The sequence below is a fragment of the Ipomoea nil genome, unplaced genomic scaffold (assembly GCF_001879475.1).
Source record: "Ipomoea nil cultivar Tokyo-kokei standard unplaced genomic scaffold, Asagao_1.1 scaffold1834, whole genome shotgun sequence".
NCBI lineage: Eukaryota > Viridiplantae > Streptophyta > Magnoliopsida > Solanales > Convolvulaceae > Ipomoea > Ipomoea nil.
In genome coordinates this window covers 326,976-384,602 of record NW_017618262.1, presented here as the reverse complement: position 1 = coordinate 384,602, position 57,627 = coordinate 326,976, and the positions used below count along the sequence as shown (strand labels likewise).

The 57,627-nt window shown below is 34.3% G+C and overlaps 3 protein-coding genes and 1 long non-coding RNA gene across 13 annotated transcripts; 2 read left to right on the top strand and 2 right to left on the bottom strand.

The window, feature by feature from the left end:
* The first annotated feature begins 3,272 nt into the window (after nt 1-3,272).
* On the top strand, nt 3,273-8,094 carry LOC109193044 (UBP1-associated protein 2A-like). Of its 9 annotated transcripts, XR_002056189.1 has the most exons (4): nt 3,273-4,868; nt 6,189-6,230; nt 7,107-7,118; nt 7,695-8,094. XR_002056189.1 is itself a non-coding variant. In XM_019343830.1 (3 exons), the coding sequence occupies exon 1, from the start codon at nt 3,351-3,353 to the stop codon at nt 4,854-4,856; it is 1,506 nt and encodes a 501-aa protein (XP_019199375.1). In that variant the 5' UTR covers nt 3,273-3,350; the 3' UTR covers nt 4,857-4,868; nt 7,107-7,118; nt 7,695-8,094. The 9 variants fall into 9 exon arrangements, 7 of the variants coding, with proteins under 7 accessions (XP_019199375.1, XP_019199371.1, XP_019199373.1 ...); XR_002056188.1 differs by lacking the exon at nt 7,695-8,094 and having other exon boundaries at nt 7,107-7,293; XM_019343830.1 differs by lacking the exon at nt 6,189-6,230.
* A 2,245-nt stretch (nt 8,095-10,339) lies between these two features.
* Nucleotides 10,340-18,351, top strand: LOC109192917. Of its 2 annotated transcripts, XR_002056167.1 has the most exons (3): nt 10,340-10,350; nt 16,433-16,522; nt 18,044-18,351. It is a non-coding gene; the product is annotated as an uncharacterized LOC109192917 (long non-coding RNA). The 2 variants fall into 2 exon arrangements; XR_002056166.1 differs by lacking the exon at nt 10,340-10,350 and having other exon boundaries at nt 16,387-16,522.
* Nucleotides 18,352-32,022: 13,671 nt separating this feature from the next.
* Nucleotides 32,023-35,613, bottom strand: LOC109192807. The gene is made up of 4 exons (XM_019343514.1): nt 33,714-35,613; nt 33,268-33,512; nt 32,909-33,156; nt 32,023-32,854 (listed from the first exon to the last, which is right to left on the bottom strand). Exons 1-4 carry the CDS (start codon nt 35,611-35,613, stop codon nt 32,023-32,025), a joined length of 3,225 nt encoding a protein of 1,074 aa, XP_019199059.1.
* Nucleotides 35,614-53,795: 18,182 nt separating this feature from the next.
* Nucleotides 53,796-55,301, bottom strand: LOC109192806. The gene has a single exon (XM_019343513.1). It carries the CDS (start codon nt 55,299-55,301, stop codon nt 53,796-53,798), a length of 1,506 nt encoding a protein of 501 aa, XP_019199058.1.
* Between the last annotated feature and the right edge of the window lie 2,326 nt (nt 55,302-57,627).

Genomic DNA, 57,627 nt, shown 5'->3' with positions numbered 1-57,627 from the left:
TCTTAACTAAGGTAGGAAACTACTCTAGCATCTACCACCTCGAACTACGCACTAACTACCACGTGGGCTCTCAAACACTGGGCCCACCTGAAAGGGGTTATAAAAACAAGTAGGAAAAATAAACCCGTTAGCAAATTAATACTAAGTATAAAACCACTCAACCCTATAAAGTACTATAGATATAGGTTTGGAAAACATTTGGCATTCACACGTAGTCTCAAGTATGAATATAACCATTTACAACACTTAGCCAACAACCTCAATAGATACTTATAAACAACTCTATATGCTTGCAACCTATACTTCATATAAGCATGATTTTCTCAAAATACACAACTTTATCACATTCTCATGCTATAAACAGATATCTATAAACATAGCTCATTATGCAATACTCAAACTCAAACTGATATAGATAAGAGATAACTGAAACTCAACAATCAAGATCATACTGTGGTGGAGGATAGGGAAGAGGTTATGGCGTGTTTGAGCGTAACGCAGGCGGAGAATTTTGGAAAGTACTTGAGACTCCTCTCTTTTATTGGAAGAAATAAGAAATGTGTACTTGAGTATATTGAAGAGAAAATAAAGCAAAGAATTGGGTCATGGAGTAAAAAATTGTTATCTCAGGTAGGTAAAGAAATTATATTGAAAACGGTAGCCTAATCAATGCCTAATTTTTCTATGAGTGTTTTCTTGCTAACAGAGTCTGTTTGCTTGGCTATACAAAGAATGATGAATATGTACTATTGGGGTAAGAGGGGCGCAGGGGGTGGAGGAATTCATTGGATGGCTTGGGACCGCCTTAGTAAGTCAAAAAACAGCTGGGGGATTGGGGATTAAGGATTTTAAGGCTTTCAATGTTGCAATGTTGGGGAAGCAGGCATGGCGTTTCCTTACTAAACCGGATTCACTTGCTGCCTGTGTGTACAAGGCAAAATACTATCCCAAAACTAATTTTCTAAATGCATGTATAGGAAATAACCCTAGTTATTGTTGGAGGAGTATTATGGCGGCTCACGAGTTAGTATGTGGTGGAATAAGGAGGAGAATTGGTGATGGTGAGACAACGTTGATTTGGGAACACCCTTGGTTACTGGATTTGGATTTCAAAATACAAACTATTATGCTCCCACAACTACATGGATCAAAAATGGCAGATTTGATTGATCAGGATACCCAAGCATGGGACATATCCATACTAAATGATATTTTTGATCCGCATGATGGGTTAATCGTATTTTTAGGGTCCCAGTTTGCCCAAATTATGAGGATACTTGGTATTGGTATAGGGAACCAAATGGAACCTATTCTATTAAGAGTGGGTATAGATGCCTAGTGGGAGAAATATCAAACAACACGGGTTTTGTTAAATGGTCAGCACTATGGAAATTGAATGTCCCACCTAGGTGGAAGACCTTTTTATGGAGAGCAATTAGCAATATATTGCCTACCACTACTACTCTCCGTGAAAAAAGGGTTGATGTGAATCCGGCTTGTCATATGTGTGGTATTTTTAATGAGGATGTCATGCATTCTTTAATTGATTGTGAATATGCCCGTCATGTGTGGAATGAATCCTGTTTATCTGTCTCTTGTGTGCACGATGGTTTTTTTGCAGAATGGTTCCAGAATGATATGTCTATGTTAACAATGGATATACTTGTTCGAGTGATTGTAGTCCTATACCAGATTTGGAGCGTAAGGAACATCGCCGCTTGGGAGGTTTGCGTGTGGACGCCGAGGAAAACCTGGAGGTGTGTTGCTGCCACCGTGTCTGCATGGTTAGAGGCCGGCCAGCACGTAACCAGCGCTTCGCAGCAGCAACAGGAGCATTAGTCGTTACCTGGGTTGCGTTGCTACGTCAATGCGGCATTGGACCCTGATTCTAGGATGGCAGCCCATGGCGTGGTTCTTCTAGGCGAGGATGGTGGCTTTGTGGCAGCAGTAAATGGCAGACCCCCATACTGTGAAAACTCACTCACGATTGAGACACTTGCTTACAAAAAAGTATTAACTTGGCTTAAAAATTGACAAGTCACGGATGTCACTTTCTACACGGGTTGTTTGACGCTACAGAATTATATTACTAAAGAGTCTACTCAACCAAGAGCACATGTTGGTGTTGTTATTCAAGATTGCAAGGCTATTATGTCGTTTTTTTTTTTTTTTTTTTTTTTTTTTTTTTTTTTTTTTTCTTTTTTACTTCTTGTGCTTTAGTTTCGATCTCTAGACGATTTAATGTTATTGCACATTTATTAGCATCGCGGGTCTGACCACAGTGATACAATGTACTGGGACGCTGACCCTCCTGATTTTATTCTCATGCAGTTGCAGTAATAATACTTCGATTGTTTGGTTAAAAAAAAAAGGCCCTTAAATTTTACACTAAAAATCAATTAGACACCTAAACTTTAAAAAAATGTAATTAACTCCTCAAACATATTAAATTGAGTTCATAAAGCTCAAAAATAGATAAACGACCTCTTATTTCAGGTCATTTTGAGGGTGTATTTGACCATTTTTCAAAATTTATTTTATGCATGATAAAGATTACGAGTAGTGTTTTATCTTTATGAATGTTAATTTTTTTTTTAAATATATTAATCGTTGTATATAAAAGAGTAAATACTCAAAATGGTCCATCGACTATAGCTAAATTCACAATTTGGTCATCGACTTTCAATTTCAACCAATTAAGTCCTTAACTTTGTAATTTAAACACAATTTGGTCCTCTGTCTATTTGACCGTTTGTTGACTGTGATTTTTGAGGATATATATGTAATTTCATGGTCCATCGTCGGTTTTTTAAGGTTCCGGTTGCATTTCCAGACCGCACTGTTACATTCAAATCCACTGCCGAAAGCGATCTACCAAATCCGGCCGCCTTTCTTCATCCTCCATTTAGATTCAATGTAGTTGAGTTCGTACCTGAGCGAAGAAGGCGACGTGTTTCTGAACCGGTGCAACGTCATCCTGGAGGCCTCCACGTGCTCCGACGAGAGCTGAGGTTCTTCTGGAGATCGTCGATCACGGTCAACAAACGGTCAAATAGATGGATGATCAAATCATGTCAAAATTACAAAGTTAAAGACTTAATTGGTTGAAATTAAAAGTCGATGACCAATTTGTGAATTTAGCTATAGTCGAGGGACCATTTTGAGTATTTACTCCATATAAACTTGGTAAAAAGTTGAGGAATGAGTAAAACACGTGCGTGAGTAATATGTAAGCAGAAACCTTAATTTAGATAGTATATAAAGGTTCAATCGTACTTGTTTCCCCTCTTTTCTAGTCTTTTCGTTCTCCGAAACCCTAATCGGAAAACCCTACCCTTTTCTGCGCCGCCATGGCCAAGAAGCGGAAGAGCCGAGCTTCATACCAGCCCGAAATCGAACCAGAACCAACCCCAATTCAAGAGCCGGAGCAGCCCCAACCCGACCCTGAGCCCCAACTGGAAGCACCCAATGAAGAACCAGAACAAGAGGTAGAAGAAGTAGAAGAAGAAGTGGAAGAGGAAGAGGAAGAGGAAGTCGAAGAAGCGGATCCCGAAGAAGAGGGAGAGGAAGAGGAAGAGGAAGAGGAAGAGGGCGAAGAAGAGGAGAAGCCGGAAAGTATGGAAGCAGATGTTTCGAAAAGCGATGCGGAGCTTGTGAAAGAAAACCCGTCAAACGATGCCGTTTCAACTGGAAAAGCTAACGGCGAGGGGAAGAAGGCTGAGGGGATTGAGGAATTCGACGATGAGCCACTCGAGAAGGTTCTGGAACCATTCTCGAAGGACCAGCTTAAAGTCATAATTCAAGAGGCCGTGACCAAACACCCAGATTTCATGGAAAATATTAGGAAATGGGCCGATAAAGATCCAGCACACCGGAAAATTTTCGTGCACGGTCTTGGTTGGGATACAACAACTGAAACCCTAACCAATGTCTTTGGGAAATATGGGGAGATTGAGGATTGCAAGGCCGTTACCGATAAGGTCTCAGGGAAATCTAAAGGTTACGCCTTTATACTTTTCAAGCACTGGAGTGGAGCCAGGAAGGCTTTGAAAGAGCCCCAGAAGAAGATTGGGAGTCGGATTACCTCATGCCAGCTGGCTTCAGCTGGGCCTGTGCCGGCCCCTCCTCCAATCGCCTCACCTGTTTCAGAGTATACCCAGAGGAAGATTTTTATTAGCAATGTTTCAGCAGACTTGGACCCCAAGAAGTTGTTTGAGTTCTTTTCCAAATATGGTGAGATTGAGGAAGGACCTCTGGGATTGGACAAGTATACAGGGAAACCAAAAGGTTTCTGTTTGTTTGTGTACAGGTCTGTTGAGGGTGCAAAGAAGGCGCTGGAGGAGCCTCATAAGATTTTTGAGGGGCATACACTGAATTGCCAGAAGGCAATTGATGGGCCAAAGCAGCATAAGAATTATTCACAGCAGCAACAACAGCAGCCACATTATCCCCAACATCAGCATCAGCAACAGCAGTATTATCAGCACACAGCTAAGAAGGGGAAATATTCTTCTGGTGGTGGAAGTGGAGCTACTTCAGCAGGACATTTGATGGCTCCAGCTGCAGGGCCTGGAGCTGTTGGGTTCAATCCAGCTGTGGCCCCTGTTCTTGGACAGGCACTCACTGCATTGCTTACAACACAAGGAGCTGGACTAGGGATTGGTAATCTACTTGGAGGACTTCCTGTGAATCCTCATGGGGTTCCACCTGTGGTGAACAATGCACCGGGATATGGGGCTCAGAGTGCTGCAGGAGGCTATGCAGGTCATCCAGGAATGCAGGGAGGATATCAGAACCCAGCTATGGGGCAGGGAGGAGTGAGGCCGCAAGGTGGTGCCCATTGGCGTGGTCATTAGGCCTGGCAGAAGGTATATCACTATTTGGTGCTTTATTGGTAATTTGCTTCTGCAATTAAATTACCTGGTTATCATGTGCATTATTTTGGTTTTTTGAGCCTACAATAATACAAATAGGGACCATTTAATGCCTTCAACAGTCAACCATTCTTAAAAATTAAAATCATAAAAAAGAATGCATTAGATATGCTTTGTAGAAAAGGATGATGGAGCTCAAAACTAACTTTATGAACTTTTAGATGCATTTTGCTGTTCCTATCAGAAAAAGTTAAATGTATACTTGCTTGAACTTGTTTGGAAAAATAAAACAATAAGTTTACTTTTTTGAATAGTTAGATTGTTTTGAACTTGATATGTGTTATTTTTTGGAAGCCACTGACCTTACGAATTATGATGTTTTAAAAGATTTAGGATTTTTATTAGAATAGAGACTATGCAAAGAAATGTAAGAGTGAAATTGAACGGCCTAGCTAGGACATTATGAAGCTAGGAGCCTATGATACATTGATACTTTAAACAAAGAAAATGAGAAAACTGTGAATTTGTTTTAAAGCCTTTTATGCTTGGAAGTACCTTTACTTGAATGGTGTAAGATGTAAAACAATGAAACAGTGGTCAAAATCTTCTATCAAGGTGACTAGTAGAACTCCATCTAAAACTGGGCAGCCCAAAGATGACAACTCTAGCACCTATGAGACCAGTATATGGGGTAGAGAAGGAGAAACAATCTGCTTTATCTTATGATGTTAGATAATTAAAGAGAGAATGATAATACTCAAGGTGAAGCATATGAGAACTAGAGTAGTATTATGCATCCACTTGATGTCAGTGAAACATTTGAATATTAACAGCAAAGGACATAGCGTACAGGTCTCCGATCCTTTCTAATTATCAATTTATTACAGATTATGTTAACATGGTAAACCGCTTTAAGCTACCAGGCCGACTTCAGAAGCTCAATGAGATTAAAAACATGGTGCTATACTGCTATGGATTACTTTATATCTAGACGGAACTTGGAAAGGTTGTGCCCAAAACTAGTTTTCATTCCTTTTGGAGTCGAATAGATGTAATATTGCTTAATGCTTAATGGATTGGAAGGAGGTCATTGTCCTGAAGAAGTTGAAACACAATATGTTCCTTAGGGATGAAAGTTTTCCATTTAGCTTACATAGTAACATATACTTGTTTTTAAAAGTTTTCTATTGGAATTTGTAGTAATCTCTCCACTAGCTTTTGTATGCATTTAGAAGTTTGCTTGTCATAAAACATTGTTTGATATCTGTCTGGAAGCTTTAATTGATACTTGCATCTTGGATCTCATGGCTTCAGTTTTTTCCAACTGACCATGCTGCCATGGAATGCCCTACTAAGGTCAGTGAATTGTTTGAAGTCACTTTATTATCTCAGAGAGCGATAACTTACCTTGGATTTATGAAGTTAGACTATTTTGTCATCCCCCCATTTGAATATACTTGAGTGATAATAATTGCTAGATTTTTCTCTAAAATGACTTTCTAATATTTTCATGTTGCCATGGAACTTTTGGGTGCAGTTACTTTCACATTCATTTCTTCTTAACATTTTACACAAATTCTTTTGCACACAAAGGTTTTTATGCTTTACCTATTCAATGTGCAGATTCCTTCATAAATGCATCAATCTTTTTGTTTTGGACTGGTGATTCTTCTGAAGTTCCAGAATCAAATGCAAATGTCGTATTTTTATTGTAGCAAAAAGTTACTGTTTGTTTAAAGACTGGAATCTTGAATATGTATCTTTCTGTTTTCTTCAAACACTTTCGATCTAGCAGTTGTTTTCTAAAACTATGGCAATGACTATGGTCTATGTAGCACATTTTGATTTCAGTACGTTTCTGTCTAAAATGATCTGAGAAGCTGGTAGGTTTTCCTTATCAATGTCTCTCAGGAAATTTACTTTGGTGGTTTTGCAATCGTTTTCAACATGAAGCTATTAATATTTCTTTTTAATTTTTATGGGGCCTTTTTACTGTCACAAAAATTATTATAATGTGAATTTGCTTGTGTGAAGTGCTTTGTATTTGATTACTCTCATCAGTGTCTTACTGCCCTACCCCTTCACATGCACACACAAGGATTACTACAAGGAAGAGTTTTGAACAGTAAATAGTGAGCATTACAGGAAAGGTTTAAATGTATCTGCATTTTTGCTGATAATTTTTGTGGCTGGATTATGATCTAACTTATTTCACTGGCTATCTTCTAACAGCTGATATTGCAGGTGACTTTGCTGTCTTCTTTTCCTCTTCGTTCTATAAGTGCCACATCATCTAAAATTTTCAATGCTTAATTCTTGAACTTGGTTTAACATTTTCCATCTAAAGCTATTTCAAATAAAAAGGCTACGCTTTCTTACAAACAAAATTTTAAGTGACTTGAGAAGTTTATGCAAAAAAGACTCTTGCCATCTTCTATTGCTCATTCTACGAGTTCTACATCTTTTTAAATCTTTTTTCGGCTTGAGAACAATATCGATGTGATTGTTTAACTTGGTTTCACCTTTTTCCATCAATAGCTATTAAAAATTAAAATAGTTCTACTTCCAAGCAAATTTAAAGGAGCATTGATAGTTTCTCACTTTCTGCAAAAAAGACTTTGCCATTGGCAGATATTCTATTGGGTTGTTAACAGAATCTTCTTCTGATTCTTCATATTTTTTCAAACCGAGTCTTGTACTCGTGCCACTCATCTTTGTGATACATTCCTTTTTGCATCTTTCTTCGCAATTATTTTCTTCCCCATTCCAGCTGATTCGCATGGATAGTCTCCATTCTGCCTTAATCCCTCTTTATGCTAGTGTTCATGAAGTGGAGGAATCTGAGCGACAAGTAGACACCATGGCGGACATGTAAGCTCATGAGTTTTGCACCCAGTGAGTGGCTAACTTTTCTTCCTGGCATTGCAATGTCGTGCCATCTGTCAAATGGAATCTCACATTTGCATGACTGACAGCAGATATATCTTCTTTGGTCGATTAAATTACAGCCTAGTGCCTGTTCACATGTATTATCGTAACTGGTTGAGTTTTAGTGAATTGGCCTTTTTTTGTTCTGTTTAAAGTTTGGAAACTGTGTTTGGCACATTCTCCTCTCATGATGGTTCTTTGGGGATTGTCTTAAACTTGTTTTGTTTTGCATTGGTTCAAGACTTGAACCCTGCCTTAATCTGATCCAGGACTTCCTACTGGTTTTTGTTAATCAAGCATAGATGCTTGTGAATATCAGTTAGGTTTTATGAATTTATGGACTGACTTGATTCTGTGCAATCTGGAAGCAAAATGAGGTGGAAATATTAGACAACTAAGATACCAGGGTTCACAATTAGTCATAATGTCATCTCAAGTAGTAAAATAAAGACTCAATACTATTTTCGTAAATGAGTTAATGCCATATGTGGTCCTTCGAGTATAGTTGTTTTGTCACGTGTATTTTTAAACTTTTATATTGATTATCAGTGGTTCTTTGACTTTTAAATTGTTACCATTCATGGTTTAAACCACTTATGGTCTTTCAATTTTTAAAATTTAATTAGTTGTGGTCCTCTTGGAAGGAACATGGGTGATTAAAATTTGATAGTTGAGTGGTTAACTTAGACCATGGAAGGATCACATGTGAAAACTATTATATTCGGAGGACCCTAGATGGTATTAACTCTTTTGTAAATTTAGGGACATTCTTGTCTTTTCATAGGTTATGGTAAGAATTGTGCCACTCGCTCGGTCTTGTTTTGTCTCAGGGATGTTGATTTCTAATGCTCCACAAGCTTGGTAAGATTTGGGGTTTGGCTTGGTCAATGACCTTGTGGTCTAGTGGTATCAAGTTGCTCTCCTATATACGAGATTGTGGGTTTAAGTCTTAGTGGAGGTGATATTGACTTTTTGTGCTTTAGTTGGTTAAGAAAATAGTTATGAACATATACTGCATTGTAATAGTATTATTCACAAAAAAAAAATGGTTATTTTTCCCAATTAAGATGAATTTGGGACTTATGATTAAGTTAGAAGAGATTCATACTTAATCATCCACACCTTTATAGGTTCATGAACTAGGCTTTACATGGTATAGCTAAAATAACAAATTCATTAATGTTCAACATAAAAATGCTTGTTCAACCATGAATAGTGTTCAGGCTTGTCCATTTCTGGAAATACTATGCCGATGATGGCTAGCTTGTAATGAATCAACGTTACATCGTGTTCCCATCGTTATTAGTACTCTTGGAATTATGATTTGAGCTATGTAATGTTGTTGGTGGAAAACAAATTCGAATCACTTGCTTGTCATTAAAATATTATTATGTTTGGATTTGATAAGTCTGGTTGGCATCAAATAGTTGTTTGCAGTTTGTTCAATGATTCGGTTTTATGCGACTTTCAAGACACTTTCATAAAAAGGCTTGTATCCACCTTCTAACTCACCCTCTCTATCTCTTCCATCAAACCAAAAATCTCTCAAAAATCTTAGTTGGTGTTGCTTTTAGTCACATTATAGACTTGTGCTTTTCTCTAAAACTCTTGCTGCTTGTAACGTCATTATGACGTCAACACAAAGGTCTTGTTGTATTGGAACTCCTCTTTGAATCCCAACACATCGAATTTGCAATTATCAACAACTTAAATTCTAGACTATAAAACTAAATTTTCAAAGGTCTAAAATGTCTTATATTACATTTTGATGCAGTATCTGGAGTCAATAGCGCTTTCACTAAAGCTCAAATCCACAGATTTTTGGATTTCTGCAACATTGCTTCTATGATCTTAGGAGCACTGGCCACCATGGTCCAAACGAAAGTCAAAAGACTCTAGCTCATAGTTCAATTGGACATGTAGGTTATATTCGTACTGGTTTCTGATGTTGAAACATAGAAGGAATTCAATCACTACTAATTGGTGTCTTTTTTTATGCATCAATGACGATAGATGCATTCGCCGCACAAACCCTTTAATCCAAAGCGCTACAAAATCATTTAAGGCAGTTTCAAGACTTTTGTAGCACATTTGAAATTTTAGTTAAATTTTTAATGGTTTTTAAAATCGAGGATAGTCTATTCAACCCCTTCACCTTCTCATTTTAGACTTTTTCATTGTCTTGAAACCAACAAATATGAATTTAAAATAAGGAATTACAAAAGTTAAACATTTCGATCAGATCATCTGTGTTGGGTGGAAGCATGGATGACCAAGTATATCATATGAGATATGACAATATGAGATTGGTGAATGACTTGAGCAGGCAAGGCCTACATCCTTGGTATCTTAGTTGTCTAATATTTGCTCCTGCCTAATTTAGCTAAGTTGGTCTGATAATTGACTTGATAATCGATCACAAGTTTTTGAGTTCAACTTCATATGAAAACGGTTTATTGATCTGATTTTCTTAGTTTGAGTCAGTCAACTATTGACAACTTAGACTGTTTTATAGCTTTGTGATTATTTACTAGCTAAGGTCACAAGAGTGCATTTTTGGATAACGACTGCGGACTTTGCTATGAATCAAAGAAAACATCTAATTGAATTTTCTAGAAGTATACTTTCGTTACGGGGGCATTGTTGATTGAGTAGAAGAAAAAGAAAAAAAAACCTAAGAAAATTTTGTCAGCAGAGATGTGGATAAAAATGACAAAAAAGAACAAACAATTCCACACCGACCTAAGAATTCAATTCATGTATTACATGTGGTTTTGGCCATTTATTACTAATTGTGTATCGAAAGGAAATGCGTTTTCATTATTTTCTGTTGTGATCATTTTTGTCAACTAGACTGTGACTAATATTTGAAGGAAATATGAATTGAAATTTGAGAGAAATTAAGGTCATTATTTCAATCAAGAATAACTCATTTCTATCCATCAAATTATTAAAAGTGGCTTTAAGCTAAGTTTTATTCACTTATAAGTTGTGTGAGTGAGATTTTATCAGGAAAGGGCAAATGTATTTTTTTAAAAAAAGAATATGAAAGAAAAGAAAAGTTGGGTGATAATTTTGTTGGGTGGAAGCTTAGAGAATTAAGTCATACATTCTATCATCGAAATATGCGGCTGACTGCTACGCAAGTATAAATGATTATATTTTTTGACGTAGTAGTAAGCGATTGATCATAATAAATTTTTATAATCATTATACACCAGTAGTGAAAATAATACTAAATTTATGGGTAGGATTGGGATTCAACCTTTTGAAGAATACTAAATTTATGGGAATAAAAGTGACAACAACTTTTCTATTTTTAAAAAATTTATAGACAATAATCATACATTAATACATTAAAGAAACAAGTATTGTTTGCAACTAAGATGGCAAAAGAAAAACTTAAGCACAAAGAATCAGGAAGAGACACAACAATTAAATTCAAAACCCATAAAATCGAAGTTATTGTATAATTAACATCCCTAAAATATCCCCAACACACTAATCCTACCCCAAATTCGTGCACAAAATTGGGGAATTAAATTATTATAATTTTTTTTTATTTTAAATGATTGATCTTCGAAATTTTATTGGCACAGATTTGTCTACAGAGACTCATGGGAGTAGTAGACTCGATCATATGATCATGAGTTATATATATATATATATATATATATATATATATATATACACGATTAAATCTATTAGATCAATATTTTAAATTTATTTACAAAATTTTATTTGGGCATGGTACTCACCTGATTAAGGACCTGTGTGTAACCCTCTAACATTATCTATATCCCAACAAAATATTTTCACCCTCTGACCATTTTAGACGTGGAATAAATTTTTTAAAAAGTTATCGATATCATCTATATATATATTAATTTTTTTTGTAATACCAATGTTGCCAACTCCAATCCATAATCGTCAATAATCTTGAGCTCTGCCACCAAAACCTCCTCCGATCCGCCGCCGCATGCACCGTCCGGCGAGATGAAGGATGATCTTCCGAAGAAGAGTTTCAATTGCTGCTGCGTTTTGCTCCTCTTCTTCTCTACCCTCTTCTGCATCTCCCTTTGCGTCGCCATGTCTGCCCAGATCTCGCTCACCCAACCCCGCTTCTTCCTCCGACACGCCACACTCCACAACTTCAACCTCACCGCCGGCAACCTCCTCACCACCAACATCTCCGTCGCCCTCGCCGCCCACATCCCCTACAGACACCGCGGCATCTACTACGACCGCCTCCACGTCTACGCCGTGTACCGGAACCAGACAGTCACCCTCCCCGCTCCCCTCCCTGCGTCCTACCAAGGCTACAAAGACGTCGCCGTTTGGTCGGCGTTCCTGAGTGGAAACTCCGTCCCGGTGGAGCCCGGCGTCGGAATGGCCGGAAGAGTGTTGGTGAACATCATAGTTGATGGTTGGATTAGAAAGCATTTTTGGAATTTAGAGGTGGGTCCGTGTCGTTTGTCTGCAAATTGCCCTGCATTTTTGGATTTTGGGTCGACAAGTATCTCGTCTTCTCCGGTGCAAAGCTGCCATGTTGAGGTTCATGATTATTAGTTTTCTGGTATGGGTATGGTTTCTACAATAATGGAGCTAGCTAGGAAAAGGTCCAAGACTCCAAGCAAGTTTCCTCATTATTTTTAAAACCGCAATATTTGGTAGCATGGTTAGCTTATTAGTCAATTTTAACTTATTTAATCACTATTAACTGTTTGACTTGGTTAAACATTCAATATAAGTATTTAATTAATTAGCTTTTTGTAACAGTTTATTGTTTTAAAATGTTAAAATAAAAAAAATGCTCAAAACATCTTTGATAAAGTGAGTATTTGTTTTGATTTTATTTATTTATTTATTTATATTTTGGATAATTATTACTCCATCTGTCTCATTTTATTGGTCTGGTTCGATATGATTAACGAGGTTTGACTGAAGTTATTTTTTAATTAAAAATTTCATAATGTTAAGTGTAGTATTAGTATATAAAATGTATATATTTAGAAACTAAATTAAAAGTATTATTAAACTCAAATTTTCAAATTTAAAAATAATTAAAATATATTAAAGAAAATAAGTAAATCAAGAAATAGTTGGTTTAATCGATGAATAGTAAACAAGACAGGTAAAATGTGATTGATGGGGGTATTTTTAAATTTGATGTGAAAGTTAGACAACTTTTAATTTGAAATTGATAGTATTACATGGTGGTAGAAAATATAAAGAAGGAATGAGAGAACATGGTATATTTTTTGAAGTGATAGAGTTTTGTAAAGATTAAAAAAAAAGGCTTAAATTGAGGTTCAAATATTTACTAGCAAACAAATAATATAATGTTTTGGACAGATTGCACTATACATATGGAGGGTTGATGTGTAACAAACTAAGGTACGTACGTCACGTCGGTAAATTATTCTGTATACAATTTTATAAAAGGTAAATTTTGAACATTTAGTATGTAAATTATGAACATTAAGTATGTAAACTAGAAAAATTATAATAAGCTAGCTAGCTTATCTTGCTCTGACCACATATCTATCTGTGAATTCATTTATTGATCATATTTGAATAAAAAGTATATAGTGAGGTCAAAATCCCTTAAACCAGCACGCATGCATGCATATCGCTACATTCAAAGTTGATTCATTAATGAATAGTGGTGAACACTCCACGTGAAGACACTAAATGGCTTAACAGCATTATATGCTGAATGCTGACAATATATATATATATATATATATATATATATATATATATATATATATATATTGGTTTATGTGAGAAGTGAGAACATGTTTCTCATGCGGTCAGTGCGGCATACACAATTAGGTATCTATAAATGCACCTATAGTGTTCGAAAATACACCAGAATGAAATGTTAAAAAATGCACCACGCAAAAAAAATACACCACACATAATGGTGTATTTTCAAACACTGTGTAGTACATTTATGCATACTTAATAGTGTATGCCGCACTGACCTCACGGGAAGACCTGTTCTCATAGGAACCTGACCCTATATATTGTTGGGTAATATGGTTGAAAATTTCCAAAAATAATAATCCTACGAAAAGATTAATATTATATGGGAAAGCAGAAAGAATTGGGAAGGAAAAGGTTGAGTGTTTGGGTAGGGATTTAGCACGAGTTCGAACACGAAGTTCTTTTCCTTAAAACCTTATTTGCTACCTCCCACAAGTGCTAGGAGCGTTGTAGCCTAGGTTTCCCAGGATAAAACGTGTTGCGATTCCTTGTTTAAGCACCTAAACAAGGAACCCGGCAAACAAAGCAAAGCTGGAACACAGATTGGCTAAAGAAGAGAGTAGAAGCAGAAGTTTTGAGATGAAAAGTTACTGGAATTCCTTTGTTTCTCACTGTGTGTAAAAAGCTACTGTTTAAAATTGGAATTAAAATAGTATTAATTCCGTTTTGGAGGGGCGGTTGATTCAAAGGTATTTCGTGCACTGAGTAAAAAAGTAAAAATAAAAAAACAAAAAAATAAAGCAAAACTAAACAATCTTCTTCACTACGTCATCTTCTCCCACTCGATCAGTTTCTCCCACTCGATCAGTCACCATTATTGCATGCTCTACACTTTTGTAATTTTCATTGACAAAAATTTAAAAATCTCTTGGGTTTGTCACAAGCAAAAGACCGTGGCTAAATCCTCAACAAAAACATAATACAAAGGTATAGCAAATGTCTCAATAGAAATAACATGGTTAGTTGCTCTCATTCGTGAATTTGGACGTACTCACAATACATACGTAGCAAAACCACATTGATTCTGGAGTGACAATCTTGGTGCAGTGCTACGTATCTATGTGCAAATCATATTTCTCATGTCCAAATTAACACTTGTAGAAATAGACTACTATTTTGTTTGTGACAAATTAAAGTAGCATATCAAATGAGCTACAAGTGAACTACATCTCTACAAAGAACCAACTTGCAAACATCTTTACCAAACTACTCACCACCGGTAGATTCAATATTCTAAGGGACAACCTTAAGTTTGAGGGACATATTAGGATTTTGTATTAAGAGTCATACCTCATCTCTATATATTATTGTATTGTAAACTCTACGTTTTATCCATCATGCTTCAGTTAGAACTATCACATACTTCTATAAATACGTATTTTCATATACTTTGTAAATATGATTGATCAACAAAAAAAATTCTGTATAAAATTGAAATTCTTGTTTTTATCATGGCAGTTTTGCGGCACCAAATATTTCTCGGACATGAAAATTTGCAAAAAGAACAACACGGCCCCATCTCTAAATCCCAAAAAATCTCACTCTATTTCTTAAGTTAATTTAGTAAAGTTGAAACTTGAAGTCGAATTTTCTTCAAGTTGGGGAGAATGAAGAGGGACAAAACATTCTTGAAGGATTCAATTATGTATTTATGGGAATAAGGGTCAAATAGGCCATCGAACTGCACTCAATAATGCAATTAGGCCACCGAACTTCAAAAAGCTACAATTGGGTCCCTGAACTAACAAATTCTATTCAATTAGTCTAATTTGTAGGTTTCCAAGTTGTTAGCAGGTTACCTCTTTTCAAAAAAAAAATTAATTATTATTTAAAATAATTATTTAATATTAATAATTAAAATTAAAAAAAAAAAAAAAAAAAAAAAAAAACAGAGATTGACACGCCGGAGACGAAGAAGGTTTCTTCGTCTCCGGCCATGGAGACGGAGAAATCTTCTTCGTCTCTGGCTGGAGACGAAGATATTCTTCGTCTCCAGCCAGAGACGAAGAATATCTTCGTCTCCATGGCCGGAGACGAAGAATATCTTCGTCTCCATGGCCGGAGACGAAGAGACTCTTCGTCTCCGGCCATGGAGACGAAGAGTTTCTTCGTCTCCGGCAATGGAGACGGAGTTAACTTCTTCGTCTCTGGCCGGAGACGAAGGAACCTTCTTCGTCTCCGGCCAGAGACGAAGAAATTAACTCCGTCTCCATGGCCGGAGACGAAGAAGGTTTCTTCGTCTCCGGCAGACGGTATCTTTTTTTTTTTTTTTTTTTTTTTTAATTTTAAATAAGTATTTTAAATAATAATTTTTTAAAAATATTATAAATTAGGGGTGACCTGCTAATAACCTCCAAAACCTACAAATTGGACTAATTGAATAGAATTAGTTAGTTCAGGGAGCTAATTGTTGCTTTTTAAAGTTCGATGGCCTAATTGCATTATTAGGTGCAGTTCGATGGCCTATTTGACCCTTATTCCTGTATTTATGTATGTGTCATATATCCAATTAAATTTTCGTTAAAAACAAATAATGATAGATGTATATTCATAGAGCAAATACCAATTTTAGTCCCATGAGTATTAGGAAAATGACAATTTTAGTCCAAATGTTTAGTTACTACCAAAATTCATCCCACAACTATTATTTTATTACCAAAGTTAATCACTCCGGTCACTGGAGATGTTAAAACACACCGGAATTTTAAAAGAATAAGGGTATTATTGTCTTTTTCTCATTCTCCTCATTTTTCTATAATTAAAAACCCAAATAATATCCCTAAAATCCCAATTCGATCAGTGTGACCTAATCCTTTTTCTCCTTTGTTTTTTCCTTGTTCACCGATCACTTCACCCAGGCATCGCTTACCTCTGAAGAGAGCATTCAGATGGCCATCGAATCAGAGTTCAACCCTGTAACAACAATCGGAGCTCTTAATTGTCCAAAGGTATAATCCTCATGAAACCATATTTGTCATCTCTATCCCGATTCAATCATCTTTGTCAAAGTATTGAGACTAAATCCTTTCTGGGATCAGGGTCTAAGAAGATATTCATTTTTTATGCTTGGTTTGGAAATTAATAATTTTGATGATTTTTTTTTTTTTTTTTGCAATATTCTGTGTATGAAAAACGCAAGGCATTAGATTGTCATGTTAATAATTTTGATGTTAGGTGTTGGTGATAATGAACCACAATCGATTTAATATCCCAAAAATAATATTTATATATACACACACTAGTATATAAAATATTATTGGATATTTATCCGAAATATATATATACACACAAATATATATAAAACGGATCCAAAGGTAATATATACATGTATATCTACGAAAAAGATACACCAATATATATCAACCAAAATTGAAACTAATAATCCTCAGATTATGAGTCCAATCGAAATAATATATCAAAAGCATAATCCAAACAAGAAAGAAGGAGAAGGAAGAAAGAAATGTACGAGTTAGGCGAGTGCCTTTCTTTCCTTAAAACCTTATTTGCCACCTCCCAAAAGTGCTAGGAGCGTTGTGGCCTAGGTCTCCCAAGATAAAACGTACAACGGTTCGACGTTTGAGCACCCAAACGAACGAACCCGGCGAACAAGAGCGCGGGCAAAACACAGCTTCAAGAATGGAGTAGAAGCAGAAGTATTTTGAGGCTTGGAAAAATTATTTTCTTGTGTGTTGAAAATGCTACTACTCAACTCCTTCTTATATAGGGAATGAGGAATGAATAGCCTTTATTATGCCATTTAGAGGCATCCCTACAACTTTTGTAACAGCAACCATTAACATGGGTGTTAATTCAAAAATTAAATTGGAATTAATTCAAAAATTAATCCCATAACAGCTGAATTAAATCCCAACAGTCACAAACAAAAGCTTTAAGCCAGAGATTTGATTTGCACCCCCTGCGCGCAAAAGAGAGCCTCTATGCTATACAATTCAATAAGCTTAAAAAGAGCTCATGTATAAATAGTGGGGCAAATCCTCTTCCCAAACCAATGTGGGACAAAAGCTCACTTTTTCCCTTCATTTTCCAACTCAAATGGGTCTACTTTGAGAATCAATATATCATTCACCCATTATCCGTTTTGAGCGTACAATATATCAATCTCTTCGTCTCACTACGAAGAACCCGAATCCACTTTGACCCGACCCAAATCGGAAGTGGACCCCACTGATAATTGTACCACAAAATAGCCACTTAATATGCCATTTTATGCCATTTTAAGCTATTTTTTCCAACATTAGGTTCTTATTTTTGTAAGTTTGTGTATGGAAAACGCAAAGTAGAGGGTATTAAATACATAAAATGATGATTAAAAAAGTTATCTTGTGAGCTTGAGACATTAGATTGTCCTGTTAATTGCAATTTTCAAATAGTGTTTTTCATTCGTTAAACTTCAACTAAATGTATAGAGTTCATCATTTGTTAAGCTGTTAGGCAATCTTGATTTTCAGGTTAGCTTTTCTGCTTTGAGAGACCATGGTGAACAGAAAAGGAAGAGAGGCAAGAGTGGTGGTGGGAGAGCCTCCAAGAAGAGTGTGAGGGCCATCTAAAAAAGCTACTAGAAGAAGTGTTGCCACTGCTGAAATTTTTAGGCTAGATTCCAAAATTGTTTTCTGTATATTTTGTTATTCTTTTGTTTTTTATTTTTTTTTACAAAATTTTGTAATGATCATGAGACAACTTGTTCTTATTGTCTTTGTAAAGTAAACATGTATTAGATCGGTTATGAAGTTATATAAAATGACAGTGGTTTGAACAATTGACCAATTAAACATGTATTGTTTTGAGCATTTGTGAATTTAAATGATTGTGGTTGAGTTGTTAATGTAATGGTTTTTATTTGTGTTGTAATGGTCTATGTATGTGTTGTAATGGTCTGTGTTGTTAATGGTATGTTCAGATTGTAAGACAGCCACTCTTCAAAAGCTGAGACCATAGTAGTGTTTGTGATACCATTCCTAGGAACCTAATTTGCTAATGGAACCAATGTTCAAATGGAATCTAATTTGCTTGCATATTCTTGTCATTTTGTCTGGAAATTCCCTGTTTTTGGATATCATAACAGTCACTTTAGATATTGATGATATATAATAAGGAAGGATAAGGAACTTAAATTAATAGATGTCTTGACAGTACATTCATCATCATTCATCCCATGGACCATAGTATTCACAATATGAAATAAATGAATGCATTAACTTACACTGCCATCTGACAGCAAAATTCACCGATCACCACCATAAATTTAACAAAATTCACTATAGAGATAGTCTTGCTTGAATAAGTATTTTGACAGCAAAAATCACAGCAGATATGATCCTATTTCAATTAGTATTTTGACAGCAAAATAACAATAGGTGGATTCAATAACAACAAAATTCACAATAGGTGGCTTGATCATATCCTTGTTCACTAATTATTTTGACTCCACTCTAGATCTTCCAGAGAAAATACAGTAGTTGGATCATATCCTGCTTCAATAAGTATGTTGTTCGCTTCTTGTGCTTCAATAGTAGGATTGACTCCATCTTCAGTAGGTGGCAATTCCACCTGCACATGCACTGGATCCCCAACTTTTTTTCTTGGCTTCATCTAACCCAAAGGGAAACAAAAAACATGTGAATGAGGGAAATTATGATAATTAACCCAAAAAAAAAAATAGAATAAGTATCAAACCTGTTTTTCCTTGCTTTGTGTGTTTAGAGGACATCTTCTAGAGTTGTGCCCGGATTGTCTACACTTGCTACAATGCAATTTTATCCAAGTTCTTGCCACATGTTCTCCATCATTGTTTATCTCATCAGTAGACCTTTTCCTCAATTTCTTTGGTCTGCCAGGTTTAGCTTTATAAACAGGGGGTAAAGGTGGAGCTATGTCAACCACTGGCCATTCACTTACACCTGCCATAGGATGAATTGATTCTTCATAGATTTGTAAATATCTTGCCTTTGTATAACAAGGCCGGATTGACATAGGCATAAACATGACCTTCCCCATGCTTCATCCAAATGGCACAAATGGCATGTTTGCAAGGCAATCCAGTTAAATCCCATCTTCTATAAGTACAAGATCTTAGTTCCAAATTCACAGACTGTTGGTCTCCATAAAAACCTTGTATCTCAAACTCATGTAGACCACACTGAAATCCTCTATACCTAGCAGCTTGCTTCTCATAAACCTTCAACTTTTCTAGCACTCTAGGACAAATTTCAGAACTCCATTCTTTAACTTTATGATAAGAATAAAAAAACCTAGTCATCAATAAATGCCTCATACCTTCTAGGCCTATAATGGGTAGAAAAAATGGCTGTCAATTTTTTTAATCAAATGAATGGCTCAGATTGATCAGATTTTAATTTTTCCTTAAGATTTTTTAATTTATCCTTAATGAATATGATTATCCATTAAATTTTTCGTTAAATATTATCTTTTTCCGTTATTTATGTTAGTTCACCGTTAACTTAAATAAGCACCTTAAAGTATATCAAGGCAAGATTATATTGGAATTGTTTATGCATAGATAATTGAATGTTGAATTTGCATATTTAAATAGGTAATTCTAAGTTTACACATACAAGATAATATAGTCAAGATTGATTATAATTGTCAATAAAATAATTGTATAGGTATGGTTGAAACCAAATACGGGACATAAGGGAGAGCAAATAAAAATTACGGCATAAAATATTAAATATATACTAATATTGAAGAACTAACTACTGATTGCCAAATAAGGACATTGTAATAGAGCTAGTAGCATTAAAAAAAATTACTGATTGTCAAATAAGGACATTGCGAGGTAGTTTCTCACTTCAATTTGTTGTGTGATTTGAATAATCTTTTTGTCAATAAATCGTTCAAGTAATTAATATGATTGACTTAATTATATTTTTTTATTTTTTAAAAACATTTATTATTATTATTATTATTATTATTATTATTATTATTATTATTATTATTATTATTATTATTATTATTATTATTATTATTATTATTATTATATATACCCTTAGGTCATTTTACATGTTAATCTAAAAAGCTAATTTTTTCAAATATTTTTTTACCAATCATTGATATAATTCACTGGTCAAATCTGCTAATATAATTCACAAACTGCTGATTGTCAAACAAGGACATTGCGAGATAGTTCTCACTTCAATTTGTTGTGTGATTTGAATACTCTTTTTGTCAACAAATTCCTCAAGTAGTTAATATGATTGGCTTTATTAATTATATATTTTTTAATTTTTTTCATGGTATTAATAAAATACTTAATAAATAAATATATAACATTATTTTGTATTATAACTTTGATATTTAATTAAAAAAATAATGCACAAAAAATAATAATAGACAATGTAGTGAATACAATCAATTGATGAATTTGAATGTAAAGAATTTTTACATTGGATAAAAATAAAGACAACATAATTAATAAAATTATTTTTCTTAATTAATTTATTGGTAATGAATAATTTTTTTTTTTAATAAAGACATTATAGGGACAATGTAGCGAATATAATCAATTGATGAATTCTAATGTAAAGAATTTTTATATTGGAAAAAAATAAAGACAATATAACTAATGAAATTATTTCTCTTATTTAATTTATTGATAATGAATAATTTTTTTTGAATAAAGACATTGTAGACACATAATTCTACATTAAAGAAATGCATATGTATTATTTTTTATTGTAGTTACTAAATTATTATTATTATTATTTAATTTAATACGAGTAAAATAGAGTACTAATTATGTCAACTTTGATTGGGATGGAGTTTGAACCTAAGACCTTTCTTATTGAAATCAATGAGTAAGTTAACGGTGTTGAACTAACAGAAATTAACGGAAAAAATAATATTTAACGGAAAAGTTAACGGATAATCATATTCATTAAGGATAAATTAGGAAATCTTAAAGAAAAATTAAAGTCTGATCAATCTGAGCCATTCATTTGATTAAAAAATTTGACCGTCATTTTTCTACCCATTATAGGCCTAACTCTTTTGGGCTCTTATTAGTATACTAGTTTTTTACGCACATTGCATGATTGGGATAATGTCCAATGTTTTTTTTTTTTTAAATAAGTACTTTAAAATATATTATATTGGAATTGTTAATGTATAAATAATTGAATGTTGAATTTGCGTATTTAAATAGGTAATTCTAAGTTTACAAATGCAAGATAATATAGTCAAGATTGATTATAATTGTCAATAAAATAATTGTATAGGTATGGTTGAAACCAAATACGGGACATAAGGGAGAGCAAATAAAAATTACGGCATAAAATATTAAATATATACTAATATTGAAGAGCTAACTGCTGATTGCCAAACAAGCTAGGACATTGCGAGGTAGTTTTCCACTTCAATTTGTTTTGTGATTTGATACTCTTTTTGTCAATAAAGCCCCAAGTAATTAATACGATTGGCTTAATTATATATTTTTTATTTTTTTAAAACAATTATTATTATTATTATTATTATTATTATTATTATTATTATTATTATTATTATTATTATTATTATTATTATTATTATTATTATTATTATTATTATTATTATTATTATTATTAAATATATGTATATCCTTAGGTCATTTTACATGTTAATCTAAACAGATAATTTTTTGAAATATCTTTTTACCAACCGTTGATATAATTCGTTGGTCAAATCCGTTAACGGTAATCTCTAACTGCTGATTGTCAAACAAGGACATTACAAGATAGTTCTCACTTCAATTTGTTGTGTGATTTGAATACTTTCTTTGTCAACAAATCCCTTAAGTAGTTAATATGATTGACTTTATTAATTATATTTTTTAAATGTTTTCATGGTATTAATAAAATACTTGGTAAATAAATATATAGCATTATTTTGTATTATAACTTTGATATTTAATTAAAAAAGTAGTGCACAAAAAAGATAATAGACAATGTAGTGAATATAATCAATTGATAAATTTGAATGTAAAGGATTTTTACATTAGAGAAAAATAAAGACAATATAACTAATAAATTAATTTATTGATAATGAATAATTTTTTTTAATAAAGACGTTGTAGGGACAATGTAGCGAATATAATCAATTGATGAATTTGAATGTAAAGAATTTTTATATTGGAGAAAAATAAAGACAATATAACTAATGAAATTATTTCTCTTATTTAATTTATTGATAATGAATAATTTTTTTTGAATAAAGACATTGTAGACACATAATTCTAAATTAAAGAAATGCATATGTATTATTTTTTTATTGTAGTTACTAAATTATTATTTAATTTAATAAGAGTAAAATAGAGTACTAATTATGCCAACATTGATTGGGATGGAGTTTGAACCTAAGACCTTTCTTATTGAAATCAATGAGTAAGTTAACGGTGAACTAACAGAAATTAACGGAAAAGATAATATTTAACGGAAAAGTTAACGGATAATCATATTCATTAAGGATAAATTAGGAAATCTTAAGGAAAAATTAAAATCTGATCAATATGAGCCATTCATTTGATTAAAAAATTTGACCGTCATTTTTTCTTCACATTATAGCCCTAACTCTCTTGGGCTCTTATTAGTATAGTAGATAGTAGATAGTAGATAGTAGATATAGTAGATATAATACTTGCCATTAGAAGGAACGAGATTTTCCTATCAATCTATCATTGTTGCCAAACAATATAATTTCCTATCATATATTGTTACAGTTTTCTTGGTAAATGTTTTAGTTTTCAAGACCATATGCATACATTTGGTGCATAATTAGCTATTATGCTTTATTATTATTAGTACTGTTGTTGGTCCCGATAGAGTTGTAGTGAGAGTCTAGAGGGGGGGGGGGGGGGTGAATAGACTCTTTTCGTGTTTTGCCCTAAAAACGACCTTCGGTGTTTTTTACGCAGCGGAAATGTTAACTTCGTTTATTTTCTTTGCACGGTTTTTTATATAGCGAAATTTTTGGTAGAGATGTGAAAGATAAAATGATGCAAAAATGAAAAGCAAAAGTAAAGAAATAGTGAGACGAGCTTTTTATAGTGGTTCCGCCAACTTTGACTACTCCACTCTTCTTCCACAACTTATGGAAGGATTGCACTATCACTCGTTAGTACAATTTCACAAAGACTTCCTTGATCACTAAGCCGGACAGCCTTCGTAGGTTTTTCAACTCCTCGAGTTTACTCCGCTTCTATCAACTTCTTCTTCAGAGTTGAGGTTGGTAGAAAATGATTTCTGCTTTCTCCAACGTAATAAAGTCTTGACCGGGAGGAATGATTGCTTCGTACAAATAGCAAGACTTCTTTAAGGTGTAAGATGAGGATCAATGAGCTTCTTCAAGTATCTTTGCACCTTAACACTGGTTCACAAAAGCTTGAGGGAGCTGAGAGCGTTTAAGAGCTTTTGCGTATGGATAGATCGAGTGGTAAGAACCAGCACCTTCTAAGTTAATGAAGGTGGGTTTTTATAGGTGAGGAAAATTCCACCCGTTGAAGGGAGATGGAATTTTCAAACCTATTGACCAGTGGATAAGGACCTGGGAGCTTCTTGCATTAAATGCTCCATTAATGAGATTGTACCTTGTAGCCGTTGATGACATGGAGAGCCTTAGGGTTTTGTCCTTTAGCTCCAGGAAATAGTACATCTTCATTTAATGTTCCTTGATATGCGTGTCCCACAAGTTGAGGTCCTTTTTAGCCTAGGATGTTGTCAAGTCAGACAGAGGAGACATTCTTCTTGCTATTGGTGAGAAGAGATGTCTGGAAGAATTGTCGTTAACCAGACTGTCCTTTCGTGTTAAATGACAACTCCTCTTAAACTTTCGTTGAACATGCTTCATGCTTCGTGTCTTCATTCGTCTTGATTACCCTAACAACTAATCATAACTCGTCTTCGTGTATTTGGCTAGCTTAACACGAATTACAAGTGAGTTATGGCAACTTTCGTCTAGGACGAAAGCAGCGATCAAAAAAGTAATAACGGTTGGGGGTCTACTTTCTAGGTTACATTGGTATCATGAAAATCCTAATACAAGTGTTCCTAACAATTTCCCCCTTTTTGATGATGCCAAAACCTATACTCTTCTTATAAGGCTGATAAAATGTTCCATAACGGATTTTCTATTACAAGACAGCCTTACACGAGAGTTTACAAGTCTTTTCTAGATAAAAGCCATTAATAAGAAAGACAAGGACAAGTAACTCAGACAAGTGACACGAGATGTGTAACAACGAGTACTTTATATATGGATAATGAAGATTACAAAAACTTTTTAAGATAAACATAAAGGAAAAGCAACTTACACAACTAGAGAATTCGATTTTTGTAGCTTTGCTTTTTCACGTTCACGAATGTCCCTTTCCTCTTGTTGCTTGAGCATTCTGTTGGTGTCGATATCCTTGTTGATTCGTTCTCTGAAGATCTTGATTGGATTTGTCTTGACTAGATCCTCGTATTTTCCTCGAATGTTGAGACTTATGTAATTGTTGTAAGCCTCCCGAATGTCTGCTCCTGCAATTACTCCAGCTTTCCACCATGAGATAAGTTCAAAGGAATTCATTCCTTCTTTGTAGCTCTTTCCAGACTCGGTATGCACTTTGAAAGCTGCATTGTAGATAACACCATCTTCAGAGTGTTTGGTTACGTTCGTGAGATCTTCAATAAGCTTCTTTACTCTTTCTCTTTCCTTCAGTTCATGCTCTCTTATTCGGGCTTCTTCTTCGTATTTCTCCCATAGTTCTCTATTTTACCTTTTTATTCTTTCGTTTTGGGTGCTTATGTGATGTTGTCTAGTGTAGTTGTCCTTTGTCTTCAACCAGGTAGGAACATTGCAACCCTCAAAACGTTTCCCACTACCTTCTTCATAAGGTTTGTACTCCACAAAGTTTCCTACTCCATCCATTGTTATCTTTTTATCCTTCATGAAATTCTGCCTCGGTTTGCCTTTTCTCTCTTGGAGAACCCAGCAAATACAAATTTTGATTCAGAGCCATAAGATTGACGAGGCTTGAGAGACTGTGATCTGGGTTGAGAATGGCCACGATTTGAATAATGTCTCGACTGAGAAGGATGGTGGCCACGAGATCTAGATGGAGGGTTTGTACTTCTTTGCTCATCTTTTCCTGGTGCATGAGATGGAGATTGTTCTCTCGTGTTTTCCCTTGGATGATCGTCATCCCTATCGTCATCATGATGTCGCTTTTCCCCCTTTTTGGCATCATCAGCACAGGTGGTAGGAGGAACGATGGGGAGTTGATTAACTGCATTCAGAATGTCTTGGGCATACCCGAGAGTTTGAAGAGCATATTGTCCCAGTTGGTATGTGTTGTCTTGCGAAGTATCTATCTTGGAGCAGGCTAAGTCAACACGTTCTTTAAGACTGAAGTGGGAATGCTTGAGTTCGTGCTGTTGACGAGCCACTTTGTTGACAGCAGTGTGAAGGTCATGGAGCTCCTTAGCCACGCGCTCGTGAAATTGTCGATCAGGATCAGTTTGCGGTGGAGGCTGAGATGGCTCTGGCGGCGGTGGACGAGGGTGAACTTGTGCAACCATCAACTGATCTACTTTCATTGACAAGTCTTCCAAGACTTTGGTGTCCCTTTGCCAAAGAATCAAGTTCTGTTGATGTATGGTTTCGGCTGCATGGACGGTTTCTCTCATGAGATTCATAACTCCTCGTGGGGAGACTGGGGGAGAATCTTCTTCTATGTTGGTTTGTGGAGTCTCAACTTGGTCTCCTTGAAGTGGTGCATCCCGTTTGCCACCACTGCCCGAACTTAGGAGGATTGGAGAGGTTTCCAGTTTGCCCTCATTTACAACTGCCTCCTCGCGTTTTATTGGAGTCTCGTTCATGGGTTGGACATGTGGAACGAGAGCTCGAGACAGATCTTCAGGATGATTGGTTGAGACGTCTTCATCTTGTTGTGATGCTTCCCTTGTGCCATCACTGTTGGAAGGTGATTTCTGAGCTGGAGATCTTTCGGGAACAGTGTCATAATCAGGACCTATCAAGAGAGGAGATGAACTGTCATACATTAGATTTGCTCCATTGTTACCATCATTGTCATCATCATTATTGTCGTCATCATTGTCATCGTTCTCGTCATCTGCATCCTCGACATCATCATCTCTATCTTCGTCTTCTTCATCTTCGGTTGTGTCAATCTCTTGGCCTTGCTCATCTTTCAAGCCACTGACACTGCAGTTAGGATCATTTTGATGTTCTTTCTCCAGGATGGTTTTGACTTTGGATATCAACATGCATACCGAACAATCTTCATTTCCTCTTCAAATGCTGGGTCCAAAAGAGGTTTGCTGAGCTCTATGCAAATTGGAGCTTTGTCCTTTCCAAGAGAACGATTGGTCATTTTGTAAGAAAACACCCGTCTTATTTTCTCAAGACGCAGTGCTTCATTGAGGTCCTTGGTCTCAAGCCACCCAAGAGCAAACTCTTCTTCATCTTTCATGGCTTCAAAAGTTTCGATGAATATGTTCAAAAGGGCTGTGCGCCATTTTTGCCACTGCAAAACTCTGTTGTAGTCATTTTCAATGGACTCACGAAGCAGTTGATCTGGAGATGGACGAATGGGCGCAGCAACTGGTGGTTTTGTTGTGACTTCGGGAACAGGTGTCGATGTCTTCGGAATGTCATGAGTTTCGACTGGTACAATGGCTGATTCATCTGCCAATGCAGGTTCTTGTGGAAGAGATGGAATTTCACTCAAATCAGCAGCCACTTCTTTCGTCTTTGCTGGCAAGCCAAATTCTTGTGGAAGACTTAAGTGACCGGCCTCCATGTCCATAGCAGCAGGTTCTTGTGTCGAGTCTTGAATGTTTCGCTCTGCTGAAAAGGGTTCTTGTGTATGAAGGACTTGAGGAGACGAGAGGCCAAGGTTTGACTCTTGTTGATCAGAAGGTTTTTCTGGAGCGGTTTCTTTCGGCTGGTCTTCCCCCCTGAGAGTATGCTTCTCTCGTGTCTTCTTCCCCCTGAGAGAGTGCTTCTCTTGGTGTTTCGTATTCTTTCGGGGAGGAAGGTGCACCAATCTTCGGTTTGATAGGAGAACGAAAGTGTCCTGATTTGCCAAGGTTTGACAAAACCAATTTGTCTTCATGAGAGGAATCTTCGACAACAACTGTGTCTGGAGGAAGAATAGTTGAGGTAAGAATATTCTTCTCTGCGGGAGACTTTGGTGAGATGGGAGTGGGTGTTGGTGCACTGATGGCTTCCTCTTTTGACTTAATCCGAGAGGAGCGCTTTTCTTTCTTCTGTCTTTTCGGCTTTGGTTGGTCATCTTCTGATCCTTTCGGTGTCCTTGACTTCCGTTTAGATTTCACTATTTCTAAAGGAACACCCAACTCCAAAGCTTTCTACTTGTCATAACCGGAGGGTTTCTGCTTCATGTGGCAGGCTTTTTGTCCTGGACGGATTCCTGGTCTCATGAGAACATCTTTTGAGACAAGTAAGTGACTGACCAAAAATCCATAGCCCATTTTCTTTGTGATATCACTGGGGCTTTTTCTGTTGAAGATGACTGTATGAACAAGGTTGTTGAAGATGACTTTCGACCAGTCAACTTTGTGATTGTTAAGAAATGCATGCAGCATCTTGAGCTTTTCCTTTGTGACGTCATCAGTCCCAGATGTTTTTTGATCGACGATCTTATTGAAGATGTCCACAGTGAACTCATAATCTAAACGGAACCACTTTTTCTTCAAGGGCCATGTAATCTCCGTTTTCGAGGGTGCATGATTGTTCTTGATGGTATCATAAAACTCACTGGGGTCATAGTGGTAGAAAGAGAGGTTGCCCTTGTATGTTTCATCTCTCTGAGGAAACCCATACGCTGCTCGTATGTCCTCTAATGTTATAACCACTTGATGATTATGAACTCTCGATGTAATGGTTAGAGATTCGGAAGAGACATTTGCATTCATGTAAAATTGTGCAACATCAATAGGATACCATAAAGTATAAAGGTGAGTGATAAACCTGTATTCTGTGAGTAGATCGATGATGTCTTCTCCAAACTTGCGATCAAGGACATATTCTAGGAACCCATGAGCATCCCACATGCTCCCTCCGACAATGAGTGGAGCCCTAGATTCAATGAATCGTATATCTTCGGTAGGAAAGGAAGGAATTTCCAAGGGGGCTGGTGTTTCTGGTTCTTCATTGGAGAAGGTTTCTTGGATTTTCTCCGCCATTGTTAAGTGTAGTATGAAGGCTGAGATGGTAGAATGGTTTTGAGATGGAGAGTGAATGAAAGAGGTGAAAGATGTAGAATTGGGAGGTTATGTAGGGTTTCATTTGTTGCTAGGTACTTAAATATGGGTCAACCCGTATTTGGGATGGATGATTTGAATTTCAAATAATCAACCGGTTTCTCTTCCTCAAATGGTAACTGATCAGCTTATGGGAAAGTGATAAGATCACGCTCAGATCAGTTTTGATCATTCCATATTAAATGAGGAGAGAAAATTCCACTCAAGTGCCTGTACATGCAATAAATTGCCGTCACATCATCTGTCAGAAGTCGTGGGGTAGTGGACCATTTTTCTCGGCCACATGATCCCCATGATGAAACGTGTAAACGGTTCAGATCAGAGACTGGGAAGCGTCTAAGATACGATTGTAGACCAAAGGAAGATAAGTTTCACATAACAGAAGATTTGTAAGACAAATAAAGTCAAACAAATCTAGTACAGAGCATACAACGAAATTTCATAAACCGAGAGATAAATTATTACACGAAATGATAAAAGAAAGAGCGGTGACTGCATCTCTCGTGAAATAGGAGAACATGAGATTTTACTCCTTGACATCCCTCTTCTTTCGAGCATTGATAAAGTACTCATTCTTTCGCACCTCATGTGCAAAGACTTCAGCAATGATTGTGTCGTGATCCGTTCCCATTGCGTCCCTTGAGAGACCTCGTCTCTCCATGTCATCGAGTTCAGCCATAACTTTAGCTTTTGCACCGGCATAAAGAGTCCGATAAGGTTCCTCATTCTTCAGGTGTGGTGTAAGTTGTACAAGGGAGAAGAATTCAGAAGCGCTTGGTGATTTGGCAGATTTATCATATGATGATCCCTTCACCAGTGAACTCTCGGGTTTATGACAGGAGTCATTTTTGAACTCATATAGACTTCCAGTTATAAGAGCTATTTCCTTCCCTTTGTCCATGATACTCTTAGTTGAAAAAAATGAATCCATAATTCCCGAGGGGGTCCTTTATAAAGTGTAACAATTTTATCAAAAGATGTGACCCGAATGACTAGTCATAGATATAAAAATCACGCTTGAGGGAATATTTTCATTTCCAAGAAGGGTATGCTCAGCCCGAGATGTACTTTGATAGGAATGAACAAAACAAATAAAGTTTTGTCCGTTACTTTAGCAGATTCGAGATAATAAACACCAAGAGATTATTATTCATTAGAAACGAGAGAAACAGATACAGATAATAAGACACATAATCCAAAGGATTAGTTTTTCTTGCTCTCGTTTCCCTTTCCCTCAGATGGCCCAACTTTCGGCTTATTCAGATCAGCCCACATGCGCTTGTACCATTTTCCGGTACGCAGAAAGTTGGAGTCCGAGGATGACTCCAATACTTCTTCAGACTTTGGCTCATCAGCTTTTGGTTCATTCTTGAGTTCTTCTTCTTTCAGATAGTCCATGTAGTCTTGATCGTAGTACTTACTAGGATCATCAGGGGTTTTCGGAAGTGATGTGGCAGCTTCTCTCGGAGGGTTTTCTTCGGGCTCTTCAACAATGAACCCAGCCATATCATCATACAGAGATGATTCATCAGTATCAGACGAGATCTCCAATGGTGCTTGAAGGCTATTGCCTGGATACATGTCTCCTTGCTCTTCTCTTATTTGCTTGGCAAGTTCACGTAGCTTACGGGAGTCTCCCCTTGTAAAGAGCTTTTTAGGAGCCATTTGTGAAGATGAGAATGGTAGAGAAAAGTGAGATATAGTTCCCTTTTATAGGTGGATTCTGAAGTGATAACGTTGTGAAACTGTTCTCAGCATTCAATGCTGCAATTAATGACCATGTATTTCTTCAACTGACCATTAATGGTGTGCAAGACTTTGAATGAACATTTTCAAGAACGTCATAATTTTAGGGTCAGAGTTATGACTTCAAGATGTGTGAATGTCAGGTAGTCAGAGATTCATGGCGAAAATCTTCATTAATTCAAAGACAAATCACGGAACATGGATGAACAGAAATACATAACTTAAAGATAATTTGAATACTTGACAAAGAAATTTTCATTTCTTTCCTTTTCCCTTCTTCGTGTTACTAGTTTCGCCCTTGGTGACCTTAGTGGCTCTCTTTGAAGTGGGAGTTTTTTGGCACAATGGTCCACCATCAGGATGTATCTCTTCATCGGATTCACCTTCAACATACCCCACAAATGCAGACTTGCAATCATAATGTCGATAGAAATCCCTGAGATCTCTATCCATAGTGATATCGTTCCAAGCTTCCAATGTCAAGAACCCCTTTTTAACGATTAGAGGGGGGTTCCTCATTAGGATCGAAAGATCTTGCATCTCCATCAACATCTCTCTCGATGAATTAATCAAAATCCTCAATTTCAGAGTCAGATGAAATGTTCAGAGGATTGATAGGATTGTTTCCAGGAATGTGAATGCCGTTCACCCTCTTCTGGATGAGCTCGGGTTTTTCTTGACACCTTTTTGGTGATTGAAACCTTAGGAGCCATTGGTGATGAGAGGGATGCATTTTAGTAAGGCCACTGCCCTTCTTTTATAGCAATTTGAGATGAGAATTAATCCCTTATCCAAATGTTGATCAATAGGGGAGTCTATGATTTCTGAAGAGTCACTTAGCATTAAACTCATGTATAATACTTTAAAAACATAATTCCATCTTTGACCCGAGAGAGATAATCTGACATAAAAGTATCAAGGTCAAGAGAGTAATTAGTAATGGCACAAATAAACATGAAACTTCATTAAAGAGATTCGTGCAGAGGTACTCCAAACCATACAAATAAGACAAGCAATATTCAGATAAAGCGATAGGGCACGTGAAGTTCCAGACAGGTAAACTCATCAGTCACATCGGGCAGATTAGCCCTGTTTGAATATTCGTCCAGTTCCGGCCTCAAGTGTGAGGGTAGGCGTGTTTGGGTTGGTGGGTGACTGAGAGTGAACCAAAGTGAAGTCTTCGTAGGTTTCATCACTTTGTTGTGGAACTTCAGGAATAGGGTGCCAATGAAAGTTAGGTGGATTTGTTGAGTGCTTGTTAACGCTCTTCAACATCATTATCCTTTCGTTGGCAAGCCGTTTGGCTTGCTCCAAGTAATATACCTTCTTTGCCCGAGATTCGTTGACAACATTGTCCAGTGTCTCCTTTTCTTTAAGATTTGCTGTGTTGGGCATGGAGTATGTCACATTGACCCTTTCCCGTCTTCCTCCAGCTTGATAATGGTAGCATTGGGCAAACTTGCTTTCTGGAGATGATGGTTTAGACGAATGGCCCTTCTCTCGGCCTCATCTTTCGGAGTGGCCGAGTTTGGCATAGTGAATGTTACGTGAACCTTATCACCATCTTCCACTATCTTCGTTATTGTAGCACTTGTCAATTTTCCTGCTTCTCGAAGATGATGGATAGCTCGAACCTCGGCTTCATCCATCTTCTCTTTACCCTTATCCATACTTGTTGAGGACGTTATCAGAAAATTCAGAGTTCTGTTCTTCCTTTCGGCTACCCCATTTTGTTGCGGAGTTCGTGCTGCCGAGAGTTGATGAAAGATTCCATTCTGTGCACAGAATTCTTTTATGATCTTGTTTACGAACTCAGTTCCTTGATCTGATCTTATTCGAATGATTTTGACTTCCTTTTCTGTCTGAAGTTGCCTCAAGAGATTGGGAAGAATAACTTCTGTTTCATTCTTTTTCTTCAAGAAAAGCACCCAAGTATATTTCGTGTGATCATCTACTATTACGAGAGTGTACTTTCTTCCACTTAAACTAGCTGGATCAACTGGTCCAAAGAGATCCATATGTAGAAGGCTTAGACAACGAGAGTTTCCGTCCACTTCCTTAGATTTGAAAGATGACTTGATTTGTTTCCCTTTCTGACATGCCTCGCAAATTTTGTCTTTTGTGTATGATGCTTCGGGTAACCCTCTCACAAGATTTCTTTTGGCAAGTTTGTTGATTGTTTTTAGATTCAGATGACTCAGCTTGTTGTGCCATTCTTGACTAAGATCTGCATTGCTTTTAGCAACAAAACAAACGTTAGCATTAGAGGAATTTCACGAGATTACGTACATGTTTTTCTTTCGTTGGCCTGTTAACGCGATTTTGCCATCCTTCGTGTTCACGATTTTACACTCGTTTTTAGAGAATTCGACTTTGTATCCTTTGTCGCAAAATTGGCTTGTGCGTAGAAGATTGAACTTTAGTCCATCAACATATGATACATCTTGTATGGTTATTCCCTGTTTGATGATGTCTCCTTTTCCACGAGTCTTGTCACTGTTTTCTCCTCCAAATATAACTTTAGGTCCATCAACTACCTTGAAATTGCTCAACATTGTTTTATCACCAGTCCTATGTCTTGAGCATCCACTATCGACATACCATATGACTTGTTTGTCCTGCAAGAAAGATTATGTGTTTTGAGGTACCCCTTGATTTTCGGGTCCTTGAGGGTTAGATGTCAGCTTTGGAATCCACACGAACCTAGAGTTTCTTCGACTCATCCTTGGTCCCTTATATCCATTAGATGTGCGGTAATCATAATGGATACTGGCAAAGGTTTTAGCATTATATCTCTCGTGAAAATATTCTTCAGGAGGGTTTTCATAATACTTGGAATAATTGTTTTGTTTACGCAGATGAATTATCTCAAATTCAGCTCTTGATAGAGGTTCTGGGTAATCAAACCAATCTTCCACTGATGGCCCAGTCCATCCATTGCCATGACCAGATCTTTTGAAGGATCTTTCGTTTTGTCTGACTCGTCCATTTCTCGGGTTTCCTTGATTAGGATTCTTTCGTGTTAGCTTTGGACGATATTGCCTCTAGTCAATATTCTGCCTATTCCTTGATTGAATACTCTTACTAGGCTTACCTTTCTTATGGTTTAGATTTTGTCCATTGCCATTTGGTTCATTCCTTTTGACATGTTTCTGTCTAGGATTGCCTTTGTAAGAATTTTCGTTTCGAGGGTCCACAATTCGTTGTACAGCCTTTCCTTTCGGTAGGCTTGTTGGTTGTGGTGTGGCGACATTGTTAACCTCTGTCATAGGCTCAGACACCTGGGTTGGACCTTGAACAAACGCAGCTTGAAAGCTTTCGTGAGAATATGCATTCGTGGGTTTGTTCAAGCCGACTTGTGAAGAGGAGCTGGGGTCAAAACCGATTCCCGTTTTTTCCCCGGGCAGTCTAGATTCATTTAACATTCGATCCATTAGATTGGACGAATTATTGAATTTATCTAAGACTTCAAGGAGTTCTTGCTCTCTCTTTTCTCTTGCTGTGCACTGTTCCTTCAGAGCGAGAACATTTTTCTCAAGTTGCTCCTTAGCAATGGCTAGCTTTATGTTCTCAACTCGAACTTGCCTTAGCGCATTATAGCTAATCATGAGCCGAGAGTTCTCCTCCTTAAGTTTGGAGTATGTGCTTTTGATCACTTTGAACCTCCTCATCATTTCTGTAACAGATTCATTGGAGGTTTGACTCCCTACAGAACTGGACTCAGCTGAATAACAAGAGGATGAGTGATATTTTACCTCATCTTCGTCAGCCATAAAGCATAGATCTTCTGATTCTTGGCTGAACAGGCATAGTAGTCCTTTTTCCTCTTCAGTGCTTTCGTCATCTGAACTCGAGCTCGAGGAGCTACTTTCGGCCTCAACTGTGTCAGAGGTTTCGTTCACTACCATCGCCTTTCTTCTACTCTCGTTTCTGGAGCTTGATGATTCTGGCTTGTCATTTCTTTTGTATCTTTCTCCAGTCTCCTTGGATGGGCTTTTGGTAGAGTTGTTGTCTTGATGCTTGCTCACTATTGGATGAGGACAGTTGGCCTTGAAGTGTCCTGGTTTTCGACAGTTGTAGCACAACAGTTGCGAGTCCGAGGTTTCCGCTTTTGAGGTTTGAGGTGAACTTTCGTGTTGCTTTCGGTGGCCCGAACGGTGTGAGTCTTGGAAGTTGTTCTTCCTCATGAACCTCTTCATTTTCCTAACAAATAGTGCATACTGTTCATCAGATAAGAAATCACAAGAGCTAGATTTTGACCTATTAGATGATGTTGTTTGTTGGCTGGCCACGAGAGCTACATTTCTGGTTTCTGATTCTTCGACATCTTTCGGTTCATGCTCAAACTCGTATGCCTTAAGATCACTGAAAATTTTGGCTGTGCTCGTCGTCTTCATATCTCGATTGTCTCTCATTGCGATGACTTTCATTTCCCAAGATTTTGGTAGACCACGAAGGATTTTCAGATTCTTTTCTTTCTCAGATAGTTCCTTCCCGAGATCTGTCAGATCTCCCATGAGTCTGGTGAACCTCAGCTCCATGTCCATGATTGTTTCATTTGGAAGCATTTTGAAGTCTTCAAACTTCTTCATAGCCACAGTCAATTTGTTGTCCTTCTCCTGTTCATCACCTTCTCCTAGTTCCATAAGAACTTTCCATATTTTCATGGCATTCTTGCACTTTCGGACTCTTGGGAACAAGGAGTCGTCAAGGGAGTTGTAGAGGATGTTTCGTTCTACATTGTCCAGGTTTGCTCTTGTCCTTTCTTCCGAGGTGTATGAATCTTTTGGCTTCGGTATCATTTGCTCAGCACCGGCCCCTTGAGCTGCCGCTTGTGTGTTTGCCATCATAACTGTAATTGGTCCAGTTGTTATGACGTCCCACATTTCGTCATGTATGGAGCAGAGGAGGGCCTGCATTCTTATCTTCCAGTCATCAAATTTAGAGAGGCTAAAAACAAGCTGCTTAGAGCGGTTAGCATGATCCTTTTCCATTTAAAAAAAAAAAAATTGTGCAAAGCTGAAAAATGCAAGTTTTCAGAGATTTGATAAGGGATCTACCAGGCAGTAAATGCAAAGCCTTTACCGTTCAAGGTATTTGGCTCTGATACCACTTGTTGGTCCCGATAGAGTTATAGTGAGAGTCTAGAGAGAGGGGGGGGGGGGGGGGTGAATAGATTCTTTTCGTGTTTTGCCCTAAAAACGACCTTTTGGTGTTTTTGACGCAGCGGAAATGTTAACTTCGTTTATTTGCTTTGCACGGTTTTTTATATAGCGAAAGTTTTGGTAGAGATGTGAAAGATAAAATGATGCAGAAATGAAAAGCAAAAGTAAAGAAATAGAGAGACGAGATTTTTATAGTGGTTCAGCCAACTTTGCCTACTCCACTCTTCTTCCACAACGTATGGAAGGATTGCACTATCACTCGTTAGTACAATTTCACAAAGACTTCCTTGATCACTAAGCCGGACAGCCTTCGTAGGTTTTTCAACTCCTCGAGTTTACTCTGCCTCTATCAACTTCTTCTTCAGAGTTGAGGTTGGTAGAAAATGATTTCTGCTTTCTCCAACGTAATAAAGTCTTGACCGGGAGGAATGATTGATTCGTACAAATAGCAAGACTTCTTTAAGGTGTAAGATGAGGATCAATGAGCTTCTTCAAGTATCTTTGCACCTTAACACTGGTTCACAAAAGCTTGAGGGATCTGAGAGCGTTTAAGAGCTTTTTCGTATGGATAGATCGAGTGATAAGAACCAGCACCTTCTAAGTTGATGAAGGTGGGTTTTTATAGGTGAGGAAAATTCCACCCGTTGAAGGGAGATGAAATTTTCAAACCTATTGACCAGTGGATAAGGACCTGGGAGCTTTTTGCATTAAATGCTCCATTAATGAGATTGTACCTTGTAGCCGTTGATGGCATGGAGAGCCTTAGGTTTTTGTCCTTTAGCTCCAGGAAATAGTACATCTTCATTTAATGTTCCTTGATATGCGTGTCCCACAAGTTGAGGTCCTTTTTATCCTAGGATGTTGTCAAGTCAGACAGAGGAGACATTCTTCTTGCTGTTGGTGAGAAGAGATGTCTGGAAGAATTGTCGTTAACCAGACTGTCCTTTCGTGTTAAATGACAACTCCTCTTAAACTTTCGTTGAACATGCTTCATGCTTCGTGTCTTCATTCGTCTTGATTACCCTAACAATTAATCGTAACTCGTCTTCGTGTGTTTGGCTAGCTTAACACGAATTACAAGTGAGTTATGGCAACTTTCGTCTAGGACGAAAGCAGTGATCAAAAAAGTAATAACGGTTAGGGGTCTAATTTCTAGGTTACATTGGTATCATCAAAATCCTAATACAAGTGTTCCTAACAATTATTATTGTTATTATTATTATTATTATTATTATTATTATTATTATTATTATTATTATTATTATTATTATTATTTTCTATCAGTGAGGAGGGGGACACCCAAAAAGCTTAGTATTATCTGGGGTCGTTGCTCCCAGCTTGTCAAGCCTGATTGCTTCTCTTAATTCCCAAGGTGCATTCGTAAGACCGTGAAGTCCAATTTGATGGGCAAGCGCCGCCGTGGCCAAACTATCTGCCACCTTGTTCCCTTTCTGTGAACATGCATAAATTTCACCTCCGGAATTTGTTCAGCCTCTCACAGCATCTCCAAATGATGTTGCTGGTGATGTCCTGTTCATTCTCTGCGTCGCCTAGGTCGTCAATAATTCTCTTTGAGTCGCATTTCACCATGAGCTTTGTTGCTCCAAAATCCTTTGCCATGCGTAAGCCTTGAAGAATCCCCAAGCTTCCGGCTCACTTGCTTTACAACACCCAATGTTGAAAGTGAAGCCTCGGGGCCAAATCCCGTGCTCATCCCTGAGCAAACCACCGCAGCGTGCCGTGTCATTCGCTTTGCAGCAACCGTCCACATTTAGTTTCAACCAGCCCCGGGCGGCCGGCTTCTGCCAACCCACCTGGGCTGTCGTGTGCGTCGTGGTTCCCCTCTCCGGATTCATGCGCTTTACGAAATCACTTTTAACCTCTAGGTCATAGCGCGCAAGCCAGTCCAATTTTCGCCCTGTCGCCTAAGTTTGTTGCTTGAAAACTTCCTGGTTCTGCCCTCCACAGCCACCACATCCTAACGCCGAACTACTCCGGCCAATCCTCATTGAACCCTTTGGTCACCTCTCCCTTCAAGTTTGTCTCAAGCCAAACACTCCAAGGCATCGTACTCAGGAGCACACTCGTTCTTCCATGTAGTGTTGAGTCCCAAATCTGTCTAGCAGCAAGACATGTTCTGAAAAGATGGTTTAGATCTACAACCTGACCTGCACAACGAAAACATAAAGTATCAGATGTTAGCTTTCGCCTAGCTCTCTCGGCATTTGTAAGAACCCTTCCATGCCGGACCAGTCATAAGAACATGCATATATAACAACATTATGCATGCGTTTCATTATTATTATATAATAATGGTTATTGTGATTAACATTTCCATTAATATTGGAGTTAATTATTTGTAATTATCGTTAATTAGGAAAGTGTAATTATTTTTTTAAGATCTTTAAATATTAATGCGAAATTACAATTTTGTCAAATAATGTTGATATACCATATTTTCTACCCCAAATTTTAGAATTGTTTAAGGGAAAATGTCATTTTTCCCCCTGAGTTATATACTTATAGCACTTTTCTCCCTAAATTATTTAAGTGGCTGTTTTTTCCCCTAAAATGTTAAATGGACATATCTACCTTTAAAATAAATATTTCATTTATTTTTATTCTCCAACAAATTATGACCACAATTTATTCAAACCAAACTAAAATATTCCAATTACAATTTAGAATCGAAACTCGATATTTAAGTTTATTAAAATCGCGAACCGAAATGGCCGGTTCATGTTCCGAATTGAAAAAAAATAAAATATATTTATTGTTGAATTTAGACTATTTTAAAGTTAAAAAATAAAATTTTAAAATAAAGACGGTTCAAAATCGCGAACCTGATCCGGAACCGCCGGTTCACCGTTCAGGATCCAGTTTTTCCATTCATAATTTAATAAACTGAAATCCAAATATTGGGTTCTGGATCTGAATCATAACCAGAAACTTTTATTTCGATTGCTATAGTGTCCGGTTCAGTTCGAATCGAACCTTGGTCATCCCTACATATACGCAATAATTTGTTGGAGAAGAAAAAAAATAAATGTTTACTTTAAGGGTAGAAATGTCAATTTAATATATCAAGGGGAGAAAACCGCCACTTTTAAAATAATTGAGGGGGCTAATGTGCTTACATGAATAATTCAGGGGGAAAAAATGTTATTTTCTCAATTGTTTATTATTTCATTTTTAATAATGTTTATTATGGTAATCTATATAGTATAATTACGATATACTATTTACCATCCATATTTAACAACTAAATTTATTATGGTAATTAAACATAGGGAATCTCTTCTTAGGACAATTATATATATATATATATATATATATATATATATATATATATATATATATATATATAAAAGTAAAATCCTCCTATTTCATTTTCCCGCCCAAACTTTTGTAGTCAAATTAATTAAATATTTTATATTTTATTGGTCAAATACTTAATAAAGCTTATTTGGTAAGAAAATGAAAAATGGAAATTTAGTAATATCAATATTATGAATTAATTAGGAATAAGATTAATTAGGAATATTAATGTAATGAATTGATTAGGAATATCAATATAATGAATTGATTAGGGCAATACCTTAAATAAATAAATGCACTTTCTTTTTGAAAATGTTTACAAATTTATAATTCTCATATTTTTCACCTATAAATACAACGAGTTGATGACTACAAAAACTATAAGTCTTCATTTTATATTGCATCCCTTTTTTCTCACTAGGTCTTCAGCCTTGATCATTCAGTTCAACCGCGTTTTGAAATTAACGGTAGGTTTAGCATCCAAGTAGTTTGATTGGATTAGATACAATATGTTTTCCATGGTTGTGTTGTCCAAATTTAATACTTTTTTCAGCAAAAAGTTATTCATATCATATGCTTAGATTATGGTTTATTCTGAATATTTCTACGGTTACTCCAAGTCCATTTCATATATTGATTTTTTGCTTCTACTGAAGTTTCATTATCATTGATGAAAGGCAGCCTCATGTGAATCTCGCTTTGAGTGGTGCCTACTCCTGCCCGTTTAAAGGGATGCTGAGTGCTGACTCCTCTAATCTCTCTCTTCATTTTTTGCTATACTGTCATTAATCAAGAATTTAAAGTGCCACACAATAAAATGTGTGACTCATGGGTGATTGGAGAATGAGGAGTGGTTAAGTGTTTCTGTTGTAATATACACGACAAGATATAGCAGTAATCGCCTTTAATACATTAATTGACTATTATTATATTCTTCTTAGTTCTTTGCGTTGATTATTGAAGTAATCGGACTTCTGAAGTTCTGATTTGTTAAGTTGTTTTATTCTCATGGTTCCGATTTTGACAGTTATGAAGTCCATGCTCAATTCTTCATTGTATAGGTCAAAAGTGTATTTATTTTTTGGCATAATTATGGGATCGTCATAATTACTCCGTAGTATTAATAATAATAATAATAATAATAATAATAATAATAATAATAATAATAATAATAATAATAATAATAATAATAATAATTGGTAATATTATTGTTCAAATATAATATTAAAAATAAAACTAATTTTAATTGGTAATCTATATTCTATATTAATCTATATTTATATTATATATTAATTAATAAACACAAATCCTCTTTTACAAGTTCCCACCTAAACAATTAATAATAATATGAAAAAATGAAAAAAGAATGGAAGGAAGCCGTACGCCCAAACAATTAATAATAATATTGGGAAGAAAATTAATAATAATATGAAAATATGAAAAATAATGGAAGGAAATATTAGCCATGTGAATGTTTTCTACACTCTGAAAAATGGAAAAGAATCAATAAGCAGTATAAGGAAAATAATCATTAAGATATTTTACTATTAATCTTTTACGAAAGATTTTGCGTAAAAAATAGAATAGAATTGGTTATTAATAATTTAGCCTTATTTTACTATTAATCTTTAAGAAAAATTCTGCTTAAAAAATGTAATAGAATCTGTTATTAATAATTTAGCTTTATTTTACTATATTAATCTTTAAGAAAAATTATGTGTAAAAAAATGTAATAGAATCTGTTATTAATAATTTAACTTTATTTTACTATTAATTTTTAAGGAAGATTTATTTAAAAAAATAAAATAGAATTAATTAGTAATCATTTAAATTAAAATTAAAGTACATATATTTTCATATTCGTAATACAATTTTACTTATTATTTTACAAAATCTTCAAATAATAATTGGTAATATTATTGTTCAATTATAATAAAAACTTTAATTTTAATTAGTAATCTATATTCTATATTAATTAATAAAAATAATAACCTCCTTTACAAGTTCCCGCCTAAACAATTAATAATAATATGAAAAATAGAAATGAATGGAAGGAAGTCGTACGCCAAAACAATATAGAATAATATTGGGAAGGAAATTAATAATAATATGGAAAAATGGAAATGAATGGAAGGAAATGTTAGCCATGGGAATTTTTTCTACACTCTGAAAAATGGAAAAGAATCAATAAGCAGTATAAGAAAAAGAATCATTAAGATATTTACTATTAATCTTTTAGGAAAGATTTTGCATAAAAAATAGAATTGAATTGGTTATTAATACCAGGACTATGTGGTCCAATGGTACCCGGGTTGGACTTCCATTTGGAAGATTATGAGTTTGAGCCTCAGTGGAGGCGTTATTGGTTCTTTGTGTTTCAGTAGGTTGAGAAAGTATATGAACAGATACTACAATGTAATAGAGCCAGTAACTTTCAAAAAAAAAAAAAAAGAATTGGTTATTAATAATTTAGCCTTATTTTACTATTAATCTTGAAGAAAAATTATGCATTAAAAAATGTAATAGAATCGGTTATTAATAAGTTAGCTTTATTTTATTATTAATCTTTAAGGAATATTTTGCTTAAAAAATGAAGGGAAAATGACACTTTTTCCCCCTGAGTTATATACTTATAGCACTTTTTCTCCCTGAATTATTTATGTAAGCACATTAGCCCCCTCAATTATTTTAAAAGTGGTGGTTTTCCCCCCTAATATATTTTATTGACATTTCTACCCTTAAAGTAAACATTTTATTTATTTTTTCTTTTCAATAAATTATTGCGTATACATAGGGATGACCACGGTTCGATTCGAATTGAACCAAACACTATAGCAATCGAATTAAAAGTTTCCGGTTATGATTCAGATCCAGAACCCAATATTTTAATTTCAATTCATTAAAATTATGAATCGAAAAACTGGATCCTGAACCGTGAACCGGCGGTTCTAGATCCGGTTAGCGATTTTAAACCGTCTTTATTTTTAAAATTTTAATTTTTTATTTTAAAATAGTCTAAATTCAACAATAAATGTATTTTATTTTTTTTAGTTTGGACCATGAACCGGCCGTCCCGGTTCACGATTTTAATAAAATCTAAATATCGTGTTTCGATTCTAAATTGTAATTAGAATATTTCGATTTGATTTCTATAGTGTCTGTTTGGTTTGAACCAACTTGTGGTCATAATTTGTTAGAGAAAAATAAATGAAATATTTATTTTAAGGGTAAATATGTCCATTTAACATTTCAGGGGGAAAAACAGCCACTTGAATAATTCAGGGGGGAAAAGTGCTATATGTATATAACTTAGGGGGAAAAAGTGTCATTTTCCCAAAAATGAAATAGAATCAATCTATCTATATATAATTAAAAACAAAATCATCCTAATTCATTTTCCAGCCCAAACTTTTGTACTAAAGCTTATTTGGTAAGTAAATCTCAAATGAAAATTAAATAAAATCTATTAATTCGTAAATAATAATAATAATCCAAACAAAACTATATACAAATTAAAATAAAAATTAAAAAAATAAGATGAAGACAAACGTGGCTCCCCTTTGTAAATGATGTGGGATCATTTTGATCCCACATCGAAAATGTTTAGAAAGAAGAGCTCTTGAGCTCCTCTATATAAGAGGATCATTGCTCCTCTTACAAACATATAATTGTTTGTCCATCAATGTGGGCAAGTATTGCGAAGTCCAAAGACTCTTTTTTTAGTACTATTGACCCGACAAATTATGTTGTGCACCGTGTCCACCTTACAAAGTAGACACAGTTTGAAAATTGTTCATAATTATGAATATATATAGTTTTATAATTATAAACATAGTGTTGCGAGCATAAGTATAAACATATAGTTATGTAATTATTAATATAGAGATTCAATAATGGTAAATAAGAAATTCAAAAATTCTGAATATATATCCAAACAAAACGATATACAAACATTTATTACAACAACAACAACAACAACAATAATAATAATAATAATAATAATAATAATAATAATAATAATAATAATAATAATAATAATAATAATAATCATCATCATCATCGTCGTCATCATCATCATCATCATCATCATCATCATCATCATCATTCAAACAAAACGATATACAAAATAAAATTAAAATTAAAACAAAAAAAAAAAAGAAGACAAAAATGAGCCATAGGCTCCCCTTTGTAAATGATGTTGGATCATTTTGATCCCACATTGAAAATGTTTGGAAAATGAGCTCTTGAGCTCCTCTATATAAGAAGAGCAATGATCCTCTTACAAATATAATTGTTTGTCCATCAATGTGGACAAATATTGAGAAGTCCAAAGGCAAATATTTTATTTTTTGAGTACTGTCAAATTATGCTGTGGAATCATCTCCACCTAGCAAGGTAGACACGGTTTTAAAATTGCTCATAATTATGAATATATAGTTCAAAAATTATGAATATATATATAGTTCTAAAATTATGAACATATTGTTGTGAACATAATTATGAATATATAGTTATGTAATTATGAATATAGAGATTCAATAACTCCGAATATGAAGTTTAAAAATTATGAATATATAACTTTATAATTATGAACATATAGTTTAGTAATTATGAACATAGAGTTTTGTAGTTGTGAATATAGAGTTCAATAATTATAAATATGAAGTTCAAAGATTATGAATATTTAGCTTTATAATTATGAACATATAGTTCAGTAATTATGAACATAGAACTGTGTCCACATTGCAAAGTGGACACAATCCCACAACATAACTATTCGATTCACCGTGTTACATGTAGTATCTGTTCATATAAATTTTCTCAACATATTGAAGCCCAACGTTTCAAAAGGCTCTTATATAAGAAACCTTATTTTAATGGCTTCTTATTTTAGTTTTTTTATATAAATTTATTAGGGGGTTTGGCTAAGATTAATCCAAAATGTATATGTGTTGTTTTAGTTTTTAGCACTTTGGAGCAAATTGTTAAGTTATTAAATAATATTTTTGATGTTTTGATTAAATATAAAATGTTAAACATGTGAATTTTTTAAAATTTTGGAGAATTCTCCAAATAATCAAATTACAATAACAATAACAAAAACAATAACAATAACAATAACAATAACAGTAATAATAATAATAATAATAATAATAATAATAATAATAATAATAATAATAATAATAATAATAATAATCATCATCATCATCATCATCCAAACAACACTATATAAAAAATAAAATTAAAAAAAAAAACAAAAAAATAAAAACAAAGAGGAGTCACAGACTCCTTTTGTAAATAATGTGGGATCATATTGATCACACATTGAAAATGTTTAAAAAGAGAGGGCTCATCTATATAAGAGGAGCAAAACTCCTCTTACAAACATAATTACTTGCACATCAATGTGGGCAAGTATTGAGAAGTCAAAAGGTTCTTATTTAAGAAGCTTTAGCGTTGTCTTCTTATTTTAGTTTTTATTAATTTATTTATTATTAGTGTGGGTTTGGACATATTAACCCAAAATGCATGCGTTGTTTTAATTTTTAGCAGTTTGGGGCAAATTGCTAAGTTATTAAATAATATTTTTAGTTTTTTTGATTAAATATAAAATATTAAACAGACGAATTTCTTAAAATTTTGGTGAATTTGCCAAATAATCAAATTACAACAAAACAATAACAACAACAACAACAACAACAACAACAACAACAACAATAATAATAATAATAATAATAATAATAATAATAATAATAATAATAATAATAATAATAATAATCCAAACAAAACTATATACAAAATAAAATTAAAATTAACAAAAAAAAAAAAAAGAATAAAACAAAGGGGGGCCACATGCTCCCTTTGTAAATGATGTGTGTCCATTTTCATCCCAAATTGAAAATGTTTGAAAAGATGAGCTATTGAGCTCCTCTATATAAGAAGTACAAACATAATTGTTTGCCCATCGATGAGGCGAGTATTAAGAAGTCAAAAGGTTCTTATTTAAGAAACCTTAGCTTTGTCTTCTTATTTTAGTTTTATTTATTGATTATTTATTATTTATTAGTGGGGATTAGGAAAGATTAACCCAAAATGTATGTGTTGTTTTAGTTTTTAGCAGTTTGGAGCAAATTACTTAGTTATTAAATAATATTTTTGGTGTTTTGATTAAAGATAAATTGTTAAAATGGCGAAGTTGTCAATAATCAAATAATAATAATAATAATAATAATCCAAACAAAACGATATACAAAAAAAAATAATTAAAATTAAAAAAAAAAAAAAAAAAAAAAAAAAAGATAAAAGGGAGTCACGGGCTCCCTTTGTAAATGATGTGGGATCATTTTGATCTCACATTGAAAATGTTTAGAAAGAGGAGCAACGCTCCTCTTACAAACATAATGTAGGAGAGTAACCTGGAGGGTGTGGTTGAGTGTAAGGAACTCATCCATCGTTAACCAAAGGTCAAGGGTTCATCCTTGGATTTGGGAATGGAGCAGCCTTAAATCTCTAAGCCAGCTGTCCTACCCAAAAGAAGTGCTTACAATTTAGCGAGGGGATTAGTCACTGTGTTCGACGGTGGAAACCCTGGGTTTACCAAAAAAAAAAAAAAAATCAATGTGGGCAAGTATTGAGAAGTCCAAAGTATCTTCTTCTAATCATTGCATTTTAATTAAAAATGGAATGGAAATTAAAAATTGGAGGAAAATATTCCAATAATAATATACTACATTATCAATAGTAAATGCATATTTTAAACAATAGTAAAGGTAAATTAAAAATTGAACAGAAATATTTCAATAATAATATCCACATCATCAATTAAAAATGGAACGAAATTTAGGTAAAAATATCACTGCATTTGATATTCTAATTTCTAATTGACTAATTGTCTGAAAATAAAAAAAGAATAATTGGCTGAAAATGAATCTGATATTACGAATTGACTGAAAAGATAAAAAGATAACTAATTGAGTAATATTCTACCATTATATATTTTCACCCAAGTAACATGTCCTGATGGAGAAGATGTTAGCTCCAGACGAAGATGAACAAGATTGTGTTGTCACTACCAATGTCGTCTACAAAGAGGTTTCAATAATGTGTAAATATATAATTGGTGATATTATTATTTTTTAAATGAAAAAATTGCTATATATCTAGACAAAAAGATATATTTTCCATACAAATGAATAAGGATAGCAATTCATTTCTATAACTGAGTTGTTAGAGAATGAACACATTTGCCTAATGTATGAAAATACTAAACAATGATAAATAAAATCTTCAAAATTATAGGACTGCATGCGTACATCTATACATTAGCTATTAATTTGAGCAATTATTTGCACAAATTCAAGCAATGATAACATCAAAATATATAAACGATTCAAATTATATCTTTAATTGCACTATATAATATTTGATGTTCTAATTTAAATAATTATATATCGATTTATATTTTCTTAATATATTACAACAAATCCATTCCGTGCATCGCACGGGTGCAAATACTAGTTACTTCAAATAATATAAATTACCCGTGCAATTCCGTTGATTACTTTTGAATAAAATCTTGAAAATTATGGCAATTAAGGAATTACTGATTTCCGTGATATAAGGAAATTGATACTACACATATTACGTCCATAATTTAAAAAAAATTATGATAATTATTTTAATTCACAGATTATTACTTCCACACAATTGTGCAAATTATTACAATTCACATATTATTACACATATAAAATTATGATAATGGTTACTTTTGAATAAAATCTTAATAATTATAGTAAATAAGAAGTTAATTCACACATTATACTTTTATTAAATAGTTGTTTATACTTGCCGTAATAAAGATTTTATCTAATCAGTTAAGGAAATTAATGGTATACATATTACAGACATAATTAAAGAAAATTAAACATACACATATTACAGACATAATTAAAGGAAATTAAATATACACATATTACGATCATAATTAAATGAAATTAGACATACACATTATTTTATTACGAATAATATATACTCCTTAATTACCATAATTATTTAGATTACATGGGCGTCATAATTAGTATAATATTAATTAAGAATAATATATACTCCTTAATTATCATATAGTAATCATAATAAAACGACCTCATTTTTATTGGAATTAATGATAATTTTTCATGCCCATATAAAAAATTAATCATACACATACTATGGTGGGTAATGAAAAAAAAATAAACATATACATATTACATCCATAATTAAAGAAAATTAAACATACATGTATTACGTCCATATTACCAACTTGTATTTAGCACTTTAATCTTACTATAGTAATTAAACATAGAAATTCTCTTTATTTGATTATAGTATATTTTTGTTAGTTAAAATAATACTCCGTATCAATTAGCCATGCTCTTACTTATATTTTTTATTTAGACTTTTCATAATATAAATTTTAAGTAATCAATTTCAACACTAATATACAAATCTTATAATTTCAAATAAATGTACACTTTCAAATATTAGAGTTGTTTATAATGTTATCATTAATTTTATTATTCAGATATGGAGGAGGATGAAAGAAAGTAAATGCGATATGACGAAAATGAATATACTTAATAAAAGTATAATTGCATAGAATTAATATAATTACCTAATAATTATTATGATAATTAAGCTAAATATGAGTCATTGGAATTAGTTTTATAATAATTATAATTAAATTATTTCTCTTTTTTTCATATTATTTTAGTAATAATATAATTACATAAATTGTATCGATTTTTTCAAAATAATTACAGAAAAACGATTGATATATTATTCAATTAATTGAGTGATACTTTTACATTAATTTTATAATCAAATAAATGTACACTTTCAAATATTAAAATTGTTTATAATTTCATTTTTAATTTTATTATCTAAATATATAATAAAAAATTCGATCCGTGTATCGCACTGGTAATTTACTAGTTTGAAATTAATAATGTTAGAAAAAATGAATACAGTTTCTAAAAGAATTGAACAAATCATCCACCATTTAGAAATTTATTGTTATCATCATTTTCTTTTTTTTTTATTATTATTATTTACAATTTCATTAATATTTTCTTAAAAAAATAATATATCTGCATTTCATATATAAATATTCAATACAAATGTCAACAAGTTCTTATTCTAGTGCCAAGCTCTAGCTCTTTCAAACTATTGTTATCATCACTAGAGTATAGACTTGTTAACTTTATAAATGTCTAACTAACACTCTGTTTGGTAACATAGTTTAGCTTATTAACCAATTTTATTTTATTTGACCATTATTAGCTGTTTGACTTAATTTGATTAATTAACTTTCTGTAACAACTTATTACTTCAAAATGTTAAAGTTTAAAAAGATGCTCAAAGTAACTTTTTGGATTAACTTTTTGAGAAAGTCATTTCACATATAATCAATTCTAAGCTAACAACTAATTTGCCTAATGTTTTTCTACAATAAGCTAATGTTTTCAACTAACAGCAGCCATCAACTAAACTAATAGTTATTTACCAAACACTCCATATATATATATATATATATATATATATATATATATATATATATATATATATATATATATATAAAAGATCATATGAGAACATGTGCTTAGGTGAGAACGTGAGAACACATCATGTGCATTCATCTAATATTTTTTTAATGGTCTAGATTAGATTAAGTGTGTGCGAACATGCATTAAATGTGTGCGAACATGCATTAAATGTGTGCAAACGCGATTTAGTGTGGTTGCACACATTTAATGTGCGTTCGCACACACTTAATCTAATCTAAACTATTAAAAAATATTAGATGGATGTACATGATGTGTTCTCACTGGAACCCTACCATATATATATATATATATATATATATATATATATATATATATATATATATATATAATGCACAGAAACGTTCAACAAAATGTAAAGAAATTACGTTCTTGTATTCTATTTCTCGATCTCTGCGTGCATGCTACCTAGGATTGATGAATTTGACAAAATTTATATGATATGATTTGAACACAAGGGCATAAAGAAGAAACACAAACACTAAAATTATTGTTGAAATCCTCCAAAGAGGATCGGAGCAAGCTAAGAGTCACATTTTGAATCACAAAGAAACTAACTACTACGCAACCATTTCTGTGACTGTGAGCTCCAACATCCTAAATTCAACCTGTAAAAGCCAACGTTGTTGTTACGTTGCTGAACTATTGGATGGACTACTGTTTTTAATGTTATTTTTTGTTCTACTGTTGAAGCCTGAAGTGTAATGAATTAACACATACGTACTATACCTCAATCCAAAAAAAAAAAAAAAAAATTATAGTGTATTGTCTATAATTTATTAAGATTTTAAATTATTAAAAAAATATAAACATGAAATAATTTTTTTAAAAAGTTAGGCTTGTAAAGTTTAATTCTCATCTTGAGTAGTGTGCCTATTTTTGCATCATTATCTCTGTCTACATATTGATAACGGTTGGTTGCATGTCCTTTTGTCTTCTTTTGTCATTTTCGTAAAAATAAAAAATAAAAAAATAAAAAAACCTAATATAATTATTGTCTATCACTTTTTGATAATAATTTGTCATTAATTAATCTTTCAATTTCTCATGTGAATAATATTATCAGATTTGCTACCCAAAACCTTTTTATATTTCTTACTCATGGCCTTCTAAACCCTCCCTCTATAACCAAATAATATAATACTCAGTATGTATATATATATATATATATATATATATATATATATATATATATATATATATATATATATATATATATTACCCAATAGAAGAAAATTAGGTCTAGCTAGAAAAGTTATTAGCCTAGTAAATTGATATAATTGTGACTTTTTCAAATGATAGGTCAATGTTCAATCCTCAATAGAGATATTCTGTTGATCTAACTCTTTGTGCTTTCAACCGTTTGAGTTAAACTGTACTTCTAATACTACTTATTTTGCACTTTAATTTTATTGGTTTGATGTAGTTTATAAAATTTATGTAGTGACTTTAATTTTTCAATTTCCCTATAAATCAAAAAATAAAAATAAAAACTACTAATTATTATTTTCTATTTTGGTAAACTTTTGTCAACTGAACTAACCAATATTGTTAAATACACTAGACTAAATTTAGTAAATTTATAAGCGTTTAAAGTTTTAGTCGATGACTACAAGAGTACAAGTGGGTAAAAATACTAGTATATTCAACATATTACAAGTGCAATTAATTATATTTGATACAGAGTATTTGAAGTAATTATGAGCTCTAGTATGAACTAAGAGGGCTTGGCACTCGTGTAAAATCGAATTAGGCTTGTTAACATTTGAACTAACTAGTTGTTTATACCGCTGTTTGGTAAATGGTCGTTAGATGTTAGCTGTTTGGGTTATAGGGTATAATTGGTTAATAACGTTAGCTGTTTGTAGAAAATGTTTGGTAAATTAGCTGTTAGCTGATAGTAGTTTGGTATATTTTTTTTTCTCTCAAAAAGATAATTCAAAAAGTTGTTTTGAGCAATTGTTTGAATTTTAGAATTTTGGAGTTACAAAAAGCTGATTAACCAAACACTTATAGTAATTTTTTAACCAAATTAAGCAACTAATAGTGGTCAAATAAGGCAAAATTAACTGATATGCTAACTATTTTACCAAACATAGCCTATATATTTTTCACAAGGGATACTTATTAATGAAGTGCGTATTCTTTTCAAAATATATTTTTCACAAGCACACAATTAAACTAGCTTGATTGAATGAATTTTTCTGAACATTTCAAGGGAATTAAATTGGTAATCACAACTTCACAAGACCTTTGCCAAAAATTTTGCGAACAACCAACGATATGATAATATATAACCTTCAGTTCGAGATCCATCTATTAACATCACATTTACTTATTTTGGCATAATGATAAACATTTAATCTTAACCTTTTAAGAAATATTTGATTCTCTCTATCCAAAAAAAAAAAAAAAAAAAAAAAAACAAAAAAACAAAACAAAACAAAAAACTCAAAGTCGAAATAGTGATTTTTTTACAAATTACCGACCAACATTATTGTTGGACGGAAATGTTGAATGCTTCAAGTTGGGGAGAATGAAGAGGGATAAAACATTCTTGAAGGATTTCAATTATGTGTCATATATCCAATTAAATTTTCGTTAAAAACAAATAATGATGGATTTCATATGTAAGATGATGTTAATATAATCAACGTACATACACATACGAAAATATATATGCTATGTTTCGCAACCTAGCTGAAAAAGAGCCGAAAGCTGAAAAGTTATAAGCTAAGAACTGAAAATTGAAGAGCCGTTAAGCTAGCTATTATGGTTGAAAATGTTTGGTAAAATTAACTTTTTGGTAAGTTGATAAATGTAAAAAGATAAAAAAGACATCTTGATAAAATTTGAATTAGTTTGTTTACATATTAAAATTTAACATTTTGTCTTTAAAAAAAAAATTAACATTTTGAAATAAAACTATTAACATAATCATGATCAAACATCACATAATGAAGTAACAATATTGTTGCGAATCTCCAAATAATAGTAATTATTATTATTATTATTATTATTATTATTATTATTATTATTATTATTATTATATTTGCGGTGAAAGTTGCAAGGAGAAGAGAAAGGAGTTTTAATTGAGATGGGTAAAGGATGTCATTTCTTTATTAATTAAAATAATAAGGACAAAGATAGAAAAAAAATAAGAAGCTACTATCTTATTTTGAAACTTAAGGTAGCGTTCCAAAATAAGCTCTTATTTTAAGTTACGAGCTTATTTTAGAACATTACCAAACAGAGTTTATAGCTTATTAGTAGTTTGGAACATTACTAAACAGAGCTTATAACTTATTAGTAGCTTAAAATAAACTATAAGCTCCGTAGCTTATTTTGGAACATTACCAAATAGAGCTTATAGTTACCAAATAGAGCTTATAACTTATTAGTAGTTTGGGACATTACTAAGCTTATTAGTAGCTTAAAATAAGCTATAAGCTCCTAAAAAAGGAGCCAAACAGACTCATAATGATGTGAAAAAGAGTTGTAAAAGATAATTCATATAATCAAATTGAAAATTTGATAAAAATAATATTCAAATATTTGAATATATTTTGAATAATATTAATATTATCTAATTTGTTTAATTAGATAATATCAAAAGAGTTCGAACTTATCAAAATTCTTTTTATCTTAACTATAAATGGGAGCTCTCATTCCTATGTAAACATCCTAAGAAAAATATGTAAACATCCAAAAAATATTATTCAGAAAATAAAATTATCCAATTGAAGAATTAGCGAACCATTCAGAGATCTTGTACTCATACATCAATTTGCAGAAATATTTATAAAATCATCAAAGCCGCACATGCACTAGGTAGTAAAGAAAAACGAAATTGAAATTAATGTTAGAAAAAAATTAATACAGCTTTTTTAAAAATTGAAAAAAATCATCCACCATTTGGAAATTTATTGTTATCATCATTTTCTATTTTATTATTTCCAATTTCATTAATATTTTCTTAAAAAATAATGTCTACATTTTAATTATAAATAAATATTCAATACAAATGTCAACAAGTTCTTATTCTAGTGCCAAGCACTTACTCTTTCAAATAATGTTTGAAAGAGCTTATTATTTGAAAGAGTTAGAGCTTGGCACTAGAATAAACTCAAATTTGACTTGACAATATTTGAATTAAATATTTATTTATAAATGCCTAACTATGCTACGCAGAAATAACACTCAACAGAATTTTTCCGATGAACCTTCTATTCCATCATTACCGCGAGCTACTTAGGACTAACCTAACGAACCTTCCGCGAACTACTTAGGACTAACGAACCTTCTATTCCATCATTACCTCGAGCTACCTAGGAGGCTAGGACCAATAAACCAATTGAGAAATTAAAGATTTACCACATTATGTGATAATATTTGAATTAAATATCCATTTATAAATGTCTAACATGCTGACACTATGCTGTACAAAAATAACACTCAACAGAATTTAAAGAAATTACTTTCTTGTATTCTATTTCATTTCACCATTTCCGCGAGCTACCTAAGACTAACCAATTCAATTGACTGACACTATGCTGCACAAAAATAACGACCAACAAAATTTAAAGAAATTACTTTCTTTAATTTTATTCTATTTCACCATCTCCGCGAGCTAGCTACCTAGGACTAACCAATTCAATTGACAAATAAAAGATTTACCACATATTATGTGATAATGGTTCCACATATAATGATAATTTCAACAAAAGATCATAAACTGAAACAGAAATACATAAATTGTTGAAATCCAATGAAACAGAAATACATAAATTGTTGAAATCCTTCAAAGAGGCCAGGGAGCAATTAAGCTAAGAGTCACATTTTGAATCACAAAGAAACTAACGACGCAACAATCCACAGTAGCCACAGTGAAGGCCATATCCAACAATAACGCTAAATAACAGCTAAGATATAAACTATAAAGATATATATATTCTATTAGAGAGCTAAGAAAATAGAATATATATACCTTAAATTTGTCTCCTTACTGATAAAAAAAGCATATATGATATATCCTCCTACCTCAGCTAGCTAGCTAGCTAGAGGTAGCAGAGAATTGAACTGAAATGGTTTGATTTACCCATCATTTGGAATCTCATTGAGATCGAAATCCAGGTGCTTAGGTTCATCATCATCCTCATCCTCATCATCAATGGTGTTGTTTCTGGGAGTTGATGATCTTTCTGGGGAATTAGGAAGAGCAGGCTGAATCAATTGAGGTGTCGAGTGGCACTTCTTGTGGCCTCCCAATGCTTTCCCGGTCGCGAAAACTTTGTTGCAGACACTGCATTGGTACTTTGAGCTAGCATTTGAGGCATCATTGTTGTTGTTTTCATGGGGGTTTGCAACAGTTTGTGGATAGGATTGGGGGTTTTGGAGTGGAGCAGAAGAAGCAGAAGCGTTGGTCCAGTCATCAATGGTGTTTTGGACACTGAGCTTGAACTTATTGTGGCTTGATCTATGGCCTCCCAGAGCTTGGTGACTGGAGAAACTTTTGTTGCAGGTGCTGCATTTGAAGAGCTTAATATTCTGATCGGAATAATCATCGCTACTGGCCTCTTTTGGTGATTCCGCTTCACTTTCCATCAAAAGAATTCTTCTTTTCTTGTTATTGTTGTTATTAGATGGTGCTGGAACTGAAGCGTTTTCGTTAGGGCAATCAATGTTCTTGGGATTAATCCATTTTGTCAGCTCTTCTGAGTCGTCGTCTTCATTATCGCTCAATCTTTCCTTGCCCTTACCCATAAAACCAGGGTTAATTTCAGGGTTAGGGTTTTGGGCATTGCCCAGACATACCAGATGGTGGACGGCTTCCTGGAGTTCCTCGTCGGAGTCGTCGCCGGAGGAGGTGGAGGAGATTCTTCGGTTGATCGGAGAGCGGCCTCTTTTGGCGGTTGATGCCCAGGTGGATAGATATCCTTGCAAATCAATTACTCCCTCAGGAGAGATCTCTTTTTCGTCTTTCTCGTCTTCTTCTTCTTCTGAAGAAGAAGACTTGTAAGTGTTGTGGTGGTCGGAGATGGCGAGGGTTTGGTGGTCGGAGATGGTGAGGGTTTGGTGGTGGAGAGGCGGAGGTTCCATCCCTCTCCAGTATCTATCAGGGTGGCATCGCATGTGCCCAAACAACGATTTTCTTGACGGGAACTTTTTGCAGCAGTGGGGGCATCTGATCTGGCCGTCTTTATCCCGGTAGTACTCTCGCCGGCCTTCTTCCGACTCCTCCTCCTCCGTTCCGCCGCCGTCCTCGTCGGAACCCTTGCCGGAGGTTCCGCCGCGGACCACCTGTTTTTTCTTCCGGTACGAGTAGTCCCGGTTGGCCTGAACGTGGGCGCTGCTCATGTGACCTCCCAAAGCCTTCCCGGAGCTGAACCTCTTGTTACACTCCACACACACGTGATCTTTCTTTTCCGGCGACTCCCCAGCTCGAGGGTTTTTGTCGATCCTCAACTTCACCTTCAGATTCCGATCACCCGCCGCCGCCGCCGCAGGCGGCGGCGGCGGAAAATCCTCCTTCCTGGGAAACCCATTGTCCTCTTCCTCATCACGATCTCTCTTTTTGGGGTTTCTTTGATGGGTCTCCATTGAAGAAACAAAGAAAGTGAAAAAATCAGGCAGCTAAGAGGGAGAAGAAGAAAAGGAGAGGTGGGTTTGGGAATATAAGGAGATGATTATACAAACCCTAGAGTAGATGATATAGAGAGAATTGAAGAGAAGACAGAAGGGCATATGATATGATATGGAAGAGTTTTGGTAAGTAAAGGACAAGATGGAATTAATAGGAAGAGAAAAAGAAGGGATTATATTGTTGGAAGAGAGAGTGGTTTCTTTGGTTTAGTTGGTGGGTACAAATGGTAACTGAGAGGCCTAGAGAGAAGAAAAGAGGGATTGGGATTTGGATTGAATTTGCTGTAACTCCTCCACTGTTTTTCACGATGGAATTTGATCAAGATTGTGGGTATAGAGAGCTAGCTTGGGTGGGTATTGGGTGTTTGTTTGAAGAAGAATAAGAATCCTTCCAAGATTCCAGCTCGAAAAATCAGCAGCCTTTCCAAGTATAAACACTGCTCCACCCATCAGATCTTGACATATGTCTGTTCTCCATTCTTTAATTGCTTCTTTAATTATAATTCCTTTTTTAATAATAAAATAAAATAAGAGCCAATAAGCTAGCACTCTAATAATACTGAATTGTACATTTTAAAAAAAAAAAAAAAAAAAACTTTAAAGCCGTACAATATTCAGACTAATCTCCATTCGCATCGGACCAGCCCAATTAAAGGGCAAAGTGTTAGTCCGTTCGCATCGAGCCGGCCCAATTAAGGGAAGTGCTAGCCATATTAGTTTTTCCATACGAGAAGGGACGAGAGTGCATAGTCACACACGCCAACCAAGTTGGTTTGAATTGTTGTACACTTTTTAAACTTTGAAAAAAACTCAGGATAGAACCTCACACTCAAAAAAATTACAATAATTAACACCGTTTTGTTAGTTACGTTCAAATAATCGATTAATTATTTGCTGATAGAACATGTCGTCAGCATGGCTTTCTCGATTGAAACGCCGAATCATGATATTTAAAAACATTGGATCCCCGCTTCTCCTTTAGGTCAGGCTGATTTAACATGTCGTCAGCATAGCTTTCTCGATTGAAACACCGAATCATGAAATTTAAAAACATTGGATCCCCGCTTCTCTTTTAGGTCAGATTCAATCATATTAACAGAAAGCTTGTCATAAAAACCTTTAAGGAATTTATCAATTATCAATACTAGGGCCCTTCGCGGAATAAAATCTTAAATTCAAAAATTGACTAGCAGTAGTACAAAGACACACATTCTCACTCTCACTCTCATGATACACACACACACACACACACACACACACACACACACATTTATATATTTCTTATTTTACACTAATTAAATTTATTTTCTATTTTACCACCACGACCACTGCCACCATCACCGCCACTGCTGCCACCACCCCCGCCCCACCACCGCCGCTGCCACTGTCGCCACCACCACCATCGTCGCCGCCACCACCACCACATATTTTAATAAGGGTATTTATATTTTTTAAAACATATTTCATTTCTATTCTTTAAACCAACCAAACACTGTAATATAATTCCTCAAGTCTATTCCTTCTGCGAACCAAACAATAGAATACAATTCATATTCTATTCCTTGCCTATTCTACTCCTTATGGAATAGCATTCCTATTACCCAAAAATTCATTTCATGAACCAAACGTGTTGTAATTGTGATCTGCTATAGCTAGCATGTCAATAATGCACTGCGAAACTCCGGCGACATCTTCATCGATCGGAGAAAGAGACCAAACTGGTCGCCTTCTCCGTCGTTGGAAATGGCAACCAAACTGGTCCCCGTCTCCAGTCGATTGGAGAGAGATGGTGACCAATTCTCCACCTCTAATCGATTGGAGATAGATGGCGACCAACTAGTCACCTTCTCTGTCGATGGATAAGGCGACCCGTTGGTCACACCTTTGTCGGAGCTCCGTTGGTGCATTATTGACCTGCTATTGCAGGTCACTATTAGGGTTTTGGGCATTGATGTACTAAATTAATATGTTAATGTGTCTAATTGAAACTTTCAAAAGTTTGATGGCCTAATTGACCTCTTACATAAAGTTGAAGGGTGTATTTGACAATTTTCCATATATTGTTGGGGGGAAGTCATTTTCCAGATCCACACACACTTTGGCAACATTCTTCATCTCCTCCTTCCACACTCTTCCTCTCTCCTCTCTCTCCTCTCTTTTCCCAGCGCAGCGTCGACCATTAATTCCGGCGGCAACTTCAGTTTTTGAGCGACGAATTTTCAGTGCTGCAACAGCTTCTTCACGATGCAACAAAACATTCTTTTTTTAGTACTACTGACTTGGG

Bases quoted from the DNA above. Each gene is read 5' to 3' on its own strand.
- LOC109193044 (XM_019343826.1), top strand. From the start codon at position 3,351: ATGGCCAAGAAGCGGAAGAGCCGAGCTTCATACCAGCCCGAAATCGAA.
- LOC109192806 (XM_019343513.1), bottom strand. From the start codon at position 55,301: ATGGAGACCCATCAAAGAAACCCCAAAAAGAGAGATCGTGATGAGGAA.
- LOC109192807 (XM_019343514.1), bottom strand. From the start codon at position 35,613: ATGGAAAAGGATCATGCTAACCGCTCTAAGCAGCTTGTTTTTAGCCTC. The intron at 33,157-33,267 runs GTACCTCAAAAC...AGCAATTTCAAG, and splicing joins AAGGACCCGAAAATCAAGGG to GTAGTTGATGGACCTAAAGT. The intron at 32,855-32,908 runs GTACGTAATCTC...TGTTGCTAAAAG, and splicing joins GGCCAACGAAAGAAAAACAT to CAATGCAGATCTTAGTCAAG.